Below are 72,089 nucleotides of genomic sequence, written 5' to 3'. Positions count from 1 at the left end.
AGATGCAAATGTGAGAAACATCAAAGAAATTCAATTATAAAAACCTATTTTCATTCAGTTAAGGGCAGGAAAATTTATTATGGGTTGCTGTTTGCCATGTTTCACATGGGCATAAATGAATTCAATTTCAATCAAGGTATCAACTCTGTCCTAATAGGTTTTGACTGAACTAAACACAAGCCTCGTGGCTTGAGAAGATACAGTTTTATAAATATGTTTAAAACAATGAAGATTCTATAAAAATAAGTTAGTAGATAACTAGACACAGTTAGAATTTGGTTCTGGGCATATTTATTTAAGCAGGGTACATATGAAGTAGGACAGTTATGATTTTGATGAGTGAATTTTGTCCCATTTTAACAACCTAGTCTTACCCAAGAAAGAAAAGTGAGGAGATGCCCACCACTACTCTCCTGGGCACTCATTTGCTTCTCAAAGACTCATTTCTCAAAGACTCCTGCTTGGTTTCTCTGCTTCATGCTGTTGTGGGAAAGATCCTGAGATGTGCTTAAGCACCTAGATATTGAGGGGCCTTGCCTTCTGTGTAATACGCTGGGTTATATATGAGCCAGCCATGTATCTTCTCCCTAAAAGGCTTCCTCCTTCTGCTCGCTCATCGCAGGAAGCGGCCCAACAGAGAAATTTGACGTTCAGCCACAGGATCTGAGTAAAGTATAAAAACTTTGCTCCAAATGAAGTCCACACAGGTTCCCACAGCACCCCATATCCCAGGTGGCAAACTGGGTCTTCAGCAGGTGAGGGCATATTGGTACAATCTCTTGTAACGTAATTTGGTATTACTTTCAGATCATTCAAACCCTGCATGTCTCAGGTATATACTTAATTCCATATACCACAGAGACAGCGTTGCCTATGTGCACCCAAAAAACTGTACAAGAATCATCTTAGTGGCCCTGTTTATAATGACAAAAACTGAAAGCACTCCAAGGGTCTACAAAGAGGAAAATGGATAAATAAATTGTAGTATTTTCACATAATGGATTATTACAAAGCAGCGAAACTGAATAAAGAGTATCTTCATGCAATAATAATATTAAAAATGTAATGGGCTATAAAACTCAAAATGATGCAAATCAAATCTAAGATACTATTTACCTCCAGGAGTTGGTGTAGGTGCAAGGAGGGGTACCTAAGTAGTAATAACAGTATTTGCAATTTTTGTGGTCTTTAATTGAGTAGCAGGTGTGCTAGTGGTTATTTTATTACTATGCCTCATAATCTACATATATTCTTTTGTGTGTATGAAATAGCGCATGAAAAAAATTCCAGTTTTTAAAATTTTGCCTAAAACAAAAGGTCAGTGGACTTCCAACCAAACCACATACACACAGACTTTGTCCTGATGGATTACTTCTGAGTAGCCCACAGTGGAGAGATACATGCGTAGACGCGATTAAGAAACAACACACTATGATTTCAGAGTTTATCTTTAAATCTTGCTTTAAATTTGCCAATGTTATTTGTAGGCCTGTTTCACATCTATCATAGGCCATGAATTAACTTCTAAGGGTCACATTTACTTGATCAAGCTTCCAGGAACTCTCTAACATTGTCACATTTAACGTATCAAATGCAACTGTACATATTCCCATTTGGGACCTCAGTAGAGGGTCGTTCTTCCTAAGGGATTTCACAGAGCTTGGCATGCAGACTCACAGACTGAGGAGGTATTCATAATAACAATCCTACAGCAATAAATTCCCATTTGTTATGTTTTAAACCGAGAGAAAGGTGTTATTCAAAGTCATGAGGAATTGTAATAATGAATGCATCTCCACCCCTTATATGCACAGTTGAAAGAGATAAACAGTAACAAGTTAAAAATATGGAAAAAGAAATATGCGTTAGCGATTCTTATTTTGCAGCTGATATCATTGTGGAAAATGTTTAAGCCCTTTAGTCTGAAACATCAGAAATTGTTTTCATTACATCAAAAAAAAAATGCCAAAATGGAAAGAAAATGTTAAGGTCAAAGTTCTGAAAAAGATCCTGATGGACCCCCTTTCTTGCAACTGTAGTTATTTTCACCCGGTGATTAGGAAATGCCATTACGAGAGAAATGATTGCTTGTAAAATCATGACAAAATATGTTGACCTAATGGCTATTCCTCAAAGGTAAGTCAAAATGTTCTACGAGCTTCTCGTATTGATTGTTGTTCCCTTGTGCATCTCTGGGAACAGAACAGCAAAGAAATGTTTTCATCGAACAGAGTGACCTTTTCTATGGAAGCGTTTTAATGCTGTGATATGCTGAAATAACTAACTGAAAGGATAACAAAGGGGGAAAAAAACCTTATTATTTTGTAACCCACAGGGAAATGGGCATTTTTACACTTTTCTGCAAAAGCAGGGCTCTGGTAAAATTCTTGAGGCTCGCTCAGCCATGCTGTGCTCTTGATTGGAGTAAGGTTTAATGTCATTGCATAACCAATGAAGGAGCACACACCGACACTGAAGAGCCCATAGGTGTGCTTCTCTAAGAATGTAAAGAACAGGAAGGTACACACAAGCATGGTAATGAGAGCTGCCATCTCAGATGTACTCACCATGGAGCTCTGTACTCGCACCCACATGACGACACTCCTCACACCAATAGTGGCTCAAGTGGCCACTGTTATCCTCTGCTTACAGCCAAGGACTCTAATCAATATAGCAGAACCCTGATTTGTCTGAGGTCACACGATAAGTGTATGGCCGACTCAGATTCTACCCCCTAAGCAGGGTTTCACGCAATGAGAATTACAAGTGGGTGATCAAAGGACCTGTGATTTAGCTTTGGAAAAATTGCCACATTTGAAGTATATGTAATATGAATAATTACTTAGCAGCTCTTTAAGAAAATGAGAACCAGGTTCTACATTAAGCCATTTGCAAAGATAAAAACAAAAGAAAAGGCATGGACTTATGGTTATTCTATCAGCATTTTTCTACTTGAATTCAGCATTTTGGTCCGATCCTCGCTTTCTTTTTCCCTATGAAGAGATTTTATCTTCTCTTACGATAAGATACATTCCTTGATGTTAGCAGTTTGCTCTATTTATCAGCAATTTCATTCAACAGATCTCCATATTTAGATTAATCAGATGGGAGGACAAAAATATGACAAATAGCTCCAGTAAAGCAAAATATTTAATTCATGATGAAATAACTTATCTGTCTGAGCCTGCCATCTTTGTGAGTGACTCACTGATTTTAGTGGTTTGGTGTTGGTAGTCAGGATAAATCATGAGAGAGCATACAATCAAGGACATGCTGTTCTAATTTTCCCAGTTAAAAAACACCGAAAAGTTATCATTCTTGAGAAAAGACTTTCAAATCCATAGACATTAAGAAATGGTTTGGTAACTCAAATAGCTGTTAGACCTACAGAAATTAATTAGAAAGAAGATGCTATGTACCTGAAGAGTAACAAATATCTGAGAAACAAATGTTTCTCAGATTTCTTCAAATATATATGTAATCAAAAAATGAAATATTAGTACATCATAGGAGTAAAAAGCATGGATTCTGGAGCCAAGCTCCCTGGGTTCAACTCTCAACTCTACTGTTTCTAATTTATATGACCTCAGGTTATAGTTGAAACTTCTAGGCCTCAGTTTTCTCATCTGTAAAATGGGAAAATAAACTCCCTTATAGGTGTATTGAGAAGATGTATGATTTAATCCATATATAGCCCTTATGTGAATTTTGGGCACATAGTAAGTGCTGCAGACATGTTTTGCTATTATTAATAGTGCATTCAAACTGCTATCTTTAGAGAAAAAGAGCCATGAAATGAGTTTTTCAGCAAAGTTGCAACTGCAAAGATATGTACTATACACAAAGCTTCTATCCCACTGGGATCTGATAAAGATATATAGGGTCAATAATTAAACAAAATATAAAATGAAGTTTGTCTCAAGCATTTCAGTTTTAGGACCTTCTATTCCCCCTCCTTTCTCTATGCTCTTACCTTATTTTAAGTGGCTATTATTTTCTGAAACCTTATCAAAACATCTTCATTTATCTATTCAACCAATGTTTATTGAATACCTACTATGTACAAAGCATTTTCTACATGAGACAACAGTGACTAAGGTAATAAAATCTTTGCTCTCCTGGAAATTAATTCTAAGCGTGTATGATGGGAGGGAGAGAAATACATAAATAAACAAGGAAGATGGTCATAGATTGTGGCAAGATTTAGGATGGAAATAGCAAAATGCAGAGTAACAGAGGGCTGTCTAGACTACTTTAGACTACTTTAGTTGGGATGCATCAGTCTCTCTCTGAGTAAGGAATATGTCAACTGAAATCTGAGGGAGGACACAGCCATTCAAACACCTGGGGAACCACCAAGTGCCAGGGCTCTGGGGCAAGAAAGACCTGACACTTTGAGGAACCATAAAAACACTGCGGTGGGATTTGGTGCAAGATGAGGCTGGAGAGAGAGACAAGACATTTCTCTCAGATCCATGTCATCCAGGGTCAAGAGTTTGGTTGTTGAAATTTAATCTAAATGCAGTGAGAAGCCATTGGAAGGCTTTATGTGTGAAGGTGATGCAATATGAGTTATATTTTTAAAATATCTTTTTTGCTGATCTGTGAAGAATGAATAATTTTTTTAAGTCTGAATGAATTTCAGTATAAATATTACTACATATATGTATGTGTGTGTATATATATATTTGCATTGAATGCTCAAAACAAACCTATGAAGTAAGTACTATTGCTCTTATTTTATAAATAAAGGAACTAAGGCTAAGAGATGTTAAGTAAGTAGGCCAAGGTCACACAGATATTAACAAAAGTCAAGGGTCACACCCAAGCCATCTGTCCTCAAAGGATGTAATCCTACTCCAATTCATTTTAAAATTGTGAAGTTTTATACCTGGTTATATGGCACTATCATTAATCCATAAGGTTGAGTACTTTGTGGAAGTGGGACCTAGAGGAAATATCACAAGGATGTAATACCAGTTTTGACCATGAACTTCATCTTCAACTTGGCATCCTCCTTTCTTCCTATGCTACTTGATGACTTTATTGCCCATGTGCTTTGGTTAGGACACACCAAAAATGTTTGTCCCAAAGACAGAGATGATTTTCTGCAGGACACAATACCTATGCTGAGTTTTAAGCAACATTTAGGAAATGAGTCAGGCAAAGGTCTTACACCTGTTAACATCAGTGTCCAGGATTAGGGCAAAGTGGCATTACTTTACAAAGTGAAAACTTAAAACACGAAAGAAATGGGGCTATGGTATATCACAATCACAAGGATCAGACTGCTATACACAGTGGGTCTAAGAGCTTCATTTATAGAAATAAATATGCCTGTTGGGGTCTTCCCAGTCCTTGGGCAAGATGACTTTTGTTCACTCTTACGAAATAAATAAACAAGTGGTAGATAATGTCTGTCAGTCTCATAGTCTTGATAAGGTCTGGTCCAGGTTGGTTCCTGTTTATAGGAGGCGTGCATTTTCGAGAGCCACTTTCTGTTTGGCCCTACAGGGGAGCCATGATAAAATCAAGTCTCTCCAGACTACAGATCACTCTTTTTTAAAGTCTCAGCACATATTTATATACTAAATCTAGCTACCCCAGAAGATAAGAATGCATGCTGGCAAGATTCCTTTTTGTTGTTGTTATTATTATTTACCAAAATGGCCGAATATTTTTAAAGGTTTCTGTTTTCGTAGACCTTTGGAGACATAAAAGAAATGTACCAATATGCTTAAAGAAATGCAGTTTTGCTCTGTCCTCAAGAAAACAAGTGAGTACTATGATGATGCTAGATATTTTCTAAAACTTGTGTATATAAAATCAGTCTTTTGGCTGTTGCATTGCTTTTAAAAAGCTTATTGCATCTGGATTTCTTAGGCAGCCACATAGGGTTAGTATGTGGGAAAGCAAACTTTGAAATATTTTAAAGGTCTACGAGTTGCATTTTGAGGTGCCAAAATCAAGGTGCCAAAAATACTTACTAAAACAATTACTGTGCCAAAAATACACACAAATTAAATTTAAGTTGCAGAGTAACTCAGCAAGACACTTAACGTAGAATTTCCAGTGGCTCGTGGGTCTCACATAACAGACAGGCAGTAATGTGAGATTAGACATATTTTCTTTTCTACTTTTCATCTCAACGTGGCTTGTTTATGAGTTCAGTAATATGTATTTGGGGCTAGAAAAATGTGGTGAGAATGAAATGAGAAAATAAAGTATGTGGGAACTACATTGGCTTGTCTGCCATAAAGATGGTCCACAAGGCCAGCATTGGTAGAACATATAAAACATCCCTCAGGAGCTCCACATCAGTAATCTATCTTGACTACTATTAGCACCTTAGCATGGAAGACTAGCTTCACTGGAGCACATGCCCAGAGTTCACAGCCTTCCCTTGGAAGCCCTCAACCTGGCTCAGGTCTGCCTCTACCACTATGTACCCAAAGTAGCAGGAAGATAGTCAAGCAGATAATATTGACACTCTTAAAGTTAATGCCAGGTGACAAAAATTTCCCAAACATAAAGCCTTGCCTCTATTCTCAGCTCTGGGCTATTAAGAGACTTCTAGGGAACTGTAAATTTTCTATATGAAGGAAAATATTTAACCCTTTTGAGCTTGATCACCAACTCAAGAGTTTAACCTCCTACGTGGTTTTAGAGTAGGACTGAGTTCCATAGACCATAGGTGATCTATAGATGGTCTTAAGTGGGTCCACAAACCCCTAAGAAAATAAGAAAAGTTGTGTGCACACACACACATGTTCATGCAATTTTCAGGGGATTTTCAAATTAATCTTGGCTCAAAAAATGCAAGACCTATGGGTAACTATTCTCTGGCATAATTCATCTTGCTTAAGAATCCCGGAAGATCTTTGAGCAATCGTCTAGCACACTGTGCATGGGGACTTAATTGCATTCAGATAATTCCCAAAAGTTAAGGTGAAAAGCTGGATCAACCCCAGAAGAACCATAGAGAGCCATACCTTAAATACAATAACATATCAGGAATTGCTGGGCTAATTTGTGTGGCACTTCAACTGCTATTAGGAATGAGATAGGGGAAAAAAATGAACCCTCTAAATTTTGCACCTGGCTTCCATCTACCTACACTGGGTAGAACATTGGCATGAAGTAGCCACCCCCTAAACCATCCTTCACAGAGCCATCAGGCCACCTTCCTAAAACAAATTTCTGATAAAATGTTATACCCTTCCTGAAACCTTGTAATCATGGCTCTCTAACATCTATAGTGAGAAGTTCAAACATAGTTCACGGTGCTCCATGATCTGTTCCTGCCATATCGTCAGCTTCATCTCCCACCACTTCCACTCTGGTACCTCATGCCTCCAACTAGATCAAAACAGCTGATGCCTTGATGGTTCCATGCCCTGTGATCACATACACGGCATCCCTTCTTGAAAATCCCTACACCTCACAAACTCCCTGCCACCCTTTGAGACACAGCTTAGGACAGTTTACTTGAACTTTCCTCAGAGTGTGATGCGTTTTCTCCCTTGTCCCTCAACTTTCATCTGTCCCTATTAGCTCTTATCACACCGTACTGTGTGTGTGTGTGTGTGTGTGTGTGTGTGTGTGTCTGCCTCCCTTATTAGACTGTAAGTTCCTTGAAAATTTGTGTTATTTATTTGTGTTATTTATCTACCATTAGATAAATTTATCTACCATTATCTGATACATGGTAGACAATAAATACATGGTGAATTGAGTATTTTGTGGGTTTAGGCAAACAAAGATTCCAGGCCAAGGGGTCAAGTAAGAAAGTAGCATAAGAATGAGCAAGTGGTTCAAGAGAGTACCATAGATCAGCATTTCAATGTCTGATTCTGGAAGATGTTTGCATTCCATCCCCCTAGCATGGGATGATGAGCATGGGGTACAAAGAAGGCAGTGCACTTGGGTGAGTGTTTGCACCATAAAGAAATAATATCATCCTGATGATCTGCAGTTACGGAACCTGGAAAACTTCCTTTAGCATACCTGTTAAGGACATGGTCCTTTTCTTATTATCAGACTTACTCTCCTCCCTCTCTTGCACATCTTAGCAACCATTGGTTTTGACTCCCACATAATACTGGAGGAGAGATAGGCAAAGGGAGCACAAAAGTTATTTCTTGTCTGTCCTATTACGAGGTGGCTTCCTATTCTCTGAATAGCTGCTGAACCCATGTTGAAAGATGACCTTTACTCTCTTGGGGACTTCCCTGTCTTCTTCTGAGGTCCCCATGGTGAGGAAGCTACTGTGCTGCTGAGCTGCAGAGACTGCAATTCTCTCCAGTTGCTGCACTGCCTCAGTTCCGTTTTGTCAGCATTCTACTCCCTGCAGACTGCTGGCGTCCCGTTGCTTTTCCAGGCAGTCTTCTTAAACATCCTGTGAAGAAGTTTCCATCCAGCTTTCTCTCCACCTGGCCCACATCTGGTCCATAGAAATGCTCAGGCATTCTGGCTGCCCACCATTGGTGGAGATGTGCCTGGTTTCTTTCCCTCTCTGCCACCTCAAGCAACAGTCACAGATTTTGCCTTTACGTTCCTCAAGGCTCTGTCAGACAGCACTCCCCTGTGCCCTCCCAACTCCTACGGACACATATTGAGCTCCCCTGGAGCTTCCTGAAATTCCTTTCACAAGACTGAAGGCGAGGAGCTATCTCCACCCTTCCTCTTTGAGGTGAAACTGGGAATCCTAGCAAAGCTCTCCCCCATTCTCAGTCTCACTTTCCTTTGTACGCACTCTCCCCTGGGAGGCAGCTCCTATTGTATCTTGGTTTTTCAGTTATGTATTCCCATTTAGCATCTTATTATAGTAAGAACCTTAGGTTTGCTGTGAGAAATGAGTAAAATAATCCAGGTAAAGCTCTTAGCACAATATTCATTAAGCCCATTAGTACTGATCGTACTATTATCACTGCTGATGTGAATGCTATTACTTTAAAACATAGATCTGTTTTAGCACCTGTCCTTTTTAGCTTTCATTGTTACATATTTTCATTTCCTTTAGGGAAGTATATAACTTTTTGGTATACATTAAAGAGAACATTTTCTAACTTTAAAAGGACACAGTTCCATTTCCAACTTTAGGCTGTCAGTTTAGAAATGTGTTGACCATAAGGATCCTTTTGCATTTTCTCTCACATTCCCTGAGGTGAAATGAATCAAATTCCCATTTCCAATCCAAACTCCCATGGGAGGTGGTGGTTCTTCATTTTATATTTATCTACCTCATGAAGGGTCTAAAACTCTTCTTTTGACAGGAAAATTCCTTTCTTCTAATTGGTGTTTATAGTCTATTCTTAAAGGCTGATGTTAACATTTGCTAGCACCCAAGCATTTGAGAGGAAGGGGCATTTATTTCATTTAGCTGTATAGTCAGACCACATTCAGTCTGACCCCCAAAATTCAGATTTCAGCCCCCATCAATATTTGCCTACAAGACAGTATGTTTCAGTGGAGGGAAGGAAGTAGAATTTCTGGCAATGTAGCAGAGAAGTTTACTCATTAAAAGAACGTAGAGATTCTATATAGAATAGTACTGAAAGCACTTTTTCCTAAATATCTGAGGTTGAATAAAAGGGAAATCTAGGGTAGTAGAAATGAAGAGTGAATACAGTGATTTTAGCTGACACTGTAGAGGTCTAGGCAGGATATCAGGGGACCCTAGTGGGGCCTATAGCTTGAGAGCTCAGGGAGGAAGCTAGAGTTTTAATAACCACAAAAGGCCAGCAGGAATGGTATGCAGTCCATGTAAAGCAGATAGCTGGTAATGAGATCCCCATTCTTGGCAAATGTACATGGAACAGTTACTAATATTGACCAGACGCTGGCCTCTTAAACGACTCTCAGTGGATTTCAAAGTATTTAAATCTTACAGAATGTGTTTCCTGAATAGAACAGAATTGAGGTAGAAATCTAAAAACAAAAACAAACAAATTATGGCGTCCCCACACTTCTCAATAATAAGAAAAATAACTTCTAAATTACTAATGGGTCAAAGAGGAAATCAAAAGGCAAATTAGATGATATTTTTAAATGAAGGGTAATAAAATACTACATATGAAAATAGGTAGATGCAGCGAACACATTGCTTATAGAAAAATTTGTAGCCTTTAATTTAGAAAATTAAAAATATCAGAGGGGCCGGCCCGGTGGTTCAGGTGGTTAGAGCTCCATGCTCCTAACTCCGAAGGCTGCCAGTTCGACTCCCACATGGGCCAGTGGGCTCTCAACCACAAGGTTGCCAGTTCAATTCCTTGACTCCCTCAAGGGATGGTGGGCAGCGCCCCTGCAACTAAAGATTGAACACGGCACCTTGAGCTGAGCTGCCGCTGAGCTCTCGGATGGCTCAGTTGATTGGAATGCGTCCTCTCAACCACAAGGTTGAAGGTTTGACTCCCGCAAGGGAGCAAGGGATGGTGGGCTGCGCCCCCTGCAACTAACAATGGACAACTGGACCTGTAGCTGAGCTGTGCCCTCCACAACTAAGATTGAAAGGACAACAATTTGGGGGGGAAAAAGTCCTGGAAATGCACACTGTTCCCCAATAAAGTCCTGTTCCCCTTCCCCTATAAAATCTTTTTAAAAAAATATCAGTAAAGAAGAAAAGCTGAAAATCAAATAACTAAGCGTTCATCTCAAGAAGTTAGAAAACAAACAGAAGATCAAACTCAAAAACAGGAAGAGGAAGAATAAATAAATAAATAAATAAATAAATAAATAAAATATACAATAAAAGGAATCATCAATAGAAAGTCAGTTCTTTGCAAAGACATAAAATTTAAAAAAATAGTATCAAGTATCAAGTAAAAAATGAAAGAAATAACAAATAAGCAATGTGAAGAAAGAAAAGAAAATTGTTGCAGATCCTGCATATCTTTTAAAAATTATAAGTAGATAGCACTTCCCTTATATGAGGTAATGAGAATGGCACTTCACTTCTCTTATCTTCCTCTCCCCCCCAAAACAACCCTAGTTTAACCATAAAAAAAACTTTAGAAAACCCAAATTAAAGGATATTCTACAAAATACCTGACCAGTATTCTTCAAAATGGTCAAGGTCATCAAAAACAAAGGAAGTCTAGCAAAGTAGAATATGGTAACTAAATATAATGTGATAGTTTGGAAGAGATCCTAGAACAAATAAAAAAGCGTTAGAGGAAAACTAATGAAATCCAAATAAAGTAGGGAATTTAGTTAATAATAATGTATCAATGTCGATTCATTAGTTGTGATAAATGTACCATAATAACGTAAGATGTTAGCAATAGGGGAAGTCGGGTGTGAGCTATTATGAGAATCCTTTGTACTATCTTTGTAACTTTTTTGTAAATTTAAACTATTCTAAAATAAAAAAAATTAAGAAAATTACAAGGGGATTTTGTAAACATAATGTCAATGGATTATAAATTTAGATAATATGGATAAATTCCTAGAAAAACATAACTTATGCAAACTGACATAAGGAGAAATAGAATATATGGACAGTCCTATAATTATTTAAAAATTAGAATTGTAATTTAAGACCTTCCTACCGATACCTTGGGCCAGAGAAATTCATTGGTGAATTGTACCAAATATTTAAGAAACAATGCCATTCTTGCACAAAATCTTCCAGAGAATTAAAATAAAGGGAATACTCTCTAGCTAGTTTCATTCTATGTTGCAAGAACATTATCCTATCTTGCAAGAACATTGCAAGAAAGGATCATTGCAGGCCCATTTTACTAACAATATAGACACAAAAATCTTAAACAAAATATTAGCAAACTGAATCTAGTGATTTTAAAAAAGGTCAACACAACACAACCAAGTTGAATTTCTTTCGGGAATGCAAAGTTGGTTTAAAATTTGAAAATCAATTTGTGTAATTCATCATATTAATAGAATAAAGGAGACACATAATATAAGCATCTCAATAGACGCAGAAAAATCCCTATTTATGATAAAAAATTATTAGCAAACTAGAAGTAGAAGAAAACCTCTTTAAAGTAATTATGTATTAAAAAATAAAAATATATAAATAAAATATTGGACTTAATAAGTAAGTCAGGAAGGTCACTGGATACAAGGTCAATATATGAAATGCAATTTTATTCCTATAGGCCAGGAACAAGTAGTTAAAAAAAGAAATTTTTAAGATGGCATATGTAACAGTATCTGAAATTCCTGTATACCTTGAAATAGACATAGTGAAAGATATAAAAATCATGCACATAGAAAGCTATAAGATATTATTGAAAGAAACTGAAGAAAACTTCTTGAATCCACCTGGAATTAATTTAGCATAGGATGTAAGATAATGATTTAACTTAATTTTTTCCAATTAGTGAAGCAACTGTTTCAGCACATAAACTGTATATTCCTTTACTGATTTGAAATGTCACATTTCTCATACACTAAAATATTATTCTTGAGGCTATTTTTGGGCTTGTTTTGCTGACTAGTCTAATATTGTACTTATATTAATTTAAATATGATAGTTTTATATTTCATTATCCAGTAAAACAATTCCATCATTGCTGTATTTTAAATTTCCTTGGCCATTACTCTGTGCTCACTCTTTGAGATGAGCTTCAGAATTTCTTTGTTGGTTCTCTCTCAAAATATCAATAAGAATTTTTATTAAAATTGCAAAAACAAAAAAACTATTGGTTAACAAGAAGAGAGAAGGAAGGCATTGAGGCTTGTTTATGATGTTGAATCTTCCCACCCAGTAATACATAGCATATATAACTCACTATTCTTGGCAGACTTATTTGAGTCGTGATAACACATGAACTTGAAATTGCTAAATCTTTCTTTGTAAATAAGAATGTTTACTAATTCATGAAGGATTTTGTTTTAGAGTGTCCTAGGTTCAAACCACAGTTGAATCCCTTTCTACCTGTGTAACTAATTAATTAATCTCTCTGAGCTTCCATTTTCTCATAGAAAATCCTTTTCATAGGATTTCTCTGAGACTTGAAAGAGACCAAAACGTACTTGGCACATTGCCTCGCACATGGTTCATTCAGATTACACTAGTTGTTGTTCTCCCCGCTGTTGTTGTTACTATTATTTTCTGTAGCACTCAATTCAACATCTTTCACAGGAAGGCACTCAATAAATATTTGTCAAATGAATGCATAAGCATATGTTTTGACCGGAGACATTTTAAATAAGGAATTCAAATTCTCTTTAATCCCCTTGTGATTATACTGGAAATAATGCAGGAATTAAATTGTGTGCTTTCTTTATAGCCTAAAAGGGAAACCTACTACCATGCTGCCTAATCTCCTTTCCCAGTCACCTAAGTGGAGATCAGGGCAGACAACAATAAGTTCCCAGCTTAAAAAGGAGTGAAAAAAAGTCCCCTTACCTTTTCTAAGAACCAACTCTCATAAAAAAAAAAACTATAGGGAAAATACTTCTTACTGGGACTATTTTGGAAAAAACAACAACAATTCACTCATTTCAAAGAACGACTAACATTTATCAGGAGAGATTCGTTTATTTTGGTCTGGATGTTAGCAGTTAAGCCTTACCTGTTACCACATATACAGAAATCTCAGACACTGAAAAATAGATGAACAAGATCTGAAGCAGATCAAGTAACAGAAATGTGATCAGGAAAACAGGGCCTTCCTTGCTAGTGCTAATGCCCTCAGCTCCTCCAAACAGAGCACATTTCTCGCACTGTGTATTGCGAGTGAACAAAGAATGGTACCTTCAGATGAGGTGTAAAGAGATAACCACGACAGCAACAAAAACAGAAGCCCTCAGGTTCATTCTGTATTCGAGGTGGGTGGCGGTAGACAATTTGTTTCACAACCAAAAGCTGACAGAACAAATCCAAAACATTTCTGTGTACGTGTTTACATGTGCAGCAATTGGCATCCACGGTGGGTCTGAAGGTGTGCCTGAAGTCCCTTATGCTTTTTGTAACATTTTCAAATTCATTGCTGTCTTCCAGATGACAGGAAATTTAGGTCTGCCTTCCTCCTGGGAGATCTTTATTCACAGACAAGTCAAAAACCCTTGACAAAAGGCAACCAAGGGAACTTGCTGACCTTTTAGCTGTCTGGCTAACATCAGTGCAAGTATTGTTCCCTGATAAAACAAGAAATTCAATTTAAGGGGAAATTTAGAAAGCATTTGAGGCACTCTCATTTTATTTTACCACTTGGGCTGTCTTTCAAACTGAGAACAAATGTAAATAAACAAGAGCTGCATTCTCATTCCACGGATTCAATAACAAATATCTGGTCTCACAGCATGATGTAAATGAGACATTGTCTGTCTCCTTATTTATCTCTCCCTTCAGCTATTTATTTAATTTTTTTTCTCACCCTTTCCCATACACACACACACATGCACACACAATTATTAAGAAGTTAAAGCTTCACTGTTTCAGCCAGATCATTTGTGTTCTTTACTCCATATCATTTGTTTCATCTTGAAAAGCTTTATTCTTGTATAAATGGAAAAACCAAACAAATCATGTCCCATTGATGCACTCTCTAATATTAATTCTTTGTGAGATTTATCCAAAGTGAAGATGTTCAAGTGAAGAGTTTGCTAATCTTCTAATTACATAGTGATTTATTTAGTTTGCACTAGTTTTCATTTTAACAGACATTATATAAAACTTTTTTTTTCTGTTGGAGTTGATGAAACATTCCTTCATCAAACAATTATTGTCAGGCACTGTGCTAGGGGTATAGAGTCCTATAGAGGTGCTGCATTCAGGAAGGAAGAAACTAAAGGAGACCAATGCAGGCCAGATCTAGAAGTTCACCAATGTGCGTGAATTGCATTCATCGCTGTAAAAGGAAACTCCCCTACACGACAAAGTATTCTATTTCTGCTTAATAGCATCTCATATTCCCATTCTTCAATTTTCACAGAGACCTCACATTTTAACTATTCTGGCTAACCTCAGCACTTTTGAGTAATATGATAGTTCAATGTGCTACAAGGAACAATAGTTCAATGTTCCTTTCCCACTGCCTTGGAAGATGATGGGAAAGGAGGAGAAAGGAGTCTTCTTTAGATCTCCCAAATCTTACCCTATTAAAGTAGGTTTAAAGTGCTTGCATGACATAGTACAGGAAAGCATAAAAATGGAGGAGACTCTGGGAGCCTTAAAAGTCTATAGAATTACCAGTTACTAAAAGGCATGTGCTATTGGTGGCTGCACTAAAAGATTTCTACCTCCTTAAGAGCAAAAATTGTTGGGGGGAAGGTTAGAGTCTTACATTATTCTTTCTTTTACCTTTGTACTTTCTATTCCATCCTGTTTTATCTACTAGAATGTAATCATTTATCATAGTTTCTCACAACAACCAAAAAGTCTCAGAAGAACACAAGTAGGCTAGAAAACAAAGAAATTTTGGGGGGAGAAGGGGTTGGTCCTCCCAATGAACCCAATTCTTTGAACGCTGGAAAATTCATAACAAGGAGTGGGTACATCATCACCCTGTTTGGCTACATTCCAACTCACTCTCTAAGAGCATAACCCCAGTCTAATACATTAACCCAAAAATACATAAGATGGGAGTGACTGGGGTGGACAGCATGGGCCACATGGAAAGTTGACACTTGTAGAATTTTGCCAGTGAATGACTCCTGATGTCCTCCTGTGTGTCCGGAAGCCAGGTTCTCAGCACCAACCAGCCCCACCACAAGATGGAGAAACGGAGCAAAAGTACCCATGCATTACTATTCACACATTTCACTCCCTGATTAAAATATAATTCCAAAAATCCATGGCCACCCTACTACTATCATTGCAAAATTCTGGAATTTCTAATAATCCTCAAGTGCTCATAGTGTTGTGCTTAGAATGTCTGCATAATGCCCCAGTCATACAACTTCCAGCTCAGGCTTCCTATCATATAACGCTCAGCCTACAGCCTGTGGCAGCAATTGTGGCATGGCTTTGGCATGACCACATCAGGGGGCCAGACATCAGACATCCAGGCCTGCTTTGGGGACTTTATCAGAGGGCCAACACCAGAGGCTTTCAATTTGTTTCTGTCTTGACTTAGTAAGAAATATTTTAGATCAAAATCCAGAGCACATGCATGTATGTGCACACAAATGCACAGAAAACTAAAAGAAAAAAAAATTCACAAAAAATAATAGTTACACATATAATGTGCATTGTACACCAATTTTTTTCCATTTTATTTTATTTGATTTTTAAACTTCTGTTTTTCACTAAGTTGGTTTTAAGAACAAATGGTTCATCACCTGTGGTTTAAAAATAATCACCTAACACACACACACACACACACACACACACACACACACACACACTGGCTTGTTCAGTATAATTTTAAGTCTGCTGATGGATACTAAGTCCATGGGACAGAGGGAAGTTGTGTTGTATAACACAACTTAACAATGAAATGCCTACCACATGTGAACTTTATATGCCCATTTAGAGGTAGACCAGGATTCCCAGTAGAATTTAAGGTTCTTTTAATGGGAGATGCTTGAGTATTGTGAAGGGAGTAGGGCATCACTCTCTAGCTCTCTCTATTGACTACCCATAGATTAAAAGTGAATGCATCTGAAATGCTTACCCTTTCTGTCTCTGTTTTTGCCCTTACCCTCTCACACACTGTATGTGTGTGTGTGTGTGTTTGCATGTGTGTGTGTGAATTAACTATATTTTCTCTTTACAATAAGATTCACATCAGAAGTCAAACCTTCCATTATATGTAACACCATTAATTAACCATCCTGTTGAGTACATCTATTGCAGTCGACTTTAGCTACCAACCTTTACAAGGTCTGACACTGTGGGAGGCCTGCTTATTCAGTGCTCCCATAGTAACTTGCATGTTCCTTTCCCATTGCCTTCATCACAGTGGTGGTAAAGGTTGCAGCAAAACTAGATGCTTTGTGAGGGTAACAAAGAGTAAAAATCTGGTCTTATTCCTCTTTGTATTTCCTGAAAATAGCTCAGAACATGGGATATAGTAGTTGCTTAATAAAAGTTTATTGAGTGGATGGATGGATGGATGGATGGATGACATCAAAAAGCCCTTTCTATATTCTTTACCTCAACCAAGCTAAAGATCATATGACAGTCTCTCACTGGGGAGAAATCTGCCTTCGAGGGAAATTATTTTGTTTAGTTTTAATTGTGTGAACTTCTTTGTCACTACTCCCTACCTGTAGTGTAGGATAGGCTGGACTACAGATGTATATTAGTTTGTTTGACAAATATAGCTGCTCCCACTATACATATGCTTAGCCTTGTGCTAGTAATTTACCTGCACTGAGCCCTTAATATCTACTTGAAACGGATCAAAGAATTAGTCACATGCAATCCATGTGTGAGATCCACATCCAAGCAGATTGTAGAACACACTGCTTAATCCACTCTGCACCTTGTTCATCACCCAAATCTACCCACCACCCACAGCAGAAATGTCCTCATTGATTCTGTCCATAAGTAAGTAAACTTTCGTTTGAAGAAATCAGTACCACAGTGGGATTCAAGTTTAAGGGAATTTCTTTCTCCCTTCTCCCATAACCCTTTAAACATGCCCCATCCTCAGACAATTATAATGTCTAAATGTTAAATAAGGATACATATATAGTTTATAAAAGGCAGTCATCTAGATCATCTCAATTAATTCTCATAACAATTCTGTGAGGTAAGAGGGATCCTACAGGTGCAGGGTGACCTTGTCTTTCTGGTCTTTAATTCCAATCATTCATTTTGGTGAAGTCCAGCTTTGTTCCCTGTTCCAGGCTGGTTAGTATCAGTAGATTGCTGGATAATCTCAATGTTGGCCAGCTTTTGACATCAGCTAGAACTTATTCCTGATGGCATACTATAAATAATAAAACTGTTAGTTTAATTTCTCTTACCATCCGTATGGCCCTGATCCTATTTTTGAATCTAACCAACTTGTACTGGTCATGTCTAAAGTGCTAAAATACAGTACTTAGTGAATTATATTCAGAGCAATGATCTGAAAAAAATACAGTACTTAGTGAATTATATTCAGAGCAATGATCTGAAATAGTCTTACCGGTTTTTATTCTTCTCCGAAAATGTAATAAATAAAAGGAATAAATCACACCCATATTTTATTGAGTATTTATTTCATAAGAGAGTGCAAGAGATTAGAGAGATTTGTATAAAAGGGCCCCCTCAGAGGAAGCAAAGGGGCAGGAAGTACAGAAGAAAGGACTGAAAACATAGGCTTGTCAAATTCCACTGAGCCATCAAGGAAATCAGTTAAATGCTGCTGAATAGAACTCTTTCTTCCTACACAAAATGCCCTGGTACTGACCCCATCCTGACTGAAGTTTAATATACGAGTATTCTATATCTACCAATTCTGGGGGAGGGACATTTCTACCACTTTTGAACTATGAGTCAACTTTAGCTGAAAGCTTTAGGTATCGTGATTTTGAACTGTTTAAGACAGTGTCTGAGGATGTCATGCCCTGAAAGGACTTGTCATTACCCACTGGGTAGTGGGCTTCCTTGCGTGGGCTCTCGTAGTCCTTGTGTGGAGATGGCACTCTTTCACAACAGCCGTTGGAGTGATTTATAGATGTGTTGTCAACCTGTAATGATCAAGTTTAACAATTGGCTTCAAACGCAGTTCATTGCTTTGTAGCTGAAAATGGGAATGGCCCTTTCAGATTGAGGTGGCTGGTTAGTACCCTAGAAAAAGATAGAACATGTGGTCTTATAGTTGATTTTAAAAAAAAAGGCTAAATGCCCTTTTAGAACTATATGTTTGTTTGGCTCTACAGCCTTTTCAAAACTATGCATTTTGTAGAGATAGTAAGGAAAAAGATAAAAGTCTAGTTGCCTGTTTTTATTTAATCAGCCGCTCTGCATTTCCTTAAAGGTTGGCTCCATTGGTTACTCCTGTGGTGAAGAAGCCATCTTGTCTTCCTGACGCCCTTGAGAATCTCACGCAGACAAAATCTTGTCCACATTCTCAATAATGTAAACAGTATATCAAGTCCACAGTGCTGCTTGTCAGGAGTGGGCCTTATACACTTGTGTAAGACCCTAAGGTGGATTTACCATGAAGCAAATGAATCCTAAGCTTTAGTATCTCAAGACCCTAGACTTTATTTTAATTTAGAGGTGTGGCATTTTGCTTAAAGAAGGCCCCAGAATTATGTAAACTTCAGGTTCCACGAAACCTGGACCAACCTCTGGCAAAGAACAAAGTCACTGGGGCAAAGGGGTGGATATTCTTACCCCCAATAAGCCTCAGAGCTCATAATTGACGTTCACCTCTCCGAGAGACATATTTACATAGAGGCTGAAAGGGAGACTGGATACTTAAAGTTTCTTATATTTTTATTATTCTGTGGCCTGAAGAGCCATCCGCATTGATTCTTCTCAACTGTGGACCAACCCAGATCCAGAAACCCTCTCTGGAAGAGGATAGCTAAACTAATTAACAGGGAATGGATGTATCTCACATTTTCATGTGGGATCCCAAAAGATGCACTTCTTCCATTACAACTGCCTTTTAGTCCTTAATATCATGGTGAGTACAGGATGAATACTCAAATCGGCTACTAAGATTCTAAATGATTTAAGAAAGCTGACCTCGGGGGGCATGTCTTCAAAAGTAGTATCATTTAACTTACATTCATTTAGTTGTGAAGTGCCAAAGTGCCCAGGCTTTTTTTGTTTTCGTTTTGTTTGTTAGAGGAAACCAAAAATCAATAGTAGTTTCTTAAATTTGAAAACAGCATAATCAACTGCAGATTTTTAACAATATGGCTGCAAGTTCCTATCTACCTTCAGATACATAAAATAGGCAAATCGTACTTTGGTTTTCAAAGAGAATGTGTTCACTCTTAATTAAAAGGCTGTGAAATCCAGGAAGACTTTCAAATTATTTTAAAGACACCTTGCATGAAATGCGCAGTACGTCTTTGAAATATGCCACTGTCACAGCTGCCCTCTGATGAGGCTTGGGTTCCAATCGGTGCCTTTCCAGCAGTCTGTGAAACCATGGCTGCCAGGTGGCACCAGCTCCCTCACAGCGTCCTCCTCCTGTCTGCCATGAGGGAATAAAGCCGCATCTCCCTAGGATGCTTCCACTGGTGGCTCAGAAGAAATCTGTCTGCAGAGACGAGATGGCAAGCGCACTTGGAAATATGAATTATTGCTGTCATCAGCACATTGCTTCCCCATGGTATTGAACCTTTGACATTGAAACAGTTTGCTTGTACCTAGTTACAATATTTGTAATTTACCTTGGCCTTGCTGAAGTATACAGATACGTTGTTTGAGGCTTTGCAGAAACAGAAAATCTTTCTTTCTAAACTTAATGAAAAGGAAGTTATCAAACAGATACTCAAGTACGTTGCTTTAAAATTTTTGCAATTACCAAATTTATTATTTAAGAAAGCACCATCAGAAATAACTAGTCTAACGGAACAGAGGCTAAAATTAAAAGGAAAAAAAAAAAGCATAGCAAACATCTTTGCTGCTTCAAAGAAAAGTAGAGAATCTTCAGTTTAATTCTAAGCCTACCCCCCATCAAAGAAGAAAGAATCGGAAGGGAAAGGAAAATGCTGAGAACATCTATAAACTTGGGTCTGCATCTTTCGTACTTCAGGGACAGTTGTGGCAATTGTGCTGATAAAAGAGAATTTACGAATGTAAGTCATTTGTGTCAATATAGCTCTGGCATATACACTAGCTGTGGGTGTAATTGGTGACTGCAAAATTAACCACTTGCAGGAAAACATTTTTTCACCTTCAGAAGAGCCTCAAAGGTTTTCCATCATCCTTATCATCATTAACTAAACCATATCTAACGTTTTTCTTCTTAGACCACTGGGAAGACATTGAGGAGATCCTTGATTAAAATTTATATTCCAGCATTGTATGACATCAAGAAAGATATTTTCAATCACTTCAGAAATTATGTCTTAAGCAACTCACTTACTTATACTATTATGGTAAGAATTTACAAAGCAGATTGAAGTAAGGTTTCTACCTATGGAAGTGTGACTTGAAATCAACTTGCTCTCTACCCACCATAGGCAGTCATTAGGAAAATGTTAGCAAAAATAGTTCTTCAGAAGAAAATTTAAATAACCATATCATAAAGTCATTTTTCTGCCATTGGTTCGGCATCAACTCTCCCAAAACAGTATTATTTTATTTTTCTTAAATATTTGACTTATTTAATCTGAGATTTTTTTTTAACATGCTGGAGGAAATCTAACGTAAGTGCAGGATAATATATAATAATTAATTATAATGCCCAAAACTATGCTTTGTTTTAGTTTTCAGATCTCTGATGTATAATCTTCCACATATACAGTAGACAACTCATATAATTGATTTTTCTCTCCAGGACTGGGACTGAGGGAAGCCATACAAAAGTTAAGGAGACAGGCATTCTCAGAGAGTCATGGGAGTGCACTTCACCTCTGCCCAGATGCCTTCTTGCCTCACCTTAGTCCTGGCTTTATTATTTACCCCAGGCCCACAGTAATAACAGCCAATCTGCTAACAGCCAATCACATTCATATAGCTGTTACTTTGTCCAACCACAATTATTTGGTCATATTTGCCTCCTAACTCTCTACCCAGGTGAAAGATAATGATAATCAGTGGCTCTCTTTTCAAATTCTACTTCCAGATTAAGAATTATACAAAGAATTTCTATTTTATATGTGCAGAAAAATCATGCCATTTTACTAAGAAAACTTTCTTCTTAGTTTTGTGTGAAAAATATCTCAGGTGAAAATTATTGTGTGATCCTATGTTTCTAATGACTTGGGGAAATAGATGGTTCATGTTAAAAACTGAAACTTCGACCACAAAATTAATTATCACTGAAATGAGTGGACTGTAGATCCAAGATGGTGGAGTAGATCAACACTGGGCTTGCCTCATTTCATGAACACATTAAAATTACAACTAAAATATAGAACAATCAACCTAGAGAACCATTTGAAGTCTAACTGAACAGACGTTTTATAACTAAAGATATAAAGAAGAAGTCATGTAGAGACTGGTAAGAGGGGTGGAGACATGAAATGGGCCAGCCTCAAACCTCTCTGTAGTGGTTAAAAATCAGGAGGGATATCCCAGCCACAGAGACAGAGGATCGAGGGACCCCAGGCCCACACCAAGCTTCCCAGCCCAGAGTACTGGTGCAGGTACGAGGAGCCCCCACAACATCTGTCTTTGAAAACTAGTGGGGTTCGACTGTCCTGGTGGGATGGAAGACTTCAGGAAACCCAGGCATCATCTTAAAGAGCCCATGCACAGACTCATTTGCAGGCACTCACCCTGGGCTCCAGCAGAGGGACAGTGACTCTGGGGGAATCAGGAACATACAGGAAAAGATTGAGTTGTGTGGCTTCCAGATGAGAACTGGAAGGACAGTTGCCATTTTCCCTGTCTGGGTTCTTCTTCACATGCAGCTGTCAGGTGAGCGCCATCTTCTCTGTGGCCAAATCTGAATCTGAATTGGTCTGATGAAATCCAACCACTCCCTCCAGTCTGATGACTCACTGAGACCCTGCCTTACCCAACTCTGTACCACAGGAGGTTTTGTCAGTGGCTGAACCTTTTAGGAGCTGGCAGTTGGCAGCAGGCCTTGGAGTGTCCTGGCATTTTGCGGAGCTACTCCAGACCCAGTACTAGTGGTAGCCATCCTCTGTTCCCAGTGCAACCTCTCCCACAGGCCTCCAGTCCAGCACAGGGAGCAATCAACCACAGATCTTTTTGTAGTTCCAACCATGTAGTCCCTGGCCAGTTACAGGCAATGGCTGACCTTGAACTCCACCAGAGCCCCTCCCAAGAGGTACCAGAGCCAACATACTTGGAGGTTGGCTTCAGACCACAGTAGAACACCACCCAATTTAGCCCCACCCAATTTAGTACACAAAAAGGGTGGTCTCTAAGGGGGGAGGAGGGTGGTAGATGAGGGTAAAGGGGATCAAATATATGGTGATGGAAGGAGAACTGACTCTGGGTGGTGAACACACAATGGGATTTATAGATGATGTAATACAGAATTGTACATCTGAAATCTATGTAACTTTACTAACAATTGTCACCCCAATAAACTTTAATTAAAAAACAAAAAAAACAAACAAACAAACAAACAAAATGTTTTAAAAAATATTTTTAAAGGGTTGTCTCAACAGGCACCAGAGCTCACTGGGGCAAGTCCTGCTTCATGGGGTAAGTCCCCTGCACAGCAGTCCATAGCTGTGGATGGGGCCAAACCATACGTTCAGTCAGCATAAGGACCAAGCTACCCACTGATGTGCCAATAGCAATCAAGTTTCAACTATAATAGGACGGTACACACAGCACACACAAGGGACACTCCTGAAGCACCCAGTGCAGGTGACCAGGAACACTGTGCTACTGGGCCCCTCGGGTATCTATTACGTAAGGTCACCTAGGCAAGACTGGGAGACATAGCAGATCTACCTAATACATAGAAATAAACACAGAGAAGCAGCCAAAATGAGGAGGCAAAGAGACATATCCCAAATGAAAGAACAGGAGAAAACTCCAGGAGAAAAAAAACTGAAAAAGTGGAAGCCAGCGACCTACCAGAGACAGAGTTCAAAACAATGGTTATAAGGATGCTCATGGATCTTAACGAGAACTCAACAAAGAGATAACAAGGATAAACAAGGACATAAAAACCATAAAAAAGAACCAGTCAGAAGTGAAGAATGCAGTAACTGAAATGAAGAATGCACTAAAAGGAATCAACAGCAGACTAGATGAAGCAGAGGATTGTAGCAGCAATTTGGAAGACAAGGCAGTAGAAAACATCCAGTCAGAACAGAAAAAGGAAAAATGAATTTTTTAAAAAATGAGAATAATTTAAGAGACCTCTGGAACAACATCAAGTCTACCAAGAGTTGCATGATATAGATAGCAGAAGGAGAAGAGATATTTCTTCAAAACCTATTTGAAAAAATAATGATAGAAAACTTTTGTAACCTGGTAAAGGAAATAGACATACAAGCCCAGGAAGCAAAGTGTCCCAAACAAGATAAAACTAAAAAGGCCCACACCAAGACACATCATAATTAAAATGTCAAAGATTAAAGACAAAAAGAGAATCTTAAAAGCAGCAAGGGAAAAGCAATTAGTTACCTACAAGGGAGCTTCCATAAGACTGTCAGCTGATTTCTCAACAAAACTTTGTAGGCCAGAAGGGATTGGCAGTAAATTTTCAAAATGATGAAAAGTAAGGACCTACAATCAACATTACCCAGCAAGGTTATCATTTAGAATCGAAGAGATGAAGAGCTTCGCAGACAAGAAAAAGCTAAAGGAGTTCATCACCACCCAAACCAGAATTACAAGGAATTTTAGAGGGACTTCTTTAAGATGAAATAAAAGAAAAATATTTTCTAAATATTAAAAATAAAATGGTGATAACTACATACCTATCAACAATTATTTTAAATGTAAATGGATTAAATGCTCCAATCAAAAGACAGGGTGGTGGAATGGATAAGGAAACAAGACCCTTACATATGCTGCCTGCAAGAGACTCAGTTCAGATTGAAAGACACACAGACTGAAAGTAAAGGGATGGAAAGCAATATTTCATGAAAAAAGAAATGGGGAAAAAGAAATCAGGGATAGCAATACTTATGCAGGACAACATAGACTTTAAAACAAAGGTTATAACAAGAGACAAAGAAGGATCCAGTAATTCCACTTCTGGGTATTTATCTGAATAAACTCAAAATGCTACTTCAAGGCGGCATGTACACCCATATGTTCATTGCAGCATCGTTTACAATGGCCAACATGTAGATACAGCCTGGATGACCATTGATGGATGAGTGGATAGAGAGGATGTGGTACATATGTACAATGGAATATTGCTCAACCATGGAAGGAATGGCTTGCCATCTTGCCATCTGAGGCAGCATGGATGGACCTGGAGGGTATTGTGCTGAGTGGAGTATGTCAGACAGAGAGAGACAGATGCAGTGTGATTTTGCTTGTATGTGGAATCTAAAGAACAAAATAAACAAAACAGAAACAATGTAATAGATACAAAGAACATTTTGATGGTTACCAGATGGGAGGGATGTTGAGAGGGTGGGTGAAAATAGGAAAGGAATTAAGAAGTACAAATTGGTAATCATAGGGATGTAGGGTATAGCATAGAGAATATAGTCAATAATTTGGTAATAACTATGTATAGTGCCAGGTGAGTACCAGACTTGTAGGCAGGGTCACTTCTTTAATGATATAGATGTCTAAACACTATGTTGTACACCTGAAATTAATATAAAATGTTTAATGTCAACTGTAATTGAAAATTTTTAAAAAGAGGGAAAAGGTAAAGGGGAATAAGAGGTCCAAGTTTCCAGGTATAAAACAAATATGTCATGAGGATGTAATGTACAGCATGGGGAATATAGTCAATAATATTGTGACAGCATGGTATGGTGTCAGATGATTGCTGGACTTATGGTGATCACTTTTTTAATATGAATGTTGAATAACTATGGTATATACCTGAAACTGATATAAGGTATGTTAGCTATATTTTTAAATAAAAATATTTTGAAAAATTTTTAAATGCTGCAGAATTTTAAAAAAAGATTAATTATCACTTTTTGCCATCACTGATCATCATTGAAGCAAATTTTCATACCATGGCTTTGAAACCCCTCACATTTTTATAAATTATTTCACTGATTCATATTCATGCCCTAGTTTTAATGCTGAAACATACTTTTTAGACTTGTTTCTATCACTGAATTACCTTAGGCAAGTGGCCGTTGTTCTGTAATGTGTTTGTGTTATCTGAATACTAATGAGGTGTGAAAAGATACAGGTTTTTACTGTAACAAGATATAAGTAATACTGAGCGAATTTAGAAAATGGCAATCATAAAATGTTGTGTTTAATTTTAATAATACATATCAAATTATCGTTTGAAAACTTATTGGTAATATCATTGTAAATCCTAAAGGGACCTCTAGCAATTGCTTATACAGTATGTCATCTTTGCTTTTCAATCAAAGCACAAGGCTGAGTCAGGGATACAAACATAAGTTATGATTTCTTTGTGTTGTATATTTATTAGTAACAGGTCCTGTGGAGAGATGTGTTTTGAAGTTTGTTTCTGAAGCATTTCAAAAGGACTAAATAGGGGAACAATGGGCTATTTTCCCATCGGAAGAACTTAGAATTGCACTTCACAGGAGTGGGCCTGACAATCTCAAGGTAGGGCTTGTCCATCTCTAGTTTCTGGATAAACCTGAGTCGCAATCATCTGTCCTTTTCTGCAGAATCCACCTGGCTAACCTTTCCTTTCACCACATTATACTCTTCTTTATAATGTTCAGTGAATGCTGCCCAAATACCAGTGCATAGCATTCATTCTGCATGGACAGAGGCTTGAGTGGTCCTCGACTCACAGAAATGGTCTGAGTTACTGCCAGAATCCCAGGCTTGGGAGAAAAGAGGCCTCTCCATGCTCACAGAGTTGTCTTCATGCTTCTCACATGTCCCAGGCTGCAGGGCAGCCAGTTGAAGCACTGTCTCCATTCCTGACTCCCTGCCCTCGCCTCATGTAGAAGCTTCTGGAAGTTCCTTCAACAGAAGTACAGGCTCTCTGGAGATGCTGGTGGAACCCTAAACTGCGGAGAGCTCTTTCAATCAGAGAGATTAACAAACTCTGATAGCAGATCCAACAGACTCCTCACCACCTTTTTATTTTTCCTGAAAATGTTTTCAAACCCTTCTCTAGTCACTGAGGAGAAAACAGTAAATGAGGGCAGCAGGCTCAGAATTTGGAAGGCTCTGGCAGGCAGGGCAGGCTGAGTGATTGTTTTCTGTAACCCTCCCACCTGCCCAGGAGTCATACATAATGGAGAAGGAGGTAAATAAGAATTAAATACCTGAAGTGTCTTTTTTCTTCTGTCCTTTGATTACACCACTATTTTATTTATGATTCCCCAAAGAAAGGAAACTTCCCTTATGTGCCATTGCTTTTGTAAATTGTTAAAGAATCACAAAAATGGAATACTTCACAGCAGGTTTTCCTCGATTGCCTCTTTCCTGCTGTACTGATCCCTTTAAAGTGATGGTTTCCCTACCTGAGCTCCCCTCCTCCACAGCCACCCTAACCCACCACCTCCAAATTAAACAAGCCTTAGTTTCACTGTATCTTATTTACCAAAGGAGATCAAATCATCTTAAGTCCCCCTGAGCTTGGTGTAGTGTGTTCACTAGCATTGCCCAGGTTTTGCATTATGTGATATTGTTTTGTGTCTCAGGGGCCATGTTTCAGGTGGACAGTCCACACATTCTTTGTTTCGTGTTTGCATGAGAATTGAGTGAGCAACTACACAGTGTGAACAATAAATAGAGGAAATGCAAAAAGCCCAGGTTTGGTTTTAAATACTTTTCTCAATAGCTTGGGGGTGGGGAGGTGGGGGCGAAAAGAAGATGTTTATCTGAACTATCTGTGCAACCTCTTAAGGTTTCACATTTCTTTGCCTAAGTAGATAGAATTTGATATAAGGGCTCTCTAATTCTGAATCTATTTGAAAGTTCCTAGCATTTGGTTCTTCCTCTATATATATATATAGAGAGAGAGAGAGTCAAACAAATGTATGCACATTTTTAAAAAGGAAAACCTGTATTAAAAATTGTAATAATATATACTGATAACAAAAGATGAATACAAGTCACGTTTGACTCCTGAAATTACAAGAGGTGCTCAAAGTGGTTACCATCAGCCTCCAGACACTTCTGATTATGGTGAACTACTGCTTGAGCAACGTTGACCAAAAGTGTCTACTTGTATACATTTGGCACCCCCCAAAAAATAAGATTTCATATATATGTATATATACATACGTATATATATCTTACCCCCACCACCATCAGGAAATTTAAGAAATTGGCAATACAGGTTTTTGTGTCACATTATCTTCTAGCTGAAGGGAGTTCCTTTTAATAGAAAGGATTTGGAGTGTGAATAACAGGTTAAATAATGTGGAAAGAGAGACCACCATGACACTGGAATGATGAAAAGTAAGTTTGTGTAAGAATTCATAACAGATTTAAAGGGGGAGGGGGACGCAGTGGGAAATAAAATCTGCCACGCATGACAGGTAGGATCCTTATTTGACTGAAGGTTACCAAATATTCTGACTTTCTACCCTTGAGATTTTTTGGTATGCACCACTCCATCAGAGCAGAATAAAGCAAGGTTGAGGAAGAAATAAAGCCCAAGATAGAGGACGAGTTACACTAGAATGACAGTAAGGGGTATGTTTTTCATGGGAACTCTAAGAAATCAGAGCCAGGAAAATTGTAAGTTTCTCTCACATTCATTCCTGGAATTCCCTCAAGCTCTGCGGTCTGCCTTAATGAACCCTGGAGTATGTTGTCCACTGGGTGGGTCTCAGCCCTGTGTGCCCTCATACTATGTGCACTGTGTTTTTTTTATAGGTATGTTATTTTACACTACACATTGCTATGTATATTACATATAATGTATATTAGACTGTACTATGTTTATATCACATGCATAAAGAATTGTATACTAAAATCATGTTCTATATGTGTAATCTAAAAGAATTCAAGAGTACTTTGGGCTGTACTCAATTTTCACTTTACACGCTGACTCTACAAATTAACCCACATGTATGATCACTGTAATAATTATGCTGTTTTAAGTTTATGTGCCTAGCTCAGACAAATTGCATCTGCAATAACTGAAAGACACTTCAGGTGCATTCATGCAAGATATGTCAGAGATTTTTGAGGAAACAGAAAATGGCAGAGGTGCCAGAAGAGTAGGAAATAGAAAAAAGGTACCAATTTTCAAAAGGAGGATAAAGACATCTTCCAGAAATTTGACACTGATCTCCAGTTACAAAAAAGAAAAATACAATTTTAGGATATTTAAATAATTTGGAAGCAATTTGGAAATGGTTGCAATTAGCCAGTATGATTGTACTAAGAATAATTTATAACAAGCAAGGCTAATTTTATATTTCAATCATACCATTCACCTGTTTTTAAGGAATAGCCATAAAGATAATATATCTCCATTTTGTGATATTCTATTGGAAAAAATGAAGAATAATATAAATTTATGAATTTACATTAAATTAGAGGGAGCTTTCAGTAGAGTCCTTCACTAATTTGCACTTAATTCCATCTTGTTCAAATTTTTCTTTAATATCTTGGATGAAAATTGTAGAACAATTATACCTTGTTTGTGGATTACAAAAATCTAGATAAGAGAATAAATTCAGACAATTAGTATTACCAAAATAAAAATCCTCAGCAAACTGAATTTGAAGAGCAAATCTAATAAAACTTCATTGAATGAAGAGAAATGTAAAATTTGTCACTAAGGTACAAAATTTAACTTTGCATGCACAGAATTAGGCAAATCGGTCTTAAACACAAATCATGTGGAAAGAACTGGACTTTTCATTGATTGGAAGTGTAACATGAGCCAATTGTGTGATATACCATGTTTTCCCAAAAATAAGATCTAGCCGGACTATTATATAAAACCGGGTCTTATATTAATTTTTGTTCCTAAAGACTCATTAGAGCTGATAGTCCGGCTAGGTCTTATTTTCCAGGAAACACGGTATCTGCTAAGAAAGCAACTGCAATCTTTGGTTACATTTTCCATCCTCAAGGAAAAGGACGAGTATCTTCCCACTGAGCTCCATACTGGTTGACAACATGTGGAGTATTGTATTGACTTCAGGGGGCCACATCTTAAATCTAATCCATCTTCAATATGACAGCCTTTCAAACATTTGAAGACAGCTTTCAAGCTGCTTTCTTCAAACTAAGTATACCTCTTCTTAATAGGACTAGGTGTTGTGTCAACAGAACAATTCCTTGTCAATAATAGTGCCTTCTACACATTTGTCAACAGCTCTCTGTAAATGTGTCACACAGGATTGGACCGAATGTTCCAGATGGACACTCACCTCCCCTGGGCAAATTATTCTCATATTAATCAAGTCTAATATTTCAATGAAGCCACCTCATATATGCATTCAATTTATAATGATACTACTACATAAGTCAGCAAAAATAAATAAAAAGGGATACTGTCCATCCGATGAACACATGGCCCTGAGTAAACTATTGGGACTTTTCACATTAACTTTAAAACATCTTCAAAAAGATTACATTGGGATTCAACTGTAAAACAAAAACCTATTACAGATAAGAACAGCGCAGAAACAGAGTGGTGGGGGTGTACATTTGATGTTAGTGCAGCAAATAATTGCCATTGAAATAGTGACCAAAACTCTATATTTTCTTGAGGATACAGGACCTAGGAAAAATGGTCACCACAGGTGCACCAAGCCATGTGACATTTTAATCTTAAAATAAGCCCCAAAGGACTATTACATGGCAAGTGGTGTATATATATATATAAGAGAAATTAACAAATCCTGAGACTAGATCAAAAAAAAATTTTATACAGTGAGAAAAAGCTGGTGTGACAGTGTCATGTGACTTAAATGATAAAAACACAAAACCAATGTAGTCAAATAGGAAATGCTGACAAAAGCTGAGGGTTCTTTAAAATACCTCAGAGTTATAGTGTCAATGCTAAAGGAACTGCAAGAAAGACCTAGGAGTATAAATAAGTCTAAAACAAAACTTCTAAGTCATTAGAAAGCATCATTATAGTTTAATAGGCAGTACTTTTTTCTTATAAAAGTATATATAATAGTATGTATATATATATATGTGTATATATATAACAGTGCATATAGTAGTATGTAAAATAATGGTGAATCTTATAATCAATAGTGTCTCAAGTCAGAGAAATATGATCTTACCCACCGATAGACTCAGTCTACACATTCATTCATGATAAAAATTCCATGGTCCCTTAGAACAATTGACGGACAAGTAAACTGGCTGGTGAGTATTTTCCCTTGGTAAGTTTGAAGAGAAATGTAAAACAAATGCATATTCGAGGTCTACATAGAACAATAAAACAGGCTTGTGCATGCTTGTTAACAGGCGAATACAATCAATGGAGACAGCCTAATTTGATTAAACAATTTAATAAAGGAAACTTGATGCACCTGGAAGCATTTCAAAAATCATCACCATCATCATCTCTATAATCTCAGTAAATGTCAATAGATTAAATGTGTTTATTAAATTACAGAGATTCTCAGATTTCATAAAATACAAAACAAAAATGGGTAAAAGAGAACATGCAGATGGCCAATAGACATGGAAGGATACTCAATGTCACTAATCATCACAGAAATGCAAATTAAGCTGTAATGCAATATTACCTCACACCAGTCAGAATGGCAATAATCAATAAATCAACAAACGACAAGTGTTGGCAAGGAAGTGGAAAAAAGGGAATCCTGTGAACTGTTGGTAGGGTTGCAAATTGGTTCAGCCACTTGGAAAACAGTATAGAGATTCCTCAAAAAGTTAAAACTAGAACTATGTTATGACCCAACAATTCTAATTCTGGGTATTTATCTGAAGAAATACAAAACATTAATTCAAAAAGACATATGAGCCCCTATGTTCACTGCAGCACTATTTACAATAGCCAAGATAAGGAAGCAACCAAAATGCCCATTGATAGATGACTGGACAAAGAAGGCGTGTCCATATATACAATGGAATATCACTCGGACATAAAAAAAAGAATGAAATCGTACCATTTGTGACAACATGGATGGACCTAGAGGGGATGGACCTAAGTAAAATAAGTCAGACTGGGAAAGACAAATACCATATGATCTCATATGTGGAATCTAAAGGACAAAATTAATGAACAAATAAAAGAGAAACAGACTCATAGATACAGAGAACAAACTGAGGGTTGACAGAGGGGAGTAGGTTGGGGGCTGGGTGAAAAAAGTAGAGATTAAGAAGTACAAATTGGTGGTTACAAAATAGTCACAGGGATGTAAAGTATAGCATAGAGAATATAACATGTTTCCCAGAAAATAAGACCTAACCAGAAAATAAGTCCTAGCATGATTTTTCAGGATGACATCCCCTGAACATAAGCCGTAATGCAACTTTTGGAGCAAAAAGTAATATAAGACCCACTCTTATTTTCGGGGAAACATTGTAGTCAATAACATTGCAACAACTATGTATAGTCAGGTGGGTACTAGACAAATCAGGGGATTGATGCATAAATTATATAAATATCTAACCACTATGCTATAGACCTGAAACTCATATAACATAATATTGAATGTCATCTGTAACTGAAAAAAAATGATTTTTAAAAGCCCAGCATTTATAGATCTTTCTAATGATGAACTAAAAGAGCAAATTGCAGAAAGAGAATAAAATCACTATGATAAAATTTTAAAGCACAGAACAATTCTACATGTAATGTACAAATACATTCATACGTACTAGAAGTACAAAAACATCTGCACACATCTAGTTCAAGATGGTGGTTGCCTCTGGGAGAGTAGAAATGGGATTTGAGAAGTTTACAAAGAGAAGAAAACTAAGTGCTATGTTCTTTCATGGTTATCACCTGTCCTGTCAGGTGAGTCCCATCTGAGTGACCAACTGTTCTATACCAAGGTTCAAAACAAAGTCTACAAGTCACCTGGAAAGGGTGAAGATACGAGCTTTATTGAGCAAAGAGAAAACTTGTGCACAGGTATACCTCGTTTTATAGCACTTCGCTTTATTGTGCTTCACAGGTGTTCCATTTTTCACAAATAGACGGCAAGACCCTCTACCAGCAAAAAAGAGATTACTTCTCGCTTTATTTTGACACTTGCTTTACTACGGTGGTCTGGAAGGGAACTTGTGAGGTACGTCTCCGAGGTACGTCTGTATAGATAATGAGAATCAGCAAGAGAAGACTCGGGGGTTTCTTTCGTCTCTCCACCATCCCACAGACAAAGGTGAGTCTATGGGCTAGTGAAGGGACATTGCCCTCCTGTTTCTCTGGGTTTTTTTGTAGGGGAAGGCAAGAAAGGTGCCCTGTGGGTGGGAGAATATACAAGCTGCCTGGTGCCAGGAGATCAGGATTTTGTATATCAGTTGTTTAGAAAGTTGTCTGGGAAAATCAGCTGCCCTTCATTTGAGGATCGTGGGGGCCATGGAAATTTGCTGAACCCCTGCTAAGGTTAATGACCACCTGTGCCGTGGGAAGCTGAGTTTGGATGAGGCCTCTCCAACAAGGAGATGGGGGTTCCCGGTAGTCCCGGCTGGACTGTTACCCAAGCAACCTAGAGTGAGTTCCAAAATCCTTTTCAGGAAACATAGACCAATGCACCATGGTATCTGTAATGTTTTATTTCCTTTTAAAAAAAAAAATGAGAGAAGGAATCTAAAACAAAGACTGCAAAATACTAACAGTTGTTAAATCGGAATGGCATGTACCTGAGTGCTTGTTACATTACCTTCTGTACTATGTTTACAAGAAAAGATATAAAGTAATATTTGAAAGCCCCCTTCCCCATCCTCCAGTCCCGCTGCTCCCCTAAACTGTAATCACTGCTAAGATTTTGGTGTTTTTCCAGATCATGGTTTTGTAAGGATTAAAATATGTACACATACAAATATACAAGTTGTGTGTTTGGTTGAAGAGGATTGTTCCTGCTGTTGTTTTGAGTTTTTTGTGTCAAAGTTTCCTCTTTTGTTTCTACAAGTTCTGGAGATTCTGGATTGCTTTATATTGTGTTGGCTTTGTTCCGCTTTTTGACTGTAGTAGACTGGGAATTAGTCTCTTATAAATATAACAAAGAGCCAAAGTCAAATTCACGCAATGTAAAAAGATGGTTAAGAAATTTTTTTCTTGAGGGTTGCTGGATATAATTCCCTTCATTATATCATCCATTAGAAATAAAACATATCCCCAAAAGGTTTTACTTTTAACTCCACATACAACCTAACTTTGATCAAACATAAGAAAGTTGGTCTTTCGACCAACCTTCTTCCTGTGCTTTGACTTGCACTTTAATCTTTACAAAAAGCAGTGAGCATGTTTTCAGCATGTGCACATTCCCACAGGCACTCTCTCTCTCTCTCTCCTGATGCTAATATTTCTTAATCTTCTGGTCCCTTTTGCTTTCTTCAACACTGAGGACAAGAAAAAGTCTCCTTTCCTCTGTGTTTGAAGCTCTAATTCACAATCTTTTTACTTACCACTTTCCAGCCAGTGCTAGAATGTCTCCCTTTCTCTCCATTATAGAGGGATAAAATAAAATTCCTCATTTTACACCTATTAAAAGTAATTTTTATTTATACCACAACTCTGAACTTTCAAATTATTTTTTCAAAGGACTCTCCCCTGGCCACCCCTTTCCCTTTGAAAGGCCACTGTTTGATCTAGTTATATTTTTATATGGAAAACATTTTAAGCAGCTCCAGTTGCTGATTTTAGAAAGAATAAAAACAGAAATGATCCGAGCATTTGGCAGGAACCCTTAGACCTGAGCAGCAAGCCACTGATATATTCCTGCTGCAGAAGTGATTTGTTTTGTTTTATGAACTTGTACAAGCAACTCTCTTTTTCACAGAATAGTTGGTGAAGGGGGAAAGACCAGCACGCCAGGGGGGAGCACATATTCTGTTCTTTAACCAACTTTTAAAAACATGTTTTATGTCAGTATCTAAATTACATACAGCAGGCTGACACACTCTCTTTTTGTTGTTGTTCAGACTCTATCCTCAAAGTGAATATGAAATAATCCTTTTGCTTTTAATTCTGGATTGGCTTTGATAAGTTAGATATTAAATATGACTGATTCAGATGTCACATATCAATGCAGGGCCTAAGCGTCAGCATTTAGATGAAGACTAATTGGATTCATATCTGTGTTATGTGTTGAAAATGCTGGGTCAGTTCTAGGTCTCCTGCTGTAAATTCTTCACGGCAGACCCAAGTAAAAGGAATGTGACAGATTTAATACCTAGAATAAGTTATTAACTGCAAGGATGCATAAAACAATGGCACTGCTGAGCAGAGAACATTACACTGCTCATAATTCTGTAAATTAAAATTAAAGGTTTTTTACATATCGTGAAATATTTTTCATCATTAACTCTCTTGCTTGACTCAAGGAAGTTCTTTATGTCTGATCTAACGTAGAACCATCATTTTTACGTGGCCATTTAACTCATGAATGTTTAAATTCTAACACCCAAGTGTGAGAGATTTGTGAAGAGAAGGGAGTTGTTTATGATGTTTCACTTCCCAAAAGGTCAAGTGGCTGTTGTTGAGTGTCACCAGGGTCTTTCCTGAGAACCATATCTAGGCCAGATCCCACTGCAAAGACTTTATGTAGCATCATCATTTTTCATATCGTAGTGTACTTGCATTTCTGTCATGGCTACAAGGAGGGAGAACTGAAGTCTAGCCCTACCAATTAATTTGGAAATTATTAGGAAGAAAGGAAGGGAAGGGAAAGGGGAAAAGAAAGGAAGGGAAGAATCCAGGAGGAATTGACAGTGTTTTTCACGCCTTCCTGCAAGCACCAGGATCTTGAGTGATGGCTGGTGCTGGCAGATGATGAGCTTGGGTTTTTTATTTCCTGTGGCAGAATGTCAGCAGTGACGCCTGTGGCTGTGTTGCCAGGCCGCACTTACCCCATGAAAAGTCTCCATTTCTACAGCATCTTTTATCAGACACTCCTAGGTTGAGCAGGGAAATTCAACTTCCACAATTACATGCACCCCGCCATTCATTTTATTAGCTAAACATTGATTGAATACCCCTTATAGAAACCGGTCCCCGTGATACAGAGCATTGCTATAATTTTGCAAGTTTCTCAAACTTTAGTCTTTCAATATCATCTTCTCTATTTATTTAGCACGCATTTATACAGCTACTGTTTTAAGCACTTTATGAATATTAGCCCATTTAATTCTCATAAGAGTCCAGTGCCCCCTTTTGTTATAAAGGAAAGGCTCAAAGAAATTAACTAACTTGCCCCAGGTGCTTCAGGGATACTGCAAATATTTTACTTTATTTGTAAGGTAACTATTTATGAATTTTGTCAGAGATACTGCAGATATTCTATCTATAAGGCAGCTACTTTTCTTTGCAAATAAGGATTTCTCTTATTCTATGCCACTGAAACAAAATGCAGGGGAAAATGGATTGTGAGCTTAGTAGAAATAAATATACAGAAATATATAGATACACACACAGACACACATATGTATATGCATTACATTTAAAAAGAAATGTTTGTATTCCACCTAAAAATAATTCTATATGTACTACCAGAGATAAAGTTGCCAAAGTTTGAGGAAAATTATTGAATATCATAGTGGTTAAGCTCAAGTATCAACAAACCTGGGTTTGAATCCCAGCTCTAACACTATGTGAATTGGGAAAGTTCCTTCATGTCTGCAAACCTCAGTTTCTTCATCTGTAAAATGGGAATAACAATGCCTGGTGATGCCAGTATCAGGGAAGCCTGGGTGTATTAATTTAAGTGAGTAACATTTCCTGAGCTCCTGCTCTATGCTAGCAAAGCAATATGCTAGAAACATTATGTGTAATTTTATCAAATCCTCACAGAAACCTCATGAGATCCAATTTAAACATCATAACCAAGCGAATAGTCCTTGCTATGTATAATTACACTAAGTACTACTGAAAACTTAAGGCCTTCTTATCTCACACCCACTCAAGAGAACACTGATTCAGAATCATCACCTTCTTCAAACTCCTGAAATTCAGATTCTATTATATTACAGATCATATTTCGTTTTTGAGATTTTGAAACATCAATTTATGATCAAATAAAAAGATTATTTTAACCTCTGATAAAAGCTGTACCAAAAACTTATGTGTATTTTATATATAGTTTACATTTTACCAGTTGCTAGTGTCTTGCATGTACTTTCAAAAGGATTATATCTTAGAATGCTGCTTTCAGCATTAGCTCAAAAATCTATAAAATTTCCCAAAAAGAAAAAAATAAATACGGAAACCATAACTCAACTTTTAATTGACACTGAGGTCTTCGTGTATCCTATTGGCGTCTGAGAGACTCACTCATGTACAACAGCAGTCATTAACTAAAAATAAATTTCCAATGTGTTGATTCAGTGACAATAATAATAAACAAATGCCAAATTACTGAAATATATTATACCCTTGCACCCGTCATCAAAACGAGCTTGGAGTCCTGGAAAGTCCATGTGGCAATAAAAGTAGGCCCCCAACTGAATCAGAGACACAAGTGTGAAAACCTTTTTCTTTTAGAGTCATTATAACTTGTCCTGCAGTAATAATTCAAATAGTAAACAGACTGTTGCTTCTATCTCTTGGTCTTGTGTTTGATTGAATGCTTAGGAACCTACCTCACAGGGAGATGTTATGTCAACCAGTCAACTTTGCAAAGTAGTCAAGGTTACTAAAACAAGCTATGTTTATAAGACAAAGTCAAAAAGAATTTAAGCAACTCCTGGTACATCTGAGTTAATCCCTAGTTTAGTTTTTTCAGACGTTCCCATTCTGTCCTTAATTATTTCTATTCAGCTCACATGTACAGAGCCAAGTAGGGAGAATTGGACCCACGGGTTTTGCAATTTCATTAAAAGCCAGAGGTAACATATAACAAACTTGAATTGTGGGTGACAGCTCACTTCATGATTTCTTTAGAGGAAATTTGACTGAACACATGTGCAACAAGATCACTATTTGCTTTGCAAGTGTGTGAGTGTAAATGGTATGGGGCAAGCATTCATCCAAACTTCTTACATTGGCCCATAGCTGAATCATTGCCCTTTCTGCTACCTTTCAGTTACCAAAATAGAAAGATCAGATTCATGACACTTAAAAAAATAGTGCAAATGTGAGTTCTGTTAGCAATAACTACTTGTAACAAATTTCCATTTCTATGACCCACATTATGGTTATGTTATTTTCTATAGTTCATACATCTGTGAGCTCAATAAATGTTGAGTCATAATATATGTATATCTGTGAATATATGCAAATATACACAAATTATCAACTTGTTAAACATCTGTGTATGTTTCCACATAAGTATTAATATTAATATTACTCTTCACAAGAGGCTAAAATGTAAAGATATGTATGTATATGCACATAAGTACTTACATACTAAATTATAAGCGAGTTAGAAAATTATAAAAGTATGTGCATGTGTGTCTTCTAGTACACACACTAAATGGGGGAAAAAACATTCTAATTCAAATTTTAAATAATGTCTAAACACTTAGAAAATATCATCTGCTTACAATTACAAAACACTGAATACATTCATTATTCAACCTAGATAGGCACTCCCATATTTTATTAATGGTTTTATATTAGATTTGTTTTTTATAATTGAATCAAGAAAGAACAGTAACAACAGACAGACTCTCTGGGAAAACGTTAGTCAAATTTTTTTTAATTAGAGATTTGAAAATTCTGTATGAAAAAATGGAAAAGAAAAAAGAAAGGAAAACACATAAGTAAAGATATAAAAATGAACTGGGGAAATGTGACATTTATGACAAATTGAAAGTAAATAATGACTATGTCAAGAACAATTTAAAATCTGTAAGAAAAAGATAAATATCTGAAGAGAAATATGGACAAAGGCCATGAGCAGGCAAGTCAAGGAAGAATACAAATAGCCACTAAAACGTAAAAAGATGTTCAACATTACTTGTAACCAAAATAAAGCTAATTTTAAGAGAAGATTTTTTTTTTAACCTAGAACAGTCCCAAGTATTTAAAAACTGATAATACCAAGTATTAGTGATTTGTCTCAATATAAGCAGTCTCATTTTGTGGGCCAAGGGATAAACTGGATATGCCTTCCTGGAGAGCAATCTTTCAATATTAAATGATAATGTCAAGTTATATTTATTAACAGGAAAATTTCAAGGTAAATTATTGAGTAAAAAACCTAGTTTGAAAAATAGCTTCGCTCTCATTTTTATGCACTAAATGTGTGTAACAAAAGTCTGGAGTTACATTAAAATAAGAATATTTTTATCTTTGCGCATCGAGATTGTGTATGATTTTTTTCTTTCTTTCTGTATACTTTAACCTTTTTGCAGTGTATTTATTATGCTTACAATTAGAAAAATATTTCTACTTGATCTTATTTACATTCACTTGCCCAGTTTTAGGAGTAGCAAACAATATGACCCTACAAGTCAAGCTATCTAATACTGAACCTCTCAATTACCCCTTTTCACCTTAATAGTTCCCTTCTCTATTTGGAAACATTCAATTTCTAAATCTCAGTTTCTAACTTTCCCTTGATATGTGGAAAATAAGAAATCAATTGGAGTGATAGAATAGTTCAAGTACTTGTGCTTCTTTCCTTTCCCCAACATTTCTAGCACAGTTCTGCCAGAAATACATGTATTATTTATTTAATGTATACTGCTTCACAAAAACCCGGGAATCTCTCTAGTTTGGAGAGTTTCAGTAATGGCAGTGTAATACCCATTTAAGGGCTAAGTTGGGTTACCTAAAAGAATGAAATAAACCACTTCCCTGAGGTTTCTTCTTGATTGAATTAACACGAAACAGAATTTAACTATAATATACAAGAGAGAGGGATTCCTCTCTCTTGAAAATAACATAATTTATAAAACAGAAAAGTCAGCAGACAGATAGGACAGTCATTTTTCTACATTATTTAATAATTGTGCGGTATGACAATATGAATTTGGGGGCCCTTTAGTTGGCATATGACTTGAGGAAGTTGAGTACAGAAAAGCCTTAAAGACCTTCTCCTTGTCACTCAGTCAGAAGCTGTCAGATATCAGTAAGCAGGAGCCCACTAGCCGGCAAGATGGGAGGCAGTGTTTTTAGTTTGTGCAGGAGGTGACCAGAGCAGGGGAGTGTTTATCTTGTATATTGTGCCCTAGGACCTTTTACCACAATAAATACAAACAATTATGTTATCTATTTATCACCAACCAACGTTTAAAATATAATTCAGGTCATTAGATATACCAGATAATATAGCCAATTCTTGACCACTGACCCATCCTTGATGAGATAACTCGCTACAGTGCAAAGTTTTGATATCTTTACATGTAATGTTAAGATAACATACAATCCTTAAAGAGTTTACTTTAGACTGCCAGATTGACCCCCAAATTGTATGATGTCATTTGAGGATCTGTTATTTATTACTATGAAACCTTTCCCATTGTGATCACAAAATATGGTGAGTGCTTCTGCCAAGTGTCATCCAACGAAAAGGCAGAGATCTTCAATAAGGGAGTGGTGCGATGAACCTTAGTAACAGTGTATGACAAGTTTCAACTTGTTTGGTGTAGTCAGTCAGGTGTGAGCTATGGTTGAGAGAAGGTGTGTTTTAAAGTGTGCCATAAATCACCCCGATCATGACAATGCTCCGTGTCACACATCACTTCTGGTATATGGGAATTTCTGTCAAATAAAAACATTACGGTGTGTCCTCATCCACCTTGTTCACTGGATCTGGCACTGGGTGACTTCTGGCTCTTCCCCAAAGTCAAAATGATTCAGGACATCAAGGCAGCCATGACAGCACAGCTAAAGACACTCATGTTAAGAGGACTTCCAGAATTGCTTCAGAAAGTGGCCAGAACGATGGGATAAGTGTGTTTGAAGCGAGGGAGAGTGTTTTGAGGGGGATTAATGGCAATGTGTCTTTTACTATGATAATTTTTTTTAATTTAAACATTCACCATATTGTTAGGTCACACTTCACATATTACTATGTTTCCCTGAAAATAAGATCTAGCTGGACCATTAGCTCTAATGCATCTTTTGGAGCAAAAATTAATATAAGGCCCAGTCTTATTTTACTATACTACAAGACTGGGTCTTTATAATTAAATATAATGTAATAATATCATATACTGGGTCTTATATTAATTTTTGTTCCAAAAGACACATTAGAGCTGATGGTCCGGCTAGGTCTTATTTTGGGGGATACAGGGTATATTATTATATTATTTCTATTTTCTCTTCACCCAGTCCAAGTTCTTCAAAATCATGGGTTTGTACTAAATTTGAAGATTTGTTTTTGTACGTGAGGAGACTCTGACATACCCACAGGCTCACTGCTTTGGACTTGGCCAAGTTCATTCACATTCTAGATAGATTAATATGGGCACATATTTTCAACACTAGAATTTAGTTTGTGACCATGGACTGAACAACCTTAACTAAGAGACACCAAATACTCAACTTTGGCCTCATTTTTTTTTTCATTGGATACTAACCAGTGGTTCCTAAACTAGTCATGACTGAGAATCACCTGGGAAATTTTTAATGCAGATTTTCAGACCCAACCTCAAACCTGTTGAATGAGATACTCCAGGAATAGAGTCCTGGAATTTGTAGTTACAACACCTTCCCCAAGAAATATTAATGAAGACCACAGACACCTGTCTCTGGACTGAAATTTGAGAGCCATTTCTCTAACCACCTGTGTTTGACCATTCATATAACCAACTATTTTTTAAAACTTGTGGATATTTCTGTGGTAACACAAAAGAAATAGAAGACACAATCCTTGTACTCACACCTACTGAGCCAGCATTTCTCAAAATACATTCCATGTGATAGTTATCGGTGTTATATGAAAAAAAGTATTCATGATAAAAATGGCAAACAAAATAAAGGTGGCAAACTCTAGGTTTAAAAAATTTAACATATTTCTCCACTTCAGAATTTCTCAAGGCCTTTAATATGTTATGACTTTCTAAGAGGAAAGTCAACCTTCTTTGTATGTGAAATTGTTTTTCCCACAGAGCATGTCTTAGAACTTGCATTCCAAAGAACAGAGTTTTGAAAATGCTAAGCTAAATTATCAGTTTCTAGAGGACAATGACCATGACTTTATACATTTTTTTTTACCCCTCATAGTACCTAAAAGAAGAGTTAATAACACATAGAAGGTTAGTTTAATGAATTTTCACAGTCTGAAGGCTAGGTTTACCATCCGAGATGATAAAGATTTCAAGTGCCCATGGAGTAAATCTGTCATTCATTCCATTATTTATTTGTATTTCACGTCTCCTCTGGGAGTGTTGGCTCATATTGGTGCCACCACTACTGCACTAGTTCTTTTCTGAATTGCCATTCCATGTGTCTTCTACCTATATTCAAAAATCAGGCTTTGTAGATGCTAATACTTATGCTAAAAAGGAAGTTGTGGCTGCGGAATGCTATTGGAACTGTGACTGCAGAAACACGGTGGGAGCCAAGGAACTTAGCACGTCGAAGGAGCTGAGAATGGTACATACATGTACCAACCTTTCTAATCAAAGCAGATCAGATCTTGGATATATAAGGACACCAAGAGGAAGAAAAATCACAACCCAAGGAAAATAGCTTACAACTCCTATGGCTAATTCTAGCATAAGTACCTTGCTGGGCATTATCTTACCAAGCTGTGGTGGAGGACACCATTATACAGTATGGAAAAGTAAACATGGCAAATAATGGAGAAAAGGAAAATCAAAATAACAGTTTCTGTCATCAATTTGCCTTTTCTGGGACTGACGCAAACTTGCTTGATATTTTTGGTTTGCTTGATTCCAAATTGCATGAAGTGCTTCCATTTCACTGGGGGAGGGCCAGCTGGAATAAAAAATCAAATGACTAAGAACTGAGGTTTTACATCTTATCATTTAATATAGGGAAGAAAACTTAAAAAGACCGTATCTTAGAGTGGTTTGAAACCAAATTGGTTTTCATAGCCTGCATCATGCTTGATGAAATGGGGGTGGTTTTCATGATGTTATACACATGGTTTAAATAAACAGTGTACTAAGGTTAATAAGCTGCAATCGTAACAGAACTAGTGGGGGATTATAGTCGAGCTAATTTGATCAATTACTTTTAGTTCCAGAGGTCTCTAGATGAGACAGAAGCCAGTATACACATGTTGGCAGATGAAAAATCAGTTTGATCAACACATACCCTAGTGGTAATGAACATTCTTTCAAACTTCATTTTTCATCCCCAAGAGAGGAGAATCCCACTAATGCCAGTCTCTGCTATTCAAAAGAAGCCAAACGAATAACTATGAATATTTTTAGGAGCCAGAAACTTGCATTCTTTGGGTAAATAAAGACTTGTCTATTGGGGCCTTTAAATGTTGTGTTTTAAGTTTTCCTCTCATTATTTTCCTATTAAAAATTAACAGGAACTAGAAAAAACTAAAGTTTTTACTCACTATATGCGAGGCCCTCTTTAAAAGCTGATAGTTTCTAATTATAAATTTTACTCAATTACATGAAGTTAGTAAACAGTTTCATATAGGTGGAGTATGTGAATGAGCTAAGCAATGAGCTTAAGATATATGAGTCGGTTTTATCAGCCTTATAACATGTTGAATACAAGGAAATGGTTTTTTAGTATGCAAATGGAAGAAATAGATAATTTTTAAAGCAATTTAAATTACACAATTACCCACTATCGACAAGACACAAGTTGGTGGACAGGGTACTAAGTTGTGTAAGTCACAAACCCTGATCTCATCATCTATTACAGGTGATGTCATGTACACCAAAAACTATAACACAAGGTAGACACACCACAAAAGAAGCATCAAAATATCTTTAGAGGAGTCAAAAGATGGAAAAACTTCATCAGGTGGCAGAAACCAAGAAAAAATCCCTGGCGAGATTTCGCTTGAGATGTTCAGGCCAAGATGTAGACATTTGATCATAAGGAATAAGTCATAGGTACTATAGAGAAGGGAAATGAGTTGTGTCCAGGGTATACTAAGAAATTGCTTTTGGCTTGCCTAGAGAAATTGTGTATGTAAAAGGGAAAATTGAGAATAGAAAGGTAAGTTGGGATCATTGTAGAAAGACTTTGAATTCCATGTAATTTGAAGTTGGGCAAAATAGTGTGGGGAGTTGTTGAAAGCTTTTGAGAAGAATATATCAGAATCAGAAAACTTAATCTAGAAACAGTATCCAGACACTATTGGAGTTGGGAGAGCCCAGAGGTGGGGTAAGTCAGAAACTATTATTAGTAAGTTTAGTTGAAAGGTAATGAGAGTCTGAACTGGGGTGCTGGCAGTGGGAATTGAAATGAAAACACAAGAGGTATTGTGCCCAAAAAATCCACAGGACTTGACTTGCTGGTTGTGTGTAGTAAAAGGTGGATTTCAACCAGAGGTGGATAAAAAATTATGATGCCAATACTCATGTTATGAAAAAAAGAGAAAGTGCAGTTGTTTTGCTGGGTTTAGTTACATTTAGAATTTGGACATTCTAACCCCAAAATTCATATACTGTGTTTCCCCCAAAATAAGACCTAGCAGTACAATTAGCTCTACTGTGTTTTTGGAGCAAAAATTAATATAAGATCCAGTCTAATTTTACTATAAGACCGAGTCAATAATAATATAATATAATATAATTAATATAATATAATATAATATAATATAATATAACATAAAAACTGGGTTTTATATTAATTTTTGCTCCAAAAGATGCATTAGAGCTGATTGTCTGGCTAGGTCTTATTTTCAGGGAAACAGGATAACTTAGAAAATTTAGTTGAGGAGAGATAAAGTGGGAATTTGGGAATCAGCTGATGCAGAATAGAGTTCCCTTCAGCAAGAATTTTTGGTGAACTCTTAATATGTGTCAGGTACTGTGCTCGGCATTGTTAGGAAAACAACTAGGTAAAACAGAGACCTTAAGAAGTTTAGAATCTAGTAGTTTCTCACTCTGGCTCTCCCACTTACTTGCTGCATAACTTAAAGCAATTGACTTAACACTTCTAGAATACTCCACTTGTTTATATCCTGAGAATATTGTGTGTTTAACCACTTAAGTGATAGTGGTAGATTTTTAGGTGTAAAATTGTTTAGGATCGTTGAAGAGTTAATATTCATGGTAATGAACAGTCATGAGGGCTGGTGGGGGCAAGCAATGAGGTGAAAGCCAGAATCCCAGTCAATGTGGAGGAGCACAGTACATGGGAAATGTTTTAAAGAGGTCTCTGAGGTTAGAACCGAAGCCAAAACTTTCCATCAGTGCGTCACTTTCCAGTAGTGTGAGCCAGTGGTGGTTCTGAAGCACTCCCAAACTGAGTTTCAGCACTGGATCCAGAAGCCAGAGGGATTATGTATAAATTTCTGAAAAGGGACTCTACAGGAGGAGACAGTAGAGAAGTATGGTAATCACCATACTGTAGTCTTCCTACAGTGCTAGTGTTTAGTCATTAAACTGATACTGCTCCTTGGTGAATGTACAATGGTGAGCAAAACAGACATGGTTCCTAACATCATGTAATTGGTAGTCTAGTGAGGAAGGCCGATATTAATCAAATCTGCACTGGAATGTAATACCGTGTTTTCCCGAAAATAAGACCTAGCTGGACAATCAACTCTAATGTGTCTTTTGGAGCAAAAATTAATATGACACCCAGCATTATGTTATGTTATGTTATGTTATGTTATGTTATGTTATGTTATACCCAGTCTTATTTACTATAAATAAATTTATATTAATTTTTGCTCCAAAAGACACATTAGAGCTGATTGTCCCGCTAGGTCTTATTTTCAGGGAAACACAGTAGGTGCTGTAAAAAATAGGCACACAGTTCAGTGAGAGCCTCTGATAGGAGATCTTTCATTTAGATTGAGAAGTCAAGAGGGCTGCTTCAAGGAAATAACATTTGAACAAACAAGGAATGGAGCCAGTCTCCAACAAAGTCTGTTACTGGGCCAGCGGGGGAACTACTCCACTGGAGTGTGAATGTCCAGGGGTAGAATCCAGAAAGTACAAAATATCAAACAGTCTAAAACCACCAAAGCTAACCCCAGTCTGCAATACAGAGAGAACTAAAAATCATTCAAGGTCTGGCCATAATTATCACAGAGGTACTATTGCACAGTGGTGAAAAACAGAATCTGGTATCAAACCCCATGTGAGTTGAGGCAAATTTTTGAGTTTCTATAATCTTTAGTTTCCTCCTGTGTAAGGTGAAAATAAGAATACACATCTCTCTGGTTCTTGTTAGAATTAGATAAAATTATTCACAAATCTCATAGCACATTTTGTAGCACTATCCCTTAATAAATGTTAGCAATTACCATCATCTTGGACAGGGATGTATTTTCTTGAGATATAATTCATATTTCATAAAATTCATCATTTAAAAGCATGAAATGAAGTAATTTTAGTACATTCACAAATTTATGCAACCATCACCACTAATTCCAGAACATTTTCATCACCTCAGAAAGAAATCCCATACCCAATACCGGTCTCCTTCCATTCCACTTTTTCCCAGCCCATGGCAACCAGTAATCTACTTCGTATCTCTATGGGTTTGCCTATTCTGAACATTTAATATAGGTGAAATAATATAATATGTGGCCTTTTGTATCTGGCTTAGCATGTTTTCAAGGCTCATCCATGTTATAGCATGTATCAGCACTTCTTTCCTTTTTGGGCTGTATAATATTCCATTGTATGGATATACCATGTACATTTCATTTATCAATTCATCAGTTAATGGACATTTGGACTGTTTATAGGTTTTTGGCTATCATAAATAATGCTGCTGTGAACATTAGTGTACAACTTTTTGTGTAGACATGTTTCCAAGTCTCTTGAGTATACACCTAGGAGTAGAATTACTGGGTCACATGCTACCTTTATGTTTAATTTTGGGGGGAACTGTCAAACTGTTTCTCCAAGCTGTTGCAGCATTTTACATTCCCACCAGGAGCAAATGCAGATTCCAATTTCTTCGCAACTTACCAACGCTTGTTATTGTCTATCTTTTTTAGTTTAGCCATCCTAGTGAAGTACTATCTCGTTGTGCTTTTAATTTGCATTTATCTAACGACTAATGATGTTTAGTATCTTTTCACACACTTGGCTGTGTGTGTATCTTCTTGGAGCAATATCAATTCACATCATTGCCCATTGTTCAATTGGGTTATTTGTTGTTTTATTGTTGAGTTGGATAAAGATTTGACTAAATAATTTTGTTTACTCCCTCTGACCCTCAGCTCTTCAAGAAGGAGTGAGTAGGTCATTATTACTTGTTATCTGCCTTAGTAAATAGATGCTTCAGAATTGGAGGCCTGGAGGTTCTTTCATGGCTAGGCAGATAAGCAGGGCAGACACGTTCTCCACACTCTCACCTCTCTTTCTCCAAAGTCTGGCCCTCCTCCCTCTCTATTAAAACTATATAGCCTCCCTTTTCTTACCCTGAGCTCTCCCATTTCAGTTTCACAGTGCCATATTGAGACATTTCTATATCCAGGTAGGGGCAGAAAACTACTCTGTATCCCCGAAAATAAGACTTAGACGAACAATCAGCTCTAATGCATCTTTTGGAGCAAAAATGAATATAAGACCCGGTCTTATTTTACTATAATATAAGACTGGGTCTTATATATCATATCATATATCATATCATATCATATCATATCATATCATACCGGGTCTTATGTTAATGTTTGCTCCAAAAGATGCATTGTCCAGCGAGGTCGTATTTTCAGGGAAACACGGTAGAGGGTTACCTATTTCATGACCTTTTTTAAGGACAGGGCCTGAAAGACAGTAAGAGTAGAAACAAACACCTTCCCTTCTCTGATCTCTTATATTTAACTCTGAACCTTATCATTGCTGGGGCTGGCAGAGGCAACATGGGATGGGGGAGAGGGGCAGGAATGCAAGAACAAGTGACACAGAAAGTGAGTTGTACCTCCTTAGGAACTCTGTGGCCTATGACAAGTTATTTACCTTCCTCGGAGTTTGGTTTTCCTCACCTGCGAAATAAGGTACTTTGCAGCTAGGTTTGGTTTTCCTCTATCTGTCTTTGAAGAAGTCTGTGAAGACAAAATGAGCTAATACATGTAAAAGTGCCCGGTAAAATCTCCATAAATGAAAGTATTATTACCCAGGAGTGAGAACTCAACTTCCATATAACATCACAATTATAGCTGAATAAGCTCCAGAAAAGTAAATCTCTTTATACAACACTTTTGGTAATTTCTGTAATATGTAGTTTACACACGGAGTGTAGTTTTCATTTGGGGTATTGTTTTATTCTGTAAGTTGTAGTTGTTTGCAAACGCTTTATTTGAAAATGAGCTAACAAGTTAAAATCCCCCACATTCAACTCATTCACACATAGGTACATTAAATAAGAACTTCTTATTTCTCACACAGGTATTTTACCCCCAAACTAAATTAAAGATTCAAATTATATACTGAGTCAGATTCTGAACTAGAATCATTATGTAATTTCTTTTGAGTACTTACAAAATCCCAAGGAGTATGTAAGCATTACTTCATTTTATCTTTCCAACATTCAAATGAGAAAAATAACCATTATTCTCCCCATTTTCCAGGTGAGAAAACTGAGACTTAATAAAGTCAAGTTCACCCATAGTAAAAGATTAAGCTGGGAATGGGAATTTAGTCTGTTTGACTTCAGATCTCACCCTCTCAAATTTTTCCAGAGAGAAAAAGAATTCTGAAGAATTAGAGGATGATTCTTCTGCATTCATTGTGTTATTTACTTTCATATTTCATTAAAGGGTTACCTTGGACAGAATCCACAAAAGAAAAAAAATGGAGAGGATAATTGATTTATGGAAGAGGGTTGATTCTCATTTGAGGTTTAGTTAGGAAATGAGGAAAAAATTACTGAAAGTCAGAATTGTGAAGCAAACATATGAATTGTAAAAGAAAGTTAGTTGTATTCCTACTTTTCTAAAGAGGACTAAGTAGGGTAAATCTCATCTTCTACAGCCTCTGCTAAATTCAATTAGGAATCTAGAGTAAAAGGAATGACTAAAACTAGTTAAATTATAGCCAGCATAGGAATAGTATAGTATATGAATGTTTATAAAGGAAAAATTCAAATACTAAAGAGAACAAAGAAAAAATAAAAATGTCTTAAAAGACAATTATATTACTAAAAGCACAAAAAAGAACTTTAAAAATTTACTGAAAATATTTGCAATGGATTTGCCGCCAGAACACAGATATAGTGAAAACCACCACTAAATTTAACCCAAAATCGGAAAGGAAAAGACCTTTATCAACATCATTGTCATTGGACACGTAGATTCCGGCAAGTTTACCACAACTTGTCATCTGATCAACAAATGTGGTGAGATGGACAAAAGAACCATCGAAAAATTTGAGGAGGAGGCTGCTGAATTGGGAAAGGGCTCCTTCAAATACACTTAGGCTTTGGATAAACTGAAAGCTGAACATGAGCATGGATGGTGTCACCATTTCACAGGGATGATATCTTCCTGTGGAAATTTGAAAACAGCAAGTATTATGTGACCACCATGGAAGCCCCAGGACACAGAGACTTTAATCAAAAACGTGATTACAGGCACATCTCAGGCTGACTGGGCAGTGCTGATTGTTGCTGCTGGGGATGGTGAATGTGAAGCAGGTGTCTCCAAGAATGGGCAGACCCGTGAGCATGCCCGTCTGGCTTACACACGGGGTGTGAAACAACTAATTGTTGGTGTTAATGACATAGATTCCACTGAGCTGCCCCACAGCCAGAAGAGATACAAGGAAATCGTTAAGGAAGTCAGCACCTACATTAAGAAAATTGGCTACAACCCTGACACAGTAGCATTTGTGCCAATTTCTGGTTGGAATGGTGACAACATGTTGGAACCAAGTGCTAACATGCCTTGGTTCAAGGGCTGGAAAGACACCTATAAATAAGGCAATGCCAGTGGAACCACACTATTTAAAGCTTTGGATTGCATCCTGCCACCAACCGTCCAGCTGACAAAACTTAGCATCTGCCCCTCCAGGATGTCTGCAAAATTGCTCATATTGGTCCTGTCCCTGTGGGCCCAGTGGAGACTGGTGTTCTCAAACCCGGCATGGTGGCCACATTTGCTCTAGTCAACGTTACAACTGAACGTCTGTTGAAATGCACCATGAAGCTTTGAGTGAAGCTCTTCCTGGGGACAGTGTGGGCTTCAATGTCAAAAATGTTTCTGTCAAAGATGTTCGTTGTAGCAGTGTGGCTGGTGACAGCAAAAATGATTCACCAATGGAGGCAGCTGGCTTCATGGCTCAGGTGATTATCGTGAACCATCCAGGCCAAATCAGTGCCGGATACACACCGGTGCTGGACTGTCACACAGCTCACACTGCTTTGCTGAGCTGACGGAGAAGGTTGATCACCGTTCAGGGAAAAAGCTGGAAGATGGCCAGAAGTTTTTGAAATCTGGTGCTGCAGCCATAGATATGGTTCCTCTCAAGCCTGTGTGTGTTGAGAGTTTCTCTGACGACCCTCCTCTGGGCCATTTTGCTGTTCATGACACGAGACAGCCAGTTGCTGTGGGTGTCATCAAAGCAGTGGACAAGAAGGCAGCTGGAGCTGGCAAGGTCACCAAGTGTGCCCAGAAAGCTTAGAAGGCTCAATGAATATTATCCCCAATGCCTGCCACCCCAGTCTTAATCAGTGGTGGGAGAACAGTCTCAGAACTGTTTGTCTCAATTGGCCATTTAAATTTAATAGTGAAAGACTGCTTAGTGATTACAATACATTGCAAAACCTTCAGAAGGAAAAAAATTTTTTCGGACCATTTGTTTTTTGTCTGTGGCAGTTATTAAGTTACTAGCTTTTAAAATCGGTGCTTTTTAATGGAAACAACTTGAGCAAAAATCTGTCACAGAATTTTGAGACCCATTAAAACAAAATTTAATGAGAAAAATAAAGGTACTAAACTGCTATCACCCAGTTTTTTACAACCCTAGATATAATAGTATAAATTAAATATAAATTAATGAATAAATAAACACTCACATACACACTTTTAATCAGATCATTTAAAATATACCATGGGTGTTTGTTTTTGTGTAAAGATGTGCATACAAATTAATATAGGAATTAAATATACATCTTATGGATAAATATATTTATATAGATAGAAATAGATAGATAGATGACTTTAAGGGTGGAAATTTTGTTGTAGAAATAATCAAATCAATCCAAACCAGGTTCTATAAATATACTTGGGTATCACACTCACACCACATTGACTCCTACCTCTTATATCTTTTATAATCTTGATTTTGTCCTTTTACTTTGTCTCATCATCTTGCCAATTATAAACTTGCTATTTTTAAATTATCCACTTGGTTCGGCCTTTTAAAGAAAGGACATGACCTATACTGTTAAAAACTACAAAATGAAAACATTTATTGCTTAACAATCTCCAGTTTAAAATAAAACTGAGCAATAAGCGTTTTTCAATTAAAAGCTTTTTACTGTTTCTCTTATCTTTTCCATGTCCAATGCTAGATAGAGCATAGATTCTAACATTACAATGAGTATAAACTTGAACCTCTAATGAGCTACCTAATTCTTTTTCCAGAATGTTAGACTACCAGTTTGCTCAGCAAGCTATGAGGAGGATTTTTCAGAAATCCTGCCAACTCAATACTTCTTTTGTATCAAATGTAGTTTCTTAACTCCATTTCAGTCGGAGGACTCAGTTTGAAATACTGTCCAGTATTCTGTCTCAAAGCTTGACTTGAGACACTGTTTGATGGCTGTCAGGAGCCTATTAAATATAATCACACAGTAATGTGTTTACTACGGAAGCAACTGAATCATATGAGCAATCCCAACTAACCAAATGCTTCTATGAATAAGAGTTGAGCTCTATCAGAGCTTCTAAACACACCTAGACCAACTTAGTATGCAAAAGTGCATGTAACACATGAATAATTATCAGTGGAGAATGGTTCAAGGGTAGAAGACATTTTTACAGATGTTTTTTCATTTACTAAAACATGCACTTTGGGACACACAGGAACACACACCCACAAATATATACATGCCTTAAGGACTTGATCAGGGATAAATTTATTCTAAAAATTTCCATTTCAATGATCCTTCCAGATATTTCACTGTAGAAAGCGAAGTCTAATGCCAACTTTTACACGGACATCTTGTTCCCCAAATACATTTTAGTAAAATAAAATTAATGCTAATGAAAGTGTAGATTTAAATCTAGTTCTTGAAGATAATTATAAAAAATAAACCATACATTATTTTAAGAAAATATTTGTTACCTATCTTTTCTCTATAATCTGGTTTACCCTTCTTTTGGGTGAGGGTTGAGGGGAGACCGCACTATATCAAAAGTATTTGTTGAGTACATATTCACTTGGGCTCTGAGAATAAGGATAATTTAAGTATTTTTCAGTGGGAAAATACTATCCTCATTGCTATTTCCCTTCCTTCCCCAAGAATTCCTTGTAGGTGTTATAGTTCTTGGTTTCCAGTTTGCGCATTTGAAATAAATGATGCTTGAATTCAGAGAATTCATTTAGAGTTACTCAAAACATTTATAAAAAGGGTTTATAGTTAACACACCAGACATTGTCATCACAAATTTTAATTGGAATAAATGAAATAAATGCCTCAGAAGAGACTAAAAGACACTTGGACCTAAAAAAAAAAAAAAAAAAGAAAGAAACTTGGTGGCTCTGTGTTTGAGTGGTAGAATTGAGGGTAATTCTTATCTTTACTTTTATTTCTATTATTTCTGCAATTAACATGTATTAGTATATTTTGTAATAAACGAAAAAGGCAGCATTGCCTGCTCATCGAGGTTGTGGACCCCTTTAAGTCTGACGCTTTTCAAGTTCTTGGAGGCAGTGACTGTTTTCTATAGAACCTGGTTTTATCATAGTTGCATGTCCTCCCAGCTGTCTGTTCAAGCAATAGTAGAGGTTTCTTAGTTTGCTAGTGGCAGCATATAAAGGAAGCCTATTTGATCAGTTTCTTTTCATCTTCGATTTATGAGACTTTTTGGTGGTTACTTGGAGATCTTTGTCTTAGCATATTGATGTGATCTGTTGGATCCTTGTTCCTGGTGAAAAGTGTTTTTCTACCTGTTTGGTTCCAGCAGATGGCCCTTCTTGCAAGCCTGTGGGAATGCGTGGTTCCTTATCATCCAGTATCCAAACCCTCCTTCAATCTTTCACTGAGTTTTCACCTGGCAGAGATTTGTCTGAGTCCCAGCGGCCACTCACCACAGTTTCTGTCTCTGTTCATTTGATTCTGTCCATCTATTTTTGTTCAGCATGGGCATAGTTAGGGGCAAAATAATTTCAAAATAATTTTCTGCAAAGTGGGTAACTAGATTTAAGGCAGGGGGGCACTTTGTAAATTATATAAATGTCTAATCACCATGTTGTCTGTACTCCTGAAACTAATATAAAATGATATTGAATATCAACTATAATTGAAAAGCAAAAAAAATAAAGCAAAACTGCAGTACTTGTTTGCCATTATAAATATAATTAAACTATATGGATTTAGATATAAACTAGATGTGGAACAGCACCACCAACCTAAAAAAGATTTATTCAGTCTATATAAACAATCAGAAATCTTTCTAACGCTATCAGGTAATCAGTATGTCACAGCTTTCCCCCATGAGGGGAAACAAAATCTAATGATCATTGACTCTATCTGAAAACAGCCAAAAATCACATCAGCAGATGGGTGACTGTCAATTAGCCATTTGTTAACCAGTGTGCATGTCTTGGCAGCTCTCACGCAACCTCAACAAAATGAAGGAGGAAAGGCATAAACGGGGATGAAGGGATGAGCTCTCCTGAATCTCATTTTTAATGTTTCATGACAGTTTACATTCTTGATCGGAAAATACTTTGATGGGAAAATAATAGCAAGACAAAAAGAAACTCTTGACCAACATGAATGGGGACTCTTTCTCCAAGACCTTTATGCATTACTATGTTTCTCAGAAAAGTTGTCTTTCTGACTTTCGATCTGCTCATGTCAGAAATATCAAAGGAGTACACCTGAAATCTATGTAACTTTACTAACAATTGTCATCCCAATAAATTTTCATTAAAAAAAGAAATATCAAAGGAAGAGATTACAGGTCTAAGTAACTCTCCAAACTTATTAAAATTATAAACATTAATTCATAATAAATTTATTCAGTATTATTCTTCTCATAGCATTGATTTTCATGCCAATCTATTTGTTAGAATATTGATAATTATTAATGTTCAAGAGCAAATTTGAAGATTTAAAAAATATATTCAAGACAAAATTTCATAACTTTTAGACCAAAATGTATCAGAATCACCAAAATGCTTCTTAAAAATGCAGATTTCAAGGCATGCCTCCATAAATTTTAATTTAATAAAACTGAGATATTATTAAGGAATATGAATTTTAATCGGTACTCCAGAGGATTTATCTGCGGAGCACACTTTAAGAAAACTGTCATGAAAAAAAGAGATCCCGATTACTCTTATTCTTCAAATGTGTTAGTTTAAGAAAATTAAAAACTTAGCTCCTAAAAATGTAGTGCAAAAATCAAGATACAATATTTTAATATCATCCTTTATTTTTTTATATGACCTATAACCAAGACACGGCAATCTAGGTAGATTCTAGATCAAGTGTTTCTCAAACTTCTGTGTTCATAAAAATCCACTGGGGATCTTGTTAAAATGTTAATTCTTATTCAGTGGGTCTGGAGCAGAGCCTATGGTTCTAAAGTTCTAATAAGTTCCCAGGTAACACTGATGCTTTGGGGCTGCAGGCCACATATTGAGTAGCAAGGTTCTAGTCCTAGACAGGGATGTTCAAACTTCAGCATGTATCAGAGTCACCTGAAGGGCTAGTCAAAATACAAACTGCTGTCCCCACCCAGGTGACCACAGAGGCAGAGATTGAACTGATGTGTCTTTAAGTAAAGGAATGCTGGCAGCCAGCAGAAGCTCTAAGAGACAAAAAAGGATTCTCCCCTGGAGCCTCCCCTGGAACCCTGTCCTACTAACACCTTGAGTCAGGGGTAGTGCCTGACAATTGGCATTTCTAACAAATTCACGGGTGATAATGATGCTGCTTATTGCAGGACCAGACTTTGTAAATCACCGTTCTAGGGCCTATTCTTGGGGAGGTATTATCATTGAGAAACAAATATCTTTCAGAACTTAGATTTTCACTTTTCTCAAACTCTGGCAAAACAGCAAAAACATGGCGTCTCCACAAATCCTAAAGAAGATCACAGTCACTATCTTCTGTTACTTCTCTTCTCTGGGCTTTTTGGAAACAGAAGGGATATGAAGGGTAAAGGGCAATATTTGTCTTCCATTTAAAACATGAATAAGGACTCATTTTCGGCCAAGATAAGAAGAGTTCGTGTACTTAGAGTTTATAGCTTATTTTACCTTAGTACAAAGTTTTGAAATGACGTCACTTCCCTCTAAAACCTATAGTCTAATAATAGGTAACCACTGTCAGACAGAACTCCCTCTAGGGAGGCAATCACAGAATGGGGGAGGGTGAATCTGGGTTGACAAGCTCTTTCCATCTCCTGCATGAGACTCCAATTAGTCTTTTTGGCCAGAAAGTCCTTTCTGTGATGGAGCATGCCAACATCTGTATGAAGCTGGTTCCCACCATGACCCAAATGAGCAGTGGGTGGAGGGATACCCAAAATACCCCCACTTTTCATTCCCTTGAGTTAAAGAATGAAGGGTCTTGTTAAAATGTAGTTTATCCCACAGACCTAACCTATAGACATTACTAGTCTTCACCTTGGCTTGAATGCATTCATGTCAAATGCATTTGTGTCAAACATAGGTCCTGGGACTGGAGTAATGTAGTCAGTAAGAGTGACAAGATCTCAGCTCACACGGAGTCGCTACTGAAGGTGGGGAGGGAGCTAGTAAATAAATAAGACAAGGCCATTTCTGAGAGTAGTAAATGATGTGGAGAAAATAAAGCGGTGTGAGATGATAAAGAACGACTGCTTCTTTACATTGGGTGGTCAGGGAAAGGTTCTCTGAAAACGTAATTAGTGAGCTAAGACATCAGTGATAAAAAAAAAAAAGCCAGTCACGGTGTTCACCAAATTACCTAGCCAAAGTCATTCATTATTTTAGTCTGTGGTTAGGGCATAAGAGGCAATTTTTGATGAGGGAGGAACAGTGAGAAATCAGAAAGTCTAAAGAAGTGGGTGCTGCTTAGGAATGGGATTGGTGGGTGTGAGCGGTACCATAAAGTCCTTGGGTTGCTAGAAACTACATGAGTATATGAGTTTTTCTGGGTGGGTTATATTCTGAGCCACACCTCTCAATTATTATTAACATTCATGCATTATAAATAGTCGAGCTTCAATCTGGTGATGTTCTAACCCCAGCTGAGTCATTACAGTGGTGAAATACTTAATTATTTTCAGATTTGAGCCGCTGTGAGGCCCAGCCCCACAGGCACACACTTCAAAGACTTGGCAGTTGTTCTCAATCTTTCCATTTCTGAAACAACAAAGAACAGCACTGAAATTTTGCCAGTCTAGACAACATGGTCAATCAAAGTTTACCAAGGACCCCCACCAGGCAGAGCCACATCTAATGTTATCACGTGAATTCAATGGAACAGTATACGTATCCCAATGCCCCAGCCCAAACCACACTTAGCATCTCAGTCCCTGCTCCACCCACTTGCACTGCCCCCCTCCAATTTCTTCCCATGATTCATTTAAATGGATTCAACTGTAAAGGCAGGTAGAATTTCTTAGTCATTCAACAACGATGGTTGATTCACATCTTGCTGATTGGTTCATCATTCTTAAAGTTTACTTTACAAAGGGTATGGCACTCAGTGTTCTGAAGGAATATTCATACGTGAAAGAAATAGGAAGTCCATGGATGGCAATTGTAGGTCACAGCATTGGCCTTGGTTAAGTGTGTGAAGAGAGGATGATGAGGTCCTCTTCTATCTGCCTTCCTCTATTATGCTTTATCCCTCTCTCATTGGTTTCTCAGAGCTGCCTCCTGGGGAACCCATGTTTTTATTCGTCCTTCATTATACCATTCCAAAATTCTGAAACTTTTCTCATCCTCCTTTCTACATTACAACCTGTTCTCTTTCCCATTCCTTCAAATCCTCATTAGGTAACTGGTTAATCTGAAAACTTAATTCTAGAATAGTGTTACTCAAAGTGTGATGCCCCTACCAGCAGCAACAGCATAACATGGGAACTCATAAAAATAGGAATTCTCTGCCCAACCCCAAGCTAATGAATTGTGGGAAAGGGAAGTAGTAACCTATGTCTTCATATGCTCTTCAAAGATTCTTATACATACTTAAGACTGGGAAATAGTGTTGTGGGGTATAAATAAGAAATAATGGATTATTGTCACTTCCAGATGTCGTGCATCTTCTTTTGAAAGGGTCCTTTGAAGTCTCATTCTAAAATCACAGTTGTGTAAAAATTGGGGAGAAAGTGTCCATTGTGTACCCCAAACAATCCTACGTAGTGGCTGCTGGCTCCCACCACTCTGAGAAAGGCACTAATTGCAGGGAGGCTAGTTTCACATAAGGACCTCTGAAGGTAAGCTCAAAATCCACCAGAACATCTTGCTTAAAGCTCCTGACAGGTAGATTAGAATGCCGTGGCACTCAGCCACAGCTCCAATGTTCAGAAGAGAGAGTAAAGGGCTCCTAAAACATCCTCCCTCACAATATTAATGGCCTGCCTGTAATCACACATCATTTATTGAATGTGAAAGGAGGTCTGATACGAGGAAGCTGGCAATTTATTTTACTTCTTGGTGTCACAAACATGTTTCTTTGGGCTCAGTGAGGTCAATGAGCTTAAAACATTATCTAGAATAAGACAAACATGTAATTTTCCTCTTGCTTTATTCTTCTATTTTTTCTTAATGATTAATTAAGAGACATTCCTTTACTTAAGAAATTTGAGATGAGGCTGTACCAATTATTACGATCATAAAACTATTACAATCATATTCATAAAAGTGAACATCCACAAAATGAAGCTTGCTTAGGAACCCATGGACCAGAATTTCCAGCTGAGGATGAATTTTTACCAAAATTTATGTACCCTCCATATCTTTTCTGTATAGTAACATCCTCCCAGGCATAAAATTTCCATCAGGACTCAGCCTTCTCTATAAAAGCCTTTTAGAGTTGATGTGTCTTCTGGCTGGCAGCATTTGAAAGTCAAGCAAACAAGACTTCCAGAGCTCACATTGAGTTAAGAAAACATTTTCTCCTGACATTTAGGGCCAAATATAGGGACCAAAGTCCTCATTCTTTTACTAGGTTTATGTCTCCACAGGCAATGTGAAATGGAGTGTGGAGAAATGATCTCATGAAATAAATTAATTTAGACAGGATGCTTGGTTTGCTCATACCCCACAGAGAGAAAAAGAGAGAGGGAGAGAGAGGGAGAGAGAGAGAGAGAGAGAGAGAGAGAGAGAGAGAGAGAGAGAGAGAGCGCGCATGTGTGTGTGCGTGCGCACACATGCATGTGTATTTTACAGCAGGTTAGGGAAACGGTGACACTGAAGAGATGAAGGAAAAGGGCTCTGTGCCAGCAGTAAGATTAGGTTTTTCCTTTAGGCTCCAGCACTTACCAATCATGTGACCTTGGGCAAGCTTCTCTGAGCCTTTGTTTCCTCTACTGTTAGAGATTTTATGAGACCCATTTGACAACTTCCCAGGGTCAGTACAAACAGAAGGATGATTGACAAGAGTATTCCACGTTGATATATCAAGTTCAATGTCACTGTCATTAAATGTCCTCTCTAATATTTGCACCCAATTCTGTAGAGACACATGGCCATTTTCTTGGGTACATGCTGACATACCTTGGCTTTGACCTTTCATTCTCTCTCATCAGGACTTCAGAGCCACACAGTTACCAACACCAGATGAACTTGCTATCTCAGTAATGACCCCAACCATAGCTGCCTCCAGAACAAGATATCAGAATAGGAAATTGAATCTGAGTTTCTTACATGGAAGGCCAGGGCATTAATCATGGCGAGCGCACTGGGGGTTTTTCATCTGAGTTTGACTGGTTGGGTTCATAAAATCTCTTTCATTTTTTTTCAACAGGAGATTCCAAGTTTTATATATTTATTATCCCTCTCATTATTTCACAGCCAGCAGCATATTTTGCTTGTAGCAGTGCCTAACTTGGAATAATTTTGGAAACCACAATGCTTATGAGGCATGGCTTACTGGGGCACCAGCAGGCAAACCTTGCTCTTTATTAACAGACTGGGTTAAATATTACTTACATTTGCACCCCAGTGTGCCCTGCCATTGCAGCTTTTTTTCCCCTAACAACAACTACAGAACATAGGGATAATTCAACCCGGGCTTTCCCATCCCCCTACCTCCAACTTGTCAGAGTTTCAAGGAACTTGGTATAAACAAAATTTATATAACTCCCCATATTCATACGGAAAGGCACTGACCATTGACTGGCAACAGCAATAACTGTTATTTTCATGGCAAATGTGCCTCAGTGAAATATAGTACAGGGTTTCCTCTGCCTCCTTCAAGCCACAGACTACTCTTAAAAAATTAGTGTCCATGGGTGGTTGTCAATATAGATCAACTTAAGGGGAAAAATATGTTCACTGAGAAGTCTTTTGGCCTGAGACTACAATGCACAAGGAACATGGTGATTACAGATGGATTTTTGCCTCTTTATATGTTTCTGTTCTTTTCCTACACTGCCTCCTCTGTGAGTTCATTTGGCTCACATTCGACTTACTTGACCAAAAAAGTGTGAGTTTAGGTCACCCAATTCATTTAATAAAACACAATTTAAGTCTCTACCTTCAGAAATAAAATGTTTATATATTTAATTTAGCGGGTGTTTTTTATATATTTAGTGAGATTATTGAATTAACACATTTCTCGCTAATAAGGTAGATTTGTTTTCAGTCATTCTTCTGAGTTACCATTCAGGCCATAAGATGAAAATATATGGGCAGAGAAAGATGGGAGGAGAAGAGACAGGTAGTATTAGAAGAAGAGAAAAAGGCAGAAGAAAAGGACAAGAAGGCAGGTAAAATGCATGCTTATTCATTTTGGAATCCAGAAGAGTAGTAGAGAGTCTTTCCACAAGGAGTACCTAGAATTTCACACACTGTATCCCAGCCTTAATCTTGTGCAGCCAAAGGACACTGACAAATCAACTACACTGTTCCCTTTCTTCAGTTCACCTCAGAAATTCATGACAACACTACTATTCAAAACTCCAGGAAAATACAGCCCTACAATTTTCTTAGTGTAAACTGAGCCAAAAAATGGTGTTATTGAATCTCTTTACCCCAATAGCTAGCACAATGCCCAGAACACTCAAAAAGTCATTTGGGAATGATGAATGAGTGAACAAAGAATATTTCCCATGGATGCGTTCTAACTACTTCAAGGGCAATATGACATAGTGGTGATGAGCTCAGTGTCTAAAGCCAGATTTGGTTTCATATCCCAGTTCTGCCACTTCTTTGACCTTGAGCTTTTTGTATCTCAGTTTCCTTGTCTGTAAAATGAGGACATCAGGATCTACTTCATAGGATTGGATAATGATTAATTGAATAGATTATTCTCATGACACACAGTAAATGCTACAGCAGTGTTTGCAGGGCCACTGAGTTGCATAACTCCACGGAGTGCTGTCCACATCAAAATATAAAATGGCACCCCCTAGAGTTGTGCAGTGTACAATCTGCAAGGTCACACGATGGCCCTGATCCTTTGCTATTATTATTAAATTCTGCTGAGGCCCATTTTCTCTTATTCTTTTTTTGTTCCGGTATCCAAAAGTTATGCAGAGAAATATGAGCATGTGTTATCTGAAGTATAAAATAGGGGATAACTTTTTGTACATATGTAAGAAAACCAAAGCATTTTCTGTACCATGTTTCTTTTGAAATATGTTCCTTCCCAAAGACAAGCACAAGGAAAATGACCTTCACTAACAGAATGGTCTATTTTTTCAAACAGCTGATAATACACTTGGCCCAGGACCACATCAGTCCCTTGAGGTTAACAGCATGTATACTTGCCAGTCTCAACCTCACTGTATGATAGCTTGGAAAAGAGGGACAGTGTTGACATCAGTGCCAAGGGGCTGCCCAAAAGTACTATACCTGCCCAAAAGTACTACATCCTATCTCCAGAAACCAGGAACAGACCAAAGCCGAAAGAGCAAGCCTCATGCTGTCCCTTTCTAATGGAGCATGATTTTTGCCTCTTCAGAAACATACAAGGACAACTGTCTCGAGAGCATCGAGCAACTGATGAGTTCTTGTTGTTCCCTCCCTCTCAGTCTTCACCTCAGTGTCCTTACGTCACTTATGAGGATAGACAATTAACTTCGTGAACTCATCCTAGAAAAAGTACTACACACCTCTTTGCTGAATATCACTATGGTCACCTGCAAAGTACTCCCCTTGGGAAGCTATACACTGACGCCAACGCCTAGTCCACCCTTCAAAGCAATTTTGGAACTCTTTTTCTGGACTGGCCATCAGAGCTGTCATCGTATTACCTTGGATGTCCTGAATGTCATCAAAATGTCTTCCTTTCAATATTCCCTTTATCTTTGTGTAAAGAAAGAAGTCATTGGGGGCCAGATCGGGTGAGTAGGGAGGGTGTTCCAATATAGTTATTTGTTTACTGGCTAAAAACTCCCTCACAGACAAGTGCTGTGTGAACTGATGCATTGTCATGATTCAAGAGCCATGAATTGTTGGTGAAAAGTTCAGGTCATCTAATTTTTTCATGTAGCCTTTTTGGCACTTCTAAATAGTAAACTTGGTTAATTGTTTGTCCAGTTGGTACAAATTCATAATGAATAGTTCTTCTGATATCAAAAAAAGGTTAGCAACAAGTTCTTGAACTTAATTGTCAGTCCTCTTATAAGGATAGCTTAAAAGAAACAGAAAGTATGATACTTTTATAAAAAGAAAAAGGAAACAATTTAACTTTAAAAACTCAAATTCCTTTCAACTCGAGAGTTCCTTTCCTCTAAGAAACTCAAACCCTTTGAATTTCAGTTAACAGAAATCCTCTCAGAAGGTGAAGTTTGTTTTTTCATGTTACCACAGATAGTTAAATAGCCACTCACTAAATCCCAGTGAGGAACCGAGGATGAGATGTATAACCAGTAAGAGAAAGGATTTGCATTTTTATTGCCATCCCTGAAGCTTAAAAGCAAACAATTGCTCCCCCTAAAATGATTGTATAAAGATATTTGGATATGTAAGGGTTATAATGCCTAGAATTACAAAGAGGGAAAAAAGGAGAATGAGAGCAGTTTCTTTCCCATGATAGGTTTCTCCAGCCACACCACCACCCTTTGCTCAAGACCCACTGAATACTTCCTTTACAGAGGCAAATGCTAAATTCTGGATTGATCTCAAGTTGCCACTGTCTGAAGTCAGAAAAATTAAAAAAGCAAGAAAGGGAGAGACAAAGAGGAAGAAAGAGGGAAGAAGGGAAAAAGGAAGGAAGGAAGGGAAATGGAAGGAAAGAAAAAAGGGAGAGAGCAGAATTTGGAGGTAAAACACTCTGTGTACATGGATTGCTTTCTGCAACAAACAATAGAAAATACAAGAGATAAGCCCTCCAGGGTGAATGTATCAAGGTCCAGCAGAAACTTTCCATCTTCCCACTCTGCATCCCTAGCTTCTAGACCTTCATCCTCAGGTAAATGAGGTGGCCAGTGCACTTCTAAAAATCACATCCACGTCCCAGGCAAAAGTAAGGCAAGTAGGCCCAAAGACTTTTCCTTAAGGGACATTCTCTTTTTATTTGTGACAGGAAGCCAGTCTTAAAATATTCTCCTCTATATCGCATTGGCAAAACTGTACCTGGTGACAACCCCTGGATGAAATGCGTCAAGGGAATTCCAGCTGTCCACTTCTGAATCAGAAAAAAGCAAGCGAAAAGATGATGAGCAATAGGTGTGGACGCAGTCTACTCAACTCAGCAAAATGGGCTACAACAAACGCATTTGAAATGAAAGTAACTGAATTAAATTAGAAAACTTCCAGAATGTCCTCAATTATTTTAGAGCAGTATCTGGTTTAGCGATAACCTGAAGGTTAAATGCCAAGTGAAACAACATATTCATTCTTTGTGCATGATATGTATTTTGGCTCTCTGGAAAACCTATCTGAAGAAAAGAAATATTTACAGTTCATTAAACTCAATTGATTGGGCTATATTACAACTTTTGTTATACTCTGGCATAGAGATTAAGAACATGGAGTTTGGAGCCAAACAGGCCTAGTTTCAGATACTAACTCTGTCACTTACAAGCTGTATGATCTTGGATAAGTAATTAGCCTCTGAGCCTTGGTTATCCTTTCTATAAAATATTTGGTCAGTGTAGTAATTAAATCAGATAATTATGTAAAATGTCATGGCAGAATCTACCAACTATACTGCCTTTCTTTTATGGTGATAGAGTCCAAGTTGGGAAATAGCTGCCCAGCCCGAGACATGTCCCAGTCCCCTTTGCAGCTACTAACAGCCATGTGACTAAGCCCCAGTCAATGGACTGTACATAAAATGACACTTCCTAGACCATACACTTTGCACACACAGTCTTCTACACTGAAATTCCACTTCCTGCTATCTGGAATGGCATCAGGGGATCTTAAAAGACCATACAAACTACTGTGAGCCTGAGTCCCTGAATGACTGAAATGACTAGCCCAGCCTATTTCTTGAGAGGGAAATAAATTTTGACATTCCTTAAACCACTAATTTATTGTTCAGTCTCTTTATAGTAGGTTAGTCTACCTTGACATTGGTCCAGGCATACAGTACACCCTCAATAAATCATAGCTACTCTTTAAATAATCAGGGAAAAGGAAATGTCATTATGTACTTTCTTCTTTGCAATTAAAGCATGGTATTGACAAAAATAAGCTACTGAATCCCTATGTTTCCAAGTTCTAAAATTAATAAAGTTATTGATTTACAAAGACTATGGCGAGAACCATATGATTTCACTGACATGGTATATAAACCAAAAACAACAAAATAACAAGACAAACAAATGAGAAAGAAAAACTCATAGACACAGATAATAGTTTAGTGGTTACCAGAGGGTAAGGGGGGGTGGGGGGTGGGAGATGAGGGTAAGGGGGATCAAATATATGGTGATGGAAGGAGAACTGACTCTGGGTGGTGAACACACAATGGGATTTATAGATGATGTAATACAGAATTGTACACCTGAAATCTATGTAAATTTACTAACAATTGTCACCCCAATAAATTTAATTTAAAAAAAAAAACTATGGCATGTTTGTTAGATTGTTTTCAGAGTATTGAGAACCCAAGACTAAAGTCTATTAATTTAGTGAAAAATAATAGTAAACACAATTAACAAGTTACTCTTACATAAGAATTCTTAAGCAAAGACTGCTTTTTTTTTTTTTTTAAGAAATAGTAATATACTAATCTAAAAAAAAGAAGGATAAAACCCTTGGAGAAGTTCTAGTCAGATAGTTTCAAATAAAACTCCAGTAATCCAATCAGAGCCACATTGACTTTAAGAAAACAGTAATTTAAGTAATCATAACTGAGTTCTATTTAAGTAAAAATATTTAACATGCTCAAGGGTCAAATATTTTCAATCATAAAAATAAATTACCTAACTACACAATGATATGAAATTTAGGGTCTTTTACATCTTTTACTTATTAGTGTTTTTTTAATTCCTGAGCCTTTCCTTTCAGTAAAAGAATTTATGTAAAGCATACCTCCTTCATTTTGACCTCTACTCTCACAGTAAAGTAGAAAAGAGCTTTAGAGAAAATGGGTCATTTACACATACATACATATATCCCCTTCTTTTCCTCATAATTTGTAAATCTAAATTTATCCCAGCTCTGGGGAGCATTTTAGAGCAATTATAAAAGAACTAACTTATTTGAAACAAAGAGTATCATGGATTCTTTATGCAGCAATTACACAGGCACTTTTGATTAAAAAACAAAAAAGACAGTGTGGACACCTTCTGAATCGATATATAAGAGTCTAGGAGAATAACAGAAGCACCTAATAGGTAACTTGTCTCAAGTCCAATATAAATATACTTTTCTCTTAGAAAATGGGAATTTAATCACAGATTCCTTACTTTAAAGAAGTATAATACTCCCCTAAGAAATGATCACCAATATATTTTTCCCCTTTGGTCCCTAGAGATCTGTGTTTTCTGCCTTTAATATTTAGGTTTAATATCTAGATTCATAAATACGTTCTTTTAGTGTGACAAATTACCTCAAGCTCTGACTTTTTCACTTTACCCATACTTTTGAGATGAATTTATAAACATATATTTAAATTTTGGGTACATTTCAATGCCGTGAAAATTAGATCAGCTACAATACAAGCAAATGCTTCTTTAGCATCTACGAAGTGTACAGCACTCTGGAAAGCAGCTCCAGACCCCTCAAAACAGAAGAACCACAAAGTAGAGCAAGGAGCAAGAACTTTGAAACTTCCTGGTCAACCAACCATCTCTTTTCTGAGGAGGGAGAAAAATCTGGGAGGAATTTGTCCCATATCTAGGATCACAAACCCAAATCACAAAAGCCTATCTCCTCTCATTTCCAGTGCACTGATCCTTGTGCCCCAAAGATGTCCTTTATTCCATTCAATGAACATACTTACCAAATGTATCCATTTATTGTTTGTATAATGAAAGTTTAAATACTTTAAAAATAATTTTAAAGTTAAAAGAACATATTTGTGAATCTCGATACTCTATTACTTAAATAAATCAAACTTAACTTTAAATATGTTAACATCTTTAAAGTAAAATATAAAGAACACTGACAAACTAGTTAAATATTTAGATCTATAATGAATAAGGAAGAATATTTAATAAAGAAGAATATTAAACAGGATGTGTTTAATATTCTTAAATTATCTCAAAATAATACTATTTCATAAAATTACTCTCATAGGTCTCACTTCATATTTTATTGGTCTATTGATGTTTTCTAAGAGAATATTTACAACCTAAACTGTTTTTGATCACAAAAAGTATCAGCTACTGAGGACTAAATTTTTGTAGTAACATGAAATAGGTAAGTAGGACAATGAATACTAGTCCGCTTTTAGCTTTAAGAAGGAGCAATCGAAAGAAGAAGACATAATATGCAACTCCGTGTGGATCAAGAAATTGACTTAGTTTATGCATAAATCCTTGGTCTTAGCAAAAATATATTAAAATACAATTTTAATGGGAAGTTTTGAAGCTATTTGATATCTTTTGATAATCAAGAATACAACTCCAACTCCCTTCTTTCTATATAACAAAAATATTTGACTCAAACATTTTATGAGAGTTTCTGCTCACTTCAGCACCACTTCTCAATCTATGAAGTTTACCTACAATCTATGTGAGATTATCTTGACACTAGTCTTAAGAGTGTTATATTTAAAATTCTGAGATAGTCAACTCCATAAATTACCTGTCACTATGAAGCACATGGGGATGAAAGACTAGATCAAGCCTGTTGAGATTCAAACGTGTTTTTCCAGGAAAATCAGATCTGCACTTAACAATTATCCTCATGAGTAAAGGCAAGCAGCCAAAAGTCATTTCTATTTTAATGCGGAAGGCACTAGGTAATTTCTGAAGTGCATTTGCCTCCTTAATTATGTTTGTTTACACTGATGCTAAAATGAATATGCTTTGCATTCCTGGGCATGTATAGATTTTCAGAGAAGGTGCTCAGAAGTGAGACAGGAATACACATAATTTTAATAATGACTATGGATACCCTACAAAGTATGTAATCCACATAAGGATAATAAAAGACCTTTTAGTTCACGCAATTATCTGGTTAGATAAATATAAACTCTAGCTGGCTTCCTTTGTCCACTTAGCACACTTCTAGGGGATCTCCTTCCAGGTCAGCGGGTATAGGCTCTAGGAATACATAGTCACTGTCATTCTAGGTAAAACATTTTTTTACAATCAGTGAATCCTTAAACACAGTGAAGGTCATTCACACTGTTAACATTTTATGGCAGAATATTCTTTCACAAGGCCCCAGTAGATAGGCAGGCAAGTATTCAACCTATGTGACTTAAGGGCAATTATAAATACTCAGAACAAAAGCTTCTCTGCCCACCCTGCTTTTGTTATGGTCCTCTTGTCCTTCTTACATCCAGATCTGAAGTATTTCCCACAAGGAGCCAGGTCAGATCCCAGCTCTCCTAGGACATGACATGTTGGTTTCTCAAGCAAAAGGCCGCCTGAAGTGTTTTTTAAGCCAAAATTAAGAAAGAGAGAAAGAGAGAACAAAACTAAAGACACTGAGAGACTACCTTCTCCTTCCAACATTAATGCAAATTCAGATTATTCACAAAGGCTCAAAGTCAAATAAGATCATACGAGGTCTGACAATTAAGTTCTAGAACTTGTAACGATGTTGCTAACCTTTTTTGATGTCAGAGGGATTACTTATTACGATGTTGCTAACCTTTTTTGATATCAGAGGGATTATTTATTACGAATTCTTGTACCAACTGGACAAACAGTTAACCAAGTTTACTATTTGGAAGTGCTGAAAAGGCTGGAAAAGGTAGATGACCTGAACTTTTCACCAACAATTCATGGCTCTTGCATCACGACAATGCATCAGCTCACAGGGCACTGCCAGTGAGTGAGTTTTTAGCCAGTAAACAAATCACTGTATTGGAACACCCTCCCTACTCACCTGATCTGGCCCCCAAGGACTTCTGTCTTTCTCTGAAGATAAAGGAAATATTGAAAGGAAGACATTTTGATGACATTCAGAACATCAAGGGTAATACGTTGACAGCTCTGATGGCCATTCCAGAAAACAAGTTCCAAAGTTGCTTTGAAGCGTGGACTAGGGGCTGGCATCAGTGCATAGCTTCCCAAGGGGAATACTTCGAAGGTGACCATAGTGATATTCAGCAATGAGGTATGTAGCATTTTTTCTAGGATTAGTTCGTGAACTTAATTGGCAGACCTTGTATACAGTTAGAAATGGAAGAGAACCTGGCAACCATCTAGTTCAGAACCCTAATTTATGGATGGGAAATGGAATCCCAGAGAGAATGGGTGATTTGCCTAAGTGAGGCACCTTAAGAGTTGATGGCCAAGTTTAGACTAAGACCTTAGGTACCTAGAGCCAAGACCTTAAGATTTTCAGGGAAACCCTGCAAAAAAAAAAAAAAATTAAGACATTAAATCTCCTTTAGAAAATATTACATATTTCAGTATAAACCCTAAGACAATTAGCTTGAGAATTATGTCTGATTTGGGTTTTTCTATAGTGTAACTCTTCCGTATTGTGCTAAAAGACAATTTGGCCTTGAAAATATTTCAAATGTTATTTTTACCCCTAATCATGAATATCTATTTATCTGGATGACCCAGTCTCTTTTTATTCTGGTTTGTTTAAACTAAGTGTGTGAATCTGTGCAAAAGTATTATTTCTTGAGCTATTTTTCTGGGCCCCGTTTGAGGTCCCACTGTGAGAACTATTTGAGCTGGACTATGATAATAAGAAATGGAACTCTTTCCACTGGTAATATGGTTTCCATTAGAGCACAGTCTACATTTATAGTTGAAAACCTTATTAGGTGAGTAACTATTGCATGATCAAAAACACTTCACATTTACAAAAGGAAAAACACATTCTACTTTAAGGTCAGTTTGACAAAAGTGATATTTGCAGAGAGCGCCAAGGGTTATCCATGTAAAAGGCCAAGTTAAATAAGACAAAATTAGATCTCATTTAGCCTCCTACCTCTCAGGATTCATAAACTCACTTTTCAGCTATCTAGAGGGAATGAATTTCACTTTGATTGTGTCTTGTTTCCCTTGGCCTATCTACATTACTCAGACTCTTCCGACAGGCGCTTTCAGCAAATAGCACACATCCTTGTGTCTTGCTGACCTTTTTTTCAAACTTGCTTTTCTTTACTAAATGTTTCTGACCAGATATCATATTTTATTTTGTTTAGAAAGATAAAATAAAGGGTGCGAATTTATTCACCGACACGGCTGTGAGAAGAAAATAGATATCAACAACAGAATTTTTAGAAAAACATACTCCCAACCAGTCCTGAAGATGCAGACTTTTCTTTTTTTTTTTCTTTTTTTATTAAATTTATTGGGGTGACATTTGTTAGTAAATTTACATAGATTTCAGGTGTACAATTCTGTATTACATCGTCTATAAATCCCATTGTGTGTTCACCACCCAGAGTCAGTTCTCTTTCCATCACCGTATATTTGATCCCCTTTACCCTCATCACCCACCCCCCACAGATGCAGACTTTTCTACCAAGATGTACTAAACCCGTGGTCTCCTGCTACTTGGTGTGAGCTCATAAAAAGATGAAAAACATTTCATAGGAAGGTATCTAAAGAGCCAAGACTACACAATGTAAAAAGTTAGACCAAAGGCATAAATTTCAAAGGCACTAAATGTAAACTGACTTGAAGTGATTTAACTCATTACTACCCTTCAAGAGGATCCGAAGCTGCCAGGACTCTCCTCCAGCATTTCTCACCCACCTAGGTCACCATTATCTCACATCAGTCCCCAATTCTAGTTGTCTCTCATCATCTATGTTTCCTGTCCTCAAGTTGCCAAGACCCGTGTGGGCAAGGTATTAAGCATACCAATGGGGCCGCCTCCAGGCTCATTCTACTCTACGATTGGGAGTAGGAACTCACGGGCTTTGGCAACAGACAGGCCCTCATCTCCACGCTCTGTACCATCTCCCCATTCCCACAGTCTCAAATGTCATCTCCTGGTGTCCTATGTCACAGCTACCTGTGCTGGGCTGTCAAGTTCTCCAAACTTCTTAACACCTGAATGTGAGCATAAGTTCTGCCACTTAGCTGAGTAGCCATGAGCAAATTGTTTAAATTCTCTGCTTTTCATTTTCCTCCTCCGTTAAATTGGGGTAATAATCTTTATCAAGCAAAGCAACTGTGAAGGAAGGTATATAATATACACAGTACCTTGTCTGGTCCATAATTGGGCCATAATAATAATACTTTAATATGATTCAGCAAATTTTTCCTTTCTTGCGGTTTGACTTCTTATTGCATTCCTCACAGAAGCTACTCCAGACAGTTTTTACAGCCCTAAGATTCCCAGTCTTCTTTCTCACTCTCAGCCAATTTGATCTCTACGCAGCAAGAAAATCTAACTCATCCTACCAGTGGTTCATAACTTCCTCCTTTTCCAGCAGTCCTACACCAACTCAAGCTCAGAATTTCTCAGAGCTTCACTCAGACCTTACCTTCTGGCTAACTCACAGGGAGAGGCATCTCCACGCCCAAACCAGATCATGTCTCCTACCTGCTCTTTTCTATCACCTCTTATTTCCTCTCGTGTGTTAGTGATTGAATAAATGTTTAAACGATAGGTTTTCATCCCATGCAGCCAGTTCCTTCTCTTCTCTCTACAGCTGTTCAGATATCCTTAGTCTATAACTAAATCCCTGGGTTCTGCTTTCCCCTGGCCTTTCACCAGGCCCTCACCCTCCACAGCAGCACGTAGAAATTTAGGAGCCAGGCTGCCTCGTCCACCACAGCTGTGTGTTATCCTTGGACAAATACCTTAACCAGTCCAAGAACCTCAGTTTCTGTATTTGCGGGGGGGAGGAGGGGAGAGAGGTACTAGAGTTGTTTTGAGGATTAAATGAGTTAATTAATCTAAGCACTAAAACAGTGCTTGCTATATAGTAAGTGTTCAATAAATGTGAGGGATTAAACTGCCTCACCCACCAGGTACACCTCTTGCCTTCTTATTCTTCTTTCATCCTCAGACTACCCGAGGCTTGAAATTTCTATCTTAAAGGTAATAATGGTCTTATAACCTCCAAAAGAAATGTTTTTCACTTTTCTCCTCATTGTTCTTAAACGTTGTTCAGCTTTATAAGGCTGACACCCCTCCTCCTGGGATATTCCTTGTCTTGGGATAAGGGAGGAATTAACTGACATGTTTTTCCTATGACCCTGTGCTATCTAGGCCATGAGATTTGACACTGCTCCAAGGGGGCAGGATGGAAGTATCAGGAAGGAACTAGGAACAGACACTATAATTTTTGGCTCTTCAGTCAAAAGTTTTGGCCGAAAGGCATGTGATTCCCCACCCCTTGCCTGCACTGAGTTCTGGGAGCTGGGGAGAGGAGGCAGTCTAGAGAGAGAGATGCAAGATGGTTAGGTGCAGCAGCGCTCTGGAAGGAGACATGGAACGTGTGCCCCATCTACAGCCACCAAGGCTGAATCTACAGCCAGTGGTAAAGTGGAAATGAAGCCATGGGAGGCAGACACAGCTCCTAAGGAAGCTTCCTTTGGGGCCCCCGAGTGGCACAACAAAGCAACAGGAAGTTTCCCATGCTCGCCATTCCCCTTCCCCCAGGGAGGTGAGGAAGTGCTGAGAGAAGGAAGACCCTAAGATCCAAAGGAGTCTCATGGTTGTGTTACAAGAACTCAGCTGTGGAGGGCAGCATGGACCATGGGACTGGAAACCCAGTGGGATCACAAACATCTCAGAGGACACTGGTGAGGATGGAAGCCAGCAACTAAAAAGGCATGATGGGAAATAGCACCGCACCTCCCACCCCCAAGCCTGTCAGCACCCTGGGGCATAGACTGTCCTGTAATTCTTTGTTTACCTTAATACTATATACACACTGTTCAATAAACTTCTGTTGAATTGAGTCACTGGATTACCTCATTTCTTTTTGTGCTAACTTGACATGGCACAAAAATCATCCCTCCATCTTTTGTTTCTTCACCCTCACCTTAAATGATATATTTAAAAGCAATAATTGTTCTGGATAGACAAAGACTATAAGAGAACAAATTTAAACATCAGTGCAGTACAGCTAGAAACTAAGTTAGTCTGGAATGTTCAACAAATATTTTAAATAGCTTGAACCACTAGAGGGAGTGTGTACAGGTATGAGTGAAATAGGATAAAAACTGCATTACAAGGTTTCATTGGCAACTACAAATCTTATGGCCAGGCACAATCCTCTCTCTGTTTGAAAAAAAAAAAATGTAAGTACTTTTAAAAAGATAGAGGCTGTGTAAAATATTTACATATTTAAGTTACTTCTCATCATATAAAACACCAGTTTATGCAGACGCTGTGAATTTTTTAAAATATGAAATGGAATTTGCAGCAGCTCTGTACTAGTCAGCCTCAAATAGCAGTTTAATCT

General features: G+C 37.4%; 1 pseudogene across 1 annotated transcript; it reads left to right on the top strand.

Moving 5' to 3' along the window:
- The first annotated feature begins 32,474 nt into the window (after positions 1-32,474).
- Positions 32,475-50,416, top strand: LOC308499566 (elongation factor 1-alpha 1-like; annotated as a pseudogene). The gene is made up of 3 exons: positions 32,475-32,576; positions 32,737-32,850; positions 49,049-50,416. The product of its transcript is annotated as an elongation factor 1-alpha 1-like (transcript).
- Positions 50,417-72,089: the final 21,673 nt, after the last annotated feature.

Source organism: Rhinolophus hipposideros, assembly GCF_964194185.1.
Source record: "Rhinolophus hipposideros genome assembly, chromosome: 7".
NCBI lineage: Eukaryota > Metazoa > Chordata > Mammalia > Chiroptera > Rhinolophidae > Rhinolophus > Rhinolophus hipposideros.
This window is presented reverse-complemented; position numbering and strand designations above follow the sequence as displayed.